Source organism: Cervus canadensis, chromosome 10 (genome assembly GCF_019320065.1).
Source record: "Cervus canadensis isolate Bull #8, Minnesota chromosome 10, ASM1932006v1, whole genome shotgun sequence".
Classification (NCBI taxonomy): domain Eukaryota; kingdom Metazoa; phylum Chordata; class Mammalia; order Artiodactyla; family Cervidae; genus Cervus; species Cervus canadensis.
In genome coordinates, this window is record NC_057395.1 from 747,708 (window position 1) to 810,391 (window position 62,684).

The window sequence follows — 62,684 nt, forward strand, 5'->3', positions numbered from 1 at the left end:
AAATTTAGACAGCAAAATTATAAAGTGACAGGGGGTAAGAAATTATATGTATACGTTTGCCTTTTGAAATACAAGGCAAAAAAGCAAGTGGCATTAGGTCTGTCTAATTATATTGCATATATTTGCATTAACAGAGTTCAGAATGGACCTGGGTCTTACCAGCCTCTAAAGGCACTGCGATAACATGGATGGAAAAACCAGGATAGGTGGTGTGTTCAAATTTAACAAGATTATGCAGCAATTCTGTGATGGAATAAAATATGAGAAATTGATGTTTGAACTTGGGTTTTATCTTACAGAAGTTGGAAGTAAGGCTTTATAGTAAAATAACACAGTTGGTTCATTCTTTTGAAAATTCAGTGTATATTCAATAGTTTGTGTTTTATGATATCAAATGCCTTCTTAAATTTGTACTGTGCTATATTGTCTCTAGTCAGGTGTACAAAGGCACAGTGTAGTTTTTTCAAACCTCTTTTTTATTTTAGAGACTTTGGGATTATATTTAAGGACAAACAGGATGTTTTAAACAGTACTCAGAATTTAACTCATACTCAAATTGACTCAAACCTACTCAGATTTAATGTTGTCTGCCAAAGCAGACTCCTGTCTCATTGATTTTTAAGGTTCTTTGGGCTTTGGTTTGAAAATGTCTGCCTTGGGTTTTCACACAGTTATCTATCCTAGACAGACCAACTCTGTTATCTATGAAGCTGATGTTAGTCTTGATCATGTCAAGTGAACATCTTTCATTATGTAGATATAAGATCACAACTTTTCCTGTTCCATGTAAGAGGAACTTTCTTGTCAATTACAGGATATATGAGTGTGTGGTACTCAGGGTTGTCCGTTGCACAGCCAGAAACAAACCTGGATTAATAAAACAAAAGAGCGATTTTTAGTTCATTTCTGGGAAGTGAAGGAGTGGACCTGGCTTCAGGAAGAGGCAGAGCCAGAGGTTCAGCTGGTGCCAATCAGTAGGATGTTTTCTGTGTTTCATCTGAGTTGGCTTCCCTCTCAGGTGAGAGCTTTCCAGGCAGAGTCATCAGGCGGTCATGGTTGTTCCAGACTTAAGCGAGCCTTCCTTCCAGGTTGTGATCACAGAGGAAAGATGTGGGGGCAGGTGCTTTCTCCCCCAGAAGATATAATTATCTTTAATAAAATTCTGGTTGGCTCCATCTGGATGATATGCCCAAGGGAAATGGATTACTCTTGTTAACTGGCTTGGATCACTTGCCCACACTACCTGTGGCCACAAGGCCATGTGATGGACAAAATGCAGAGAGGAATTCTCCTAGAGAAAAAGAGGATCTCTGGATTCTTTGAAAAAAGGAGAAGGAATGCTAGACTACAGAAGTCAACAGTTGTCTGCTCTTCAGAAGACTCTTCTCTTTGTTACTTAGTTGTTTTGAGTGAGAGTGTATGAAAACTTGTAGTTCTTCATTCTGATTAGGGTTGATGCTATTGTGCTGTGTTGTGTTTTGCTTTGTTTTCAGTTTTTCACCTAAATATATACTCAGAGCAGATAGCATGAGTCCATAGATTTTATGACATAATCCGAAGGTAGTACTTCATTCAGGGTTCTTCGTTCAGGACTGCAGCACACCAGGCTTCCCTGTCCATCACCAACTCCCGGAGTTTACTCAGACTCATGTCCATTGAGTCAGTGATGCCATCCAACCATCTCATCCTCTGTCGTCCCCTTCTCCTCCTGCCCCCAACCCCTCTCAGCATCAGGGTCATTTCAAATGAGTCAGTTCTTCACATCAGATGGCCAAAGTATTGGAGTTTCAGCTTCAACATCAGTCCTTCCAGTGAACACCCAGGACTGATCTCCTTTAGGATGGACTGGTTGGATCTCCTTGCTGTCCAAGGGACTCTCAAGAGTCTTCTCCAACACCACAGTTCAAAAGCATCAATTCTTCGGCGCTCAGCTTTCATTATAGTCCAACTCTCACATCCATACATGACTACTGGAAAAACCATAGCCTTGACCAGATGGAACTTTGTTGGCAAAGTAATGTCTCTGCTTTTTAATATGCAGAGGTTGGTTGGTCATAACTTTCCTTCCAAGGAGTAAGCGTCTTTTAATTTCATGGCTGCAGTCAACATCTGCAGTGATTTTGGAGCCCCAAAAAATAAAGTCTGACACTGTTTCCACTGTCTCCCCATCTATTTCCCATGAGGTGATGGGACCAGATGCCATGATCTTAGTTTTCTGAATGTTAAGCTTTAAGCCAACTTTTTCACTCTCTTCTTTCACTTTCATCAAGAGGCTCTTTAGTTCTTCTTCACTTTCTGCCATAAGGGTGGTGTCATCTGCATATCTGAGGTTATTGATATTTCTCCCGGCAATCTTAATTCCAGCCTGTTCTTCTTCCAGCCCAGCATTTCTCATGATGTACTCTGCATATAAGTTAAATAAGCAGGGTGACAATATATAGCCTTGACATACTCCTTTCCCTATTTGGAACCAGTCTGTTGTTCCATGTCCAGTTCTAACTGTTGCTTCCTGACCTGCATACAGGTTTCTCAAGAGGCAGGTCAGGTGGTCTGGTATGCCCATCTCTTTCAGAATTTTCCACAGTTTATTGTGATCCACAAAGTCAAAGGCTTTGGCATAGCGAATAAAGCAGAAATAGATGTTTTTCTGGAACTCTCTTGCTTTTTCGATGATCCAGTGACATTGGCAATTTGACCTCTGGTTCCTCTGCCTTTTCTAAAACCAGCTTGAACATCTGGAAGTTCACTGTTTACGTATTGCTGAAGCCTGGCTTGGAGAATTTTGAGCATTACTTTACTAGCGTGTGAGCTGAGTGCAGTTGTGTGGTAGTTTGAACATTCTTTCGGATTGCCTCTCTTAGGGATTGGAATGAAAACTGACCTTTTCCAGTCCTGTGGCCACTGCTGAGTTTTCCAAATTTGGCATATTGAGTGCAGCACTTTCACAGCATCGTCTTTCAGGATTTGAAATAGCTCAACTGGAATTCCATCACCTCCACTAGCTTTGTTTGTAGTGATGCTTCCTAAGGCCCACTTGACTTCACATTCCAGGCTGTCTGGCTCGAGGTGAGTGATCACACCATTGTGATTATCTGGGTCGTGCAGATCTTTTTTGTACAGTTCTTCTGTGTATTCTTGCCACCTCTTCTTAATATCTTCTGCTTCTGTTAGGTCTATACCATTTCTGTCCCTTATCGAACCCATCTTTGCCTGAAATGTTCCCTTGGTATCTCTAATTTTCTTGAGGAGATCTCTAGTCTTTCCCATTCTGTTGTTTTCCTCTATTTCTTTGCATTGATTGCTGAGGAAGTCTTTCTTATCTCTCCTGGCTATTCTTTGGAACTCTGCATTCAAATGGGTATATCTTTCCTTTTCTCCTTTGCTTTTCACTTCTTTTCACAGCTATTTGTAAGGCCTCCTCAGACAATCATTTTGCCTTTTTGCATTTCTTTTCCATGGGGATGGTCTTGATCCTTGTCTCCTGTACAGTGTCACGAACCTCCGTCCATAGTTCATAAGGCTCTCTGTCTATCAGATCTAGTCCCTTAAATCTATTTCTCATTTCCACTGTATAGTCATAAAGGAATTGATTTAGGTCATACCTGAATGGTCTAGTGGTTTTTCCTACTTTCTTTGGTTTAAGTCTGACTTTGGCAATAAGGAGTTCATGATCTGAGCCACAGTCAGCTCCCGGTCTTGTTTTTGCTGACTGTATAGAGCTTCTCCATCTTTGGCTGCGAAGAATATAATCAATCTGATTTCAGTGTCGACCATCTGGTGATGTCCATTTGTAGAGTCTTCTCTTGTGTTGTTGGAAGAGGGTGTTTGCTATGAACAGTGTGTTCTCCTGGCAAAACTCTATTAGTTTTTGCCCTGCTTCATTCCATACTCCAAGGCCAAATTTGCCTGTTACTCCAGGTGTTTCTTGACTTCCTACTTTTGCATTCCAGTCCCCTATAATGAAAAGGACATCTTTTTTGGGTGTTAGTTCTAAAAGGTCTTGTAGGTCTTCATAGAACCGTTCAACTTCAGCTTCTTCAGTTCCTACAAATTCGGGGTTTTGGCGAAACTAAAACCAAAACCAAACCAAACCAAGAAACCAGGTTACTATACTGAGATGTATTGGAAACAAGCCCCTGTAGTGCTGGTTTATTTTCTTTCATGAAATGTTACCCTTTAAAACTTCTTAAAAGATACAGGTTTAAATGGGATGAGAACAATGGCGGGGACAGCCTCACCTATGAGAGCACCCAACAGGAAACACAACTTAGTTTAAGAGACTAGAAGTAGAGTCCCAGCTCCACCATGACCTTGCAATTCTGAACACGCTGTTTCATCCTGCTGGGTTGCTAAGGTTTACATCTGTAAAAGACAGAAACTGAATTAACTCATCTTTTAGGACCTTGTTGTTTAGTTGCTAAGTCATGTCCGACTCTTTGCAACCCCACGGACTGTAGCCCTCTAGGCTCTTCTGTCCATGGGATTTCCCAGGCAAGAATACTGGAGTGGATTGACATTTGCTTCTCCAGGCAATCTTTCCCACCCAGGGATCGAACCCACGTCTTCTGCATTGTCTGCATTGTTAGGTGTAGTGAAACTGAATGATTCTACTGTCTTGTGGTCAGTTTTTTTAAAAGATGTTAGAGTGGACAGGTCATCATCCAAGGTCACATGAGACCTTGAATGTGGGGGAGGGCTGTACCAGGACATCACAGGAGTAACTCACATCTACAGGGCTCCTTTGCCCATATAATATTTGAAACCTTCTCAGTATAGTTTCTTTCTGAATTGTTTGTGTTCCTAACATGGACAGTAACATGGAGAGCCTGTTCTATGTCTCTCTGTCTATACTGTCGGCTCACATGAGAAATCTGATAATAAAATACTATCAGAGGCTTGGCAGGGGACGATCAAAACCATGAGGAAGTCAAGCAAAGAAACTAAAAAACACACAGATCCAGTCATCCCTCATCAAAATTTCTCTGCCTGATCTCCCATAAGTATAACGCAAGTCAGTAGTTCTATGCAGCAGGAATCAGGAGTGCTTATTTAAGGAAGGATATTTGTGTGTGAACTAAATATAAAAATTAAGAAAAAGATTTATTGAGAAAATACAGGTTAAAGTATGGCTTTTCTTCTTTAGCTTTCTCTGATCATGTGCTGTTTTGCTGCTGGAAAGTGTCTGCCCTTCTAGACACCCTTGTCAGTGGAAACAGGTATCTTCCCTCGCAGCACACGGACTCTCTAGTTGTGGTGCTCAGGCTTAGTTGCCCTGGGGCTTGTGGGATCTTAGTTCCCCGACCAGGATGGAACTCACATCCCCTGCATTGCAAGGCAGATTTTTAACCACTGGACCACCAGGGAAGTCCCTTAAATTGGGTTTCTGCTCTCTATTTCCAGTTCCAATCAGGAGTAGTGATGGAGCTTCCCTAGTGCCAGGTCAAGCTGAAGACAAATATAACACATTTTGGTTGTAGGTCTCCTTTTATATTGCCTTCAGCTGCTATACCAGGAATGTATTATTTTTAGAGTATTTTTCATACCAACCTTGAACTTAATTACGTATTTGCTTTTAAGGTTGAAAATTCTGCCAACCGCATACTCTGCTTTTGACTCAGAAGGTTTCTGGGCCAACTTGGGGGTCTTCATAGAGATCTTGGGTGGGCTCCTACTGGCTAGCTAGTTGCAGCAAATATTTTCAGTATCATGAAATCCAGGATGTCGGGTCTGTTGCTAACATGAAAATATTCCTCAGTAATGTGTTGGCCCAAAAAGCATGAGGGAATCAGAGAGGAACTACTCCATCCGTCTAATAAAGCCTGCCTTGGCTGTGGTTTTAATAACCATATCCCTTCATAAAAGCTGTCCTTGGAAAATAATATAAATACAATAAAGTTTTATAAAAGCCCCAGAAGATTCCACCTGTTCCCTTGAGGCTGTAATGACGATTCTGACTTTAAAATTCTGTCTTATTCCTTCTGAGTTTTCCCATTTCTTGCTCCCTGGGAGTTTCTCTGTAAAATCAGCCTGTGGGTAATGAGGAAATCATTACTTTAATTGAAGGTCACACCTACAAAGATCCAGGTGGGTGTACTCTGACTGATGGAAAAATCCCCCAGAGTGGTATCCTGCCGCCCTGAAAGAGAGGTCCAGTTGCAGTTTGTCAGAACCGTAGTGGCCCTGATTGGAATCTAGGACATTGTCTTCTTAATCTCACAATTGAGTAATTTCCATTCCTGATGACTCCCTTCATTTGAACGGGAAAAGGAAGAGCCCCCAAGGACTTCATAATTAAACACAAATGGCCTCACAATTTTAAATCACACCTGAAGGACTCCACATCCCGTTGGTGTTGTCCTTGTTCCAAAGGACAACTGTGACCTTTCAATTCTGCCTAGATTGGTGCCATGGCCTTGTTATTTTTCTGTTTCTTCTAGCGCCTTTCTTTTAAAAGAGGAACCAAGAGAATGATACTTTGGTGTTTGCTTGCTTGCTTTTCTCTTTGGTTATTGTTAACATCTAGGGTTGACACTCTTCTTAGCCTAAAGCAGGGAGGACATTCTAAACACAAAGCCACTGTACTTTCAACAACTTGATTTCAAACTATTGGAGGATTCTGGGATCTGTTAGACTGCAGCGTAAGCATTTTATAGGCTTTCCCATGACAGAATTATTAGCTAACAGTTTCACCTAAAACCTCTTCGTAATTTCCTTCTTCTCTTTTTTTTGTCCAATTTGCTTTCTCTTTCTATGACTACAGCTATTAAATATACATTCTCAGTGTCTCAGTTCCTCTTCTTTCCCTGGTGGAATATTTTCAATTCTGTAATTTCAGCTCCTGCAGCTTATCTTGGGTCATTATTATTATTATGTGTGGTCCCTAGCCTAGAAATGGGTTATGCTCTAGATATCTGTTTCAAAATTAGTTGGTTGGAGTCCTACATGGTTCCCCAAGGAAACAATGTCATAAAAGTAAACCACAGGCCAGTCCACCAAGACATTTTAAACTCACACATAGCTGAACTTCCATTCTTGGTGGCTCTGAGCTGTGGAGCCCTTGATAACATAAGGCCTGGTTATTTGAAAGAGGGTTCAGGGCACTACGTCAATAGGGTACTAATACGGACAGGCCAGCAACAGCTAACAGGGCTCCTGCCTTGGGACTGCAAGGGGAATTTCTTGGTAGTAGGCTCTTACTGGGCTTCCCAGGTGGCTCAGTGGGTAAAGAATCTGCCTGCAAGGCAAGAGACACAGGTTCGATCCCTGGGTTGGGAAGATCGTTTGGAGGAGGGCATGGCAATCCACTCCAGTATTCTTGCCTGGACAGAGTCCCATGGACAGAAGAGCCTCGCAGGCTCTAGTCCATGGGGTCACAAAGAGTTGGACACAACTGAAGTGACTGAGCATGCACAGGCTCCTAAGCCGTAGTTGTTTGGGGTCCTAACTGGATTCAAAGCTCCATGAAGGAGAGCCCTCACAACTGAGGACATCAGCTTGAAGAAGGTCAGAAGGAACGGGTGTTCTCAGTGAGGTCAGAGATGGCTTCATCACCTGGGCTGGAGTAGCAGGTGAGCAGATTATGTCTATTGGTAAATAGCTTATTTGGAAGTTAGGGACTGTCTTAGTCAATGTGTTTTTATCTTTAAAATCAACTATATTCATGACAGTAAGTCCCCTATATATGAACAAGTTCTGTTCCAGGAACACATTTGTAAGTCCAATTTATTTTTAAATCCAACAAAGTTAGCCTCGGTACCCAACTAGCATAATTAACTACATCATACTATGCTGGAATAGGTTTATAATACTTTTCACACAAATAATACATAAAATACCCAACAAACACAAACCATAAAGAGAACATTTTTAATCTTGCAGTACAGTACCTTGAAAAATATGGTACATTGAAAAGTGCGGTATAGCAGCCGGCGTTACAGGGGCTGGTATCAGTGAACAGGCAAGAAGAGTCACTGACTGGGGAAGGGAGAGGTGGCGGGAGATGCAGAGCTGAAGGACAGTCAGCACCAGGAGATGCAGGGCAAACTGCAGCTTCACTCACACCTGACGTTGATGGCCCAGGTTCTGGTTCCTTGCTGGATTCAATTCTGTCTACTCTCTTGAAAAAAGGATCCAGTGATGTCTGGATGTGTATGCGCTCATTTGCTTAGCCACGTCCAACTTTTTGTGACCCCCATGGACCATAGCCCTCCAGGCTCCTCTGTACATGGGATCTTTCAAGTAAGAATACTGGAGCGGTTTGCCATTTCCAGTGGGATCTTCCTGACCCAGGGATTGAACCCTCATCTCTTGTGGCTCCAGCATTGGCGGGCGGAGTCTTTCCCACTGAGCCACCTGGGAAAGCCCCCTGTCTGGGTCGTAGCTCTTTCTTTCTTGTCGTAGATGACTCCAGAGCACTGGATTGCATTCTGAGCAGCTGTTGCAACCTTCATGTACTGATCTACGTTCAGCTCCTGTGTCTCAAAACTAACACTGTCTCCTCGAATAAAGAAAATCCTTTGCCGTTTCCTGTGTTGTGAATCTCTTCCGTTCTTCAGTTACTTCTTCTTCCTTTTGTCTTTGTCCTTTCTTTGGGCCTCCGATTCCAGCAGGTCTTCAATGCACGTTCGCAGCTTTGAAAGTTTGCACCTTGAAGGTTCATATATAGGGAGCTTACTGTATAACGGGATCAGCTGATGCTTTCAAGGATTTGAGGGACTCTTATCTTAGAGCAAGGCCATCTAATTATCTTTGCTTGAATCATGCCTGTATGTTTTTGCTATTCAGTGAAAATGGTTATATACGATGTGCTATTTTTAAATTTTCAAGAGTAGATTTGGAACATTCTTATCATTATCCTTTATTCTTCCTTTCATGACTCAATAATATTTTTTGCACTTTCATTTAACCTTTAAAAAACAGAATGATGTATCTAAGGATAGAGTCAATTACAGAGTGACTCTTGTAGCTTTTGCTTCAAAATTGCTATATTGTGCTATTTTTAATATCAAATTGCCATTGTTTGGAGGCAAAAAGATGACTTCAAAATGGCTTCAACAATCTAGAGTGGCATTTAAGAAATATTATCCTCAATCCTGTTACAAGTTTTCAGATGTATTCTTATGACTGAAGATTGTTTTTTAAAAGCTTTAGACTGCTCTTCTTCTCGTTAATGTTGTAGTCTAGAAATATTTAGACAGCTTGCTCTTACATCTGACATATCCTTGAGGCCATCAGAAAGACTAGCTCCTTTTCCCAACACCAATATGCTATTTCTTATATATCCAGGGTGGAGTTTAGAAAACCTGGGTGACATGATCAATAAGCCATTTTGAGAATTGCTCAGAACTCCCATTTTATCTTTAAAAAAAACTTTAAAAAAAAAATAATCTTTAAAAATCAGAAACCCTGGCATAGCTCTCTCCAACTGTGCCACAGAAGGCCACAAGGATGTTGGTGCTTTTTCCTGTCTATTTTTGTCCCCTACCATAGCATAGCCCTGGAAGGGAGCTTTAGAAGTCATCTATCTGTGCCTTTGCTTTCCTGCTAAACATCACAGAGAAGAGATAACTGAGCCTGATCTGAAAGGCGAGGCGGTGGAAAGCATTTCAAAATTAACTGACAAATATTTGTGCTTACTATGTTAATAGAACAATAACGGAGAGAAGAACATGATGCTATCCATACCCCACAGGACCTTGCATTTCACTAGGGGAGAATAGACATGTTTATGTCCATAAGACTGCCATCAAGAGCCTCCTGACTTTGGTGTAGATCTTGAAGAGCTGACTTACTGATCACTGCAAATATCTCCTCTTGATTTCCCTGCCTTTGATCCTATCAGTGCATCACTGGGAAAGTCCAATTGCTAACAAATTTCACCCACATCCAAATTCTAAAGCCTTTAATTTATGATAGTTAGAGGTTTAATGACTAGTTTAGAAATGGTTGGCTGGGAGACAAAATTTGGCTTTGCCATTTATTAACCATGTGACCTTGGCAATATTACTTTATGCTTTTGCCTTTTGATTTTATGTCTGTAAAATGGGGGAAAGATAGGCTTGAGAGATTTTCATGTTGAATTTTCAGAATAGTATCTGATATGGGTAAGTGCCCATCATATGAAATGGTATTTGTTCAAAAGTCATTCAGATGTTTCATTGCACCTTTAATGCCTCATATCATCTTCCTTCTGCCTGCTTGTTTCCAGATGAAACTTTTCATTTGTGTGATTAATGGTGTAATGATTCAACTGTTGATCACAGAATACAGTTACATAGCTGACTCAATCTTTCTTGTTGATTATTAATGTCACCCTTACTCCAAATAAGTATGAATGGAAAAGAAATGATCAATTACTATTTTCTAAATACTATCTTTGTAACATTGCATCCCAAGTTTGCAAAATATCTGTAGCAAAAAAAGGTGAACAAAACTTAAGGCTTTCGCTCAAAGATTTTACTGTCCAGCAAGAAAGGCAGACATATAAATAACTTTATTACTCTCTCATTCTTAAGTCTAAAGGGCCAACCATGGGTCAACAAGCACTGGATTTACAGCACAAAAGTAAAACACCAGAAAAGAAAACCGACCCCAAAGGAAAGAGAAATAATTCAGGGAGGGAAAAAGAACTAAAAAAGTACTCAGAAATTATGACTAGTATACTCAGAGGGTTTTGAGAAGATGGAGCAGTATTCATGAGAGGAGAACATGAGGTGAATCATCCAAGTCAGGTAATAAGGGTCTTCACTCCACTTTGTTGATAGTGTTTCAAAAGCTGACATTTCTTCTGGACTTAGCTTCCAATTCTGTGACATGCTTGATGCAGTCCATGACTATGTTACCATCTATATATATAGGCTTTGTCCCAAAACCTAGTTCACTGGTGAAGTCCTAGTGTTAGTATATTCATTGCTTGGAAAGTGAAAGTTGCTCAGTTGCATCTGACTCTTTGCAACCCCCTATATAGTCCATGGAATTCTGCAGGCCAGAATACTGGAGTGGGTAGCCATTCCCTTCTCCAGGGGATCTTCCCAACCCAGGGATTGAACTCAAGTCTCCCACACTGCAGGAAGATTCTTTACCAGCTGAGCCACCAGGGAAGCCCCATTGCTTGGAAGATATTCATTCCTTACTGGATGAGTGTGTATGTGTGTGTGTGTGTGCGTGCACCTGCACACTTGTGTACATGTGGTGTGCACATGCCCAGTATCATGGTTTCGATTTGTTCTCTTCTGTTTTAGAAACTTCTATCCCTTTAGCTACACACACACTGCAGCTTATGGGATCATGTGATTTTTGGAGCTTAAGAACCTTAAAAATGATCTCATTTTATAAGTGAGAAAACAGAGAATCAGAGATGTTTCCAAACATCACACAGTCATTTAGGGGCCCCGTTCAGGTCTGTGGGTCTCGGGCCTGATAAATACCAAATAAAAACTATAGAAGGTTAGAAAAGCAGAGTGAACTTTAGTAGGAGAGGAACTTGAGCTGAGCCTTCAAGGGTGTGTAGGAATGACATGGCATCTCTGTTCCCTTCTAAGTGGAGGGTTGAATTATGTCAGGTGTTTAAACACCGTTTGAGGCATAAATGTGTAAGATTTGTCAGAGGACAGTGAGTAGACGAGGGGGAGAAGATAGACGTCAGACACTAACAGACCATGAGGGTGTTACCTGCATGGGAAGGGTATCTAATGCCAAAGAAAGGGATTCTATACTTGATCCCGTAAGCAGTTAGGAGTGAGGAAAGCTCGTTGGATAGGAAAGGAGCATGCTTGGTAGAACCTCGGGAAAATATGTCTTGTGTCGTTAAACAGGATTAATCATACTGTAAAGAGAGTGGACCCAGGACAATCAAACGGTGCCATCAAAGAATGAAAATCATCTAACAGAAATCATCTAAGAGTGAAGAGAACTAATAATCTCTTCAGGAAATTGCTTCTATTTGGAGCCATTCTCCACAAGGAGAAGGACAAACTCAGATAAGTATTTCACTTGGTTTTTAAATGACTATACAGGAATATATATATGTCCTTAAATATGTTTTATATTATATACATATATATCTCTAAATATGTTTTGACTTCTTTCTGCTTTAAACATGATTAGCCTCTTTTGGCTTTCTCCATTGACTTCCTAGATGTTCTTTTTCCTGGTTCTTTTTCCATCTGTATCATTGATATTGCTCCTCTCTCTCTCTCTCTCTCTCTTTTTTCTTCCCCCACACTATGACCCACACTGTCATCCCTATCATTCCACCCTTAGCCCTCTTTTCTTCATATTCAAAATGTTCCCAGTTGAAGCTGGTTCCATTCATGACTTTGTTGTTGTTTAGTCACTGAGTCATGTCCAATAGTTTGCAACCCCATGAACTGTAGCCTTCCAGGCTCCTCTGTCTATGGGATTCTCCAGGCAAGAATACTGGAGTGGGTTGCCATTTTCTTCTCCAGGGGATCTTCCTGACCCAGGGATGGAACCCACATCTCCTGCCTGTCAGGTGGATTTTATTTTTTTTTAACCATTGAGTCCCCTGGGAAGCCCATTCTTGGCTTTAACTCTCACATATAATCTGTGATCCCTCAAATCCTTTATGATCTCTCTACTGTACTTCAAACCCAGATTTCCATGTGGATGTGCCAGAGTCAATTCAAATCCAAAGGGTCTCAAATAATATCGTCTCCCTCCTCAATCCACTTCCCCCAACTTTTCTTCTTAGACTCTTCATCTTGGTTATATCATCCATCAAGATACCAAAGCTTGGAGCTTGGAAATCTCTGTGGCTCTTGGGGGTCTCCCTGCTCTGGCCTTCCATTCTACCCTGTTATACCACTCTCAAAAATACCAAATCTGCTTGAACACTTTTTATGGTCTCTTGTATGTACAGGATAAAATTCACACTCATAGTAGGATAAATATATTCCTTTATAAGTTGGTCTCATATTCTTTCTGGAATCATGTTCTGCTGGTTGACCCTATTCACCCTCTTGCTTTAAGAAATCCTACTTTGATGTGATTTGCTCATCCATCTGCCTCCTTATTCTTCAAAGCTGACATAAAGTATCAGCTCTCTTATGAAGTCTTCCCAGAACCACTGGCTCCAAAATACCTTACCTTCTGTGTTCTTGGTATTTTGTTAATTCTCCTTATGTGGTGTGTTCTGGTTACTGATGTGGTCTTCACCTCCTTTCTTAGACTATAGGATCCTCAAGAAGAGGGATTCTATTTTATTCATCTTTTTCCCAGGGCCTCACAATGTGCCATATAAAAGTCTGCTAAATTGAATAGAGAAATAATACAAAGGTCGATATGGGGGATATTTTCTTTCTGATGTTAGCATCCTAATTATTAGAAGCCATGGGAGGCCTGGGAGGAGAACCAACTCGTGATGAGCATCTATTTTGTGCTGTGCGCTAGGCAATGTGGTTTCCGTCTTTGCTCATTTGATCCTCGCAGGGATGTGATAAAATTAGTATTACAATCCCCACTTACATACAAGTAAAATGAAGTTCAGAGAGTTTGAGTCACCGGCAGACTCTAATTTATAGATTTCAGGTCTTGGAAGTCAGTAAAAACTAGGACAAGGACTCAAATTAACTTGAGTTCCCCTAAAGCCATAGACACATTAAATGACTCAGAAGAAGGCAAAGTGGTTTGAGTTCTAGGGGAAAGCTATATAAATATGATAATGACATTTTCTTATTCCAAACCCTTTCAATGGCATTGTTTTTGCAGACAAACAAACTAAATTCCAATGCTGCAGCCTAGTATTATTAAGAGCCAAAAAACTGGGTGGCGACAATCATTTCCACTCTTCACTGCCATGACCTCTGCCTACCCACTCTGCCCTGCTGAAATGAAGTCCATGGATTTATGCATTCTTCAGCCTTCCAACTTTTGTTCATTCTTCCTCTCACTCTTCTTTCCACCTGGAATGTACTTTGTCAGAAAGACACTCACAAAGCTAATGAGCTTACTTAGCCTTATCCTAATTAAATATATGGCTTTCCTAAGCTTTTGGAATAAAGAAGTTCTTAATGGGCACACTCTGTGGCAATTTAGGGATGTCCTGTTAGAAAAAAAATCACTCGAAAGGAAAACAGACCCGCTTCAGTAATGACAAAAGAGACTAAGAAGGTTGGTACTCCATCAGCATGGTGGAACATTGCCAGAAACATTGCTTGAAGGAGGGAAAGATGACTGAAACTTAAGGACATAGAAAGTTTTTTTTTTTTTTTTAATTGGAAGATAATTGCTTCATAATGTTATATTAGTTTCTATTGTACAGCAACATGGATCAGCTACAGGTATACATATATCCCTCCCTCTTGAGCTTCCCTCCCACCCCCTGCATTCTACCCACCTAGGTCATCACAGAGCTGAGCTCCCTGCGCTATACTGTTTCTTTTTGGTTTTTGTTTTTTTTTTAACAACCCATTCTGAACCAACTTACCACATCTGTCAGTCTCCTAATCTAAACTTTCCCTCGACTTATTTTTTTCACATAGCCCATGCCCAGCACAGTTATCTATAGCCCCGGCCTTGGCGGAAGATCAGGATGGCCCCATTTATCTGCCTGCTGGATTTGGTCCAGAATTAGCTAAACTTTGTTTCATTCTCCAGTTTTCAGTCAATCTCTGGTCCAGCATGTATAGTACAATAATTACACAGTTACACAGAGCATAATGCATATTTCCTAGCACTTTCAACTCTGTTTCCTGATTATGATTCATCAACTCAGGGAAGGGGGTGGGAGACTGTGTCTCTAAAGATGATTGAAGCACAGCTGTGGGGTGGATCCCCCCATAAATCTGACCTCAGAACTGGTATACTTGGGATAAATTCCCCACAACCTTCCCCAACCCCACCAAAGTGAGTCTACTTTTGTTCACATATTTTTATAGGAGGTTAAGTTTTTCATGTGTAAAATTTTACCCCTCTAGATGATCAATGGTGTAAACTTGTGTAACATTCAGAGAAACAGAACATCAGTATTACCCTATTGCTTGAGCATTATGGCTGTCTTCTTCAAAAAGTGTGTTTTAAAAAAGAGAAAAATTCAAAGGACTTGAGGCACAGAGGATTGTTATATTTACAATCTCTTATTTGAAATCCCAGACCAAACAGCTCTGATGCCTTTGTTTACTTATTTATTTACTTGTTGCTACTCATCTGGAGGCCAAAACTGACCAACTTGGACAACTCACCTGATTTGACTTGTTGCCAGGCTCTTAATGACCTTTATTTGTCCTACTTCATGTGACTATTCACCATTTTGCTACATAAATATTACTGTGTTTGATTCTAGGGCACCACTGTATGGACCCCAGCAGGGTGTGACATGTGTATCATATTAGCTTTGTAAAATTTGAAAAGCCAAATAGTGTATGCATCTGGCCAAAGGGGCTTTGAATGAATGATTAAGACCTGAAATGCAAGAGAAACTATCTTGATTTCAACACCTCTTTTTTGAGACGCTATAACATATCCCTCTGGCAAATCACACCAGTGATCCTTCAGTGTTATCAGCGTATCAAATCCACTGACCTCCCTTCCATCCTTGTTTCAACCAACCATCTGCACCTTACCTCTGCTTGCAATTTCTCCTCCTACATCTTTACATATCAGGTTCTTCTTTATCACTTAGGCTTCAATTTAAAAGTTACCCTCCAGTGCCTCTCAGTCATTCTGTGTGACAGAAATCCTAGTCCTTGTTGGCTGTTTCCTCTTAGCCTTCATATCAAGTTAATCAGTTAGTTTTATTTTCTCTCTGTCATCTGGTAAAGCCCATTCATTTCTGTCCTTTTTCACTGCCATCACCCTCATATAAGTCACCTTCTGCTCTTGCCTGGACCATAGCAGTAGCCCACCAGCCATTATCCACATTTGTACTTGTTCCCTTACAATCTGTGCTTATCCAATCACACAGCTGCCTTACGTAGACACTTCAGTGGTTTCCCATTGCTCTTAGGATGCCTTTCAGAATTCTTAACAAGATCTCTTAAGTCCCTGAATGATCTGGCTTCAGCGTTTCTCTTCAGCTGCATCTTTCCATACCTAAACATTCTTTAGTTCCTTGACCATTTCATACCCTTTCCAATTAAGCACATGCCTTTTCCTGACATGTGACACCACTTGACTTTTTCCCCTTTGCCTTCTTAACTCCTGTTCATCCTTCAAGTCTTAGCTTAGAAGCCATTTTCTCAGGGTCAGTTTTCCTGATCACCCCTCAAGACTGGATTTACTCCACCCGCCATATATCACCTAGCATCCTGTACTTCCCGTTTGCAGTGCATATTAAGACTACATTTAATCATTCATCTTTATTGCTACCTCCCTTGCTAGAATATGTTTCATCAGCCAAAGTGTCATGAGCTCTGAGGCCAGATGGCCTGGGTTCTAAATCCTGGTTCCTTTTCTTCTTGGCTGCGTGATCTTGAGCACATTACTTGAGACTTCCTCAAAGTTAAATTAAAGTAATTACAGCACCATCCAGATAGACTTGTTTTGAGGCTTAAATGAGTTAATAAACAGAAAACACTGAGTGTCATGTCTGGCAGATAATAAGCGCTCAATAAATCATTATGATTGTCATCACTATTGTGAGGGCTGCCTCATTCATCATGTCACATCCAATAAGTATTTGTTGAATAAGCAAATAATATTTTCATGAGTCAACTGAAGTTAGAAATAACCTTATGAAACATCTAAATGTGCACTAGTCTCATAAGGGGATGTAGAGATTCACGAGACATAGTTTTCATGATCAAGGAGTCTGCAGCTTAGCACTTGAGAGTGAGATACGTGAATGGGGTGTCCTCGGGGAGAAGAGCCACGGCTCTGACATCTCGGTGTCCTGGGCATCTTCCCCAAGCCTGGTGCCGACTCTGTGCTCCATGCTGAGTGGGCAACCAGCTTGTCTCACGGAGGCAAACACGGGCGCTCAGGGAGAACCGGAAAAAGCTGACCTGGGGAAACGGCAGAGAATTCTGCCTTGACAGGGAGGGTGTTAACAGGGAGAGCTCAGAGGATGGGCTGGGGAGTGCAAGGAGGTGGGGGAGACATCCCAGGAAAGAAAATTAAAGGCACAGGGCTGGGGAAGCCAGTGGACACAAACAGTCCAGACCCATGCAGTGATGGTTCTCCCGTGTGGTTCCTTGTTCTAGGACGAGTAGCATCAGTGTCACCAGAGAACTTGTTAGAGGTGCAAGTTCTTGGACCTCCTAGATTGACTGAATCAGAAAAATCTGGGGGCAGGGGAGATACCCAAGTCTGCATTTTCATAATTCAATCTCTGGCGGATTCTGATGCTTACTAAAGTTTGAGAGCTTTAAAGTTTGAAACCAATGGGTCTAGAACGCTGTGTTCTAATTGGTGATATGTGAATACCAGAGATTCACAAAGGTGTTCAGAAGATTCATGTGGTAGCAACGATAGCGCAGTTCAGGGGTCCCCTATACAAGCAACAGGTAAGCACAGCAGTTAGTAGGAATTAACATGGTTGTGCTTTGACTGAACACCACTGTTACCACTGAACACCATTATATAGTTCTTAATTGATTTTTTTTTTCCATCCATGTATTGGGGCTGAGAAAAGGGGACTTTAGCTTAAGGCATAAAGTAAAAAATATTGATGTTAGAATATGTTATTGAGAAGCACATGATAAAAATATTTCTGCAAATTTGCCCCAAGGTGACCTTCACCAGATCCATAAGGCAAATATCAACATTCTCATAAGGCTCATAATGCTTAAAAAATAAAGAGGAACACAGGAAAAATATAGCAGTTATCATATCTAATTTGGTTTTTTATCTAATAAAAATATGTTATTTGGCAAGTACTTGCAAATAATAACCTGCAAACTCCTTTCATACCACCATTAGAATTTAATAATGATAAAAATAAGCCAGTTTGATTTTTAAGCTGTAAGATTCAGGAATTCTAAACAGCAACTTCTAAAGTAGTCAAATCTTGATGATGCAACATATAATTAAATTTTAATCTACATTTTAATATACATCAATCCAGAAATCACATACAAGATCATTTTGAAACTTGTTACTAAACCGTCCTTTTTTCATATATAATTAAAGTAAATCAAATACTATGTGTCATGTAATAAATCAGAAAAAGCTAAATTATTTTATGCATGAAATTAATATTATAGAAGACTATATTAAATGAATTTTGTAATGTGATTTCTAATAATACACTGATCTAAAAATAAGAGAAAACTTTTAAACTTAAAATTAATTCATTTTATACCATGAAAAACTTTTAAGGAAGGTGATTTGCAAGATTATCATATAAAGGGTTCAGAGATACAAGAAGTTGGAAAATTCAGACTAGGCACAGGGCGTGTAGGTCCAGATGCTGGTGGAGAGAGAGATGCACAGCCAAGAAGGTAATGAAGAGAAAGTTGAGTAGATCTTTGGTGTGGGAAGTTTGAAAATCCTAAAAATAAATGGAAGCTGTGGTTTTGGAAGAGAAAGGATTTCTTTTCCTGAGATAAAAGGGGGGAGAGGTATGACTTTAAACATTAAAAAAATTTCTGTACATATCAGAAGTCAGAACACTCATTAAGTGTTCCTAGTACCATCTCAAGATTCTGGAACAATTGGTCAATGGGATGAAAGTCTCCTGTGATCTGTGATCTGTGTTCTGGATTTCGTCACTTCTGATCTCCTCTGGGACCTGTCGCATGGGACCTCTCCCATGTTCACCATCTTTTCCTTTCCACTCACCCACCATTAGGCTTTCCTAGTAGCTCAGATGGTAAAGAATCTGCCTACAATACAGGAGACCTGGATTCAATCCCTGGGTCGGGAAGATATCCCGGAGAAAGGAGTAGCAACCCACTTCCATATTCTTGCCTGGGGAATACAATGGAAAGAGGAGCCTGGCAGGCTATAGTCCACGGGGTAGCAGAGGGTCGGAGATGACTGAGCAACTAACACACACATGTACACACTCACCATTAGCTTAGGAATATAAACATGTTTTAAACCTGTATTCTGGGTTGCCATGACAATACCACAGGCTGGGTGGCTTAACAATAAGAGATTTATTTTCTCATGGTTCTGGAGGCTGGAAGTTCAAGATCAGGGGGCTTTCAGGGGTGGTTTCCAGTGAGACTTCTCTTGTGGGCTCGCACGTGGCCACCTTCTTGCTGTGTCCTCACATGACCTTTCCTCTGTGCACTAGCAGAGACAGAGAGGGAGAAAGATCGCTGGTGTCTCTTCCTTTCCATAGAAAGACATCATCATATTGGAATCACTTTAACTACCTCCTTAAAGTTCTTTTCTCCAAATAGAGTCACATTGGGAGTTAGGGCTTTGACACATGAATTTAGGAGGGGAGAGATGGGAAACACAATTTCTTCTATTACAAAATCTCTTAATCTGTATACAATTTCTTTCTTTCTTTTTTGATCTTTGGCTGTGCTGATTCTTTGTTGCAGTGTGAGGCTTTCGCTAGTTACAGCAGATGGGCTTCTCTAGTTGTGGCTCTCAGGCTTAGTTGCTCTGCTGCATATGGGATCTTAGTTCCCCAACAGGGATCAAAACCATGGAAGGATTTGACTGGAAGGTGGATTCTAACCACTAGACCACCAGAAAAGTCCCTGCATACATCTCACTTCTGTTTTTCCTCCACATTCCTGGCCACGTAGTTTTAAAGAGTAGTTAATATATAATACACCTGCTGATATCTTTATTTCTATTTCTTTGGTAGAAGATTCCTTTTGTACATATGTGACACAGGCCACTACCCTCTTCTTCTTCTATCACGTGAAGACCAGAGATCAAGATAAGACTTGATTTAAAAGACAATCCTGAAAAATCTGTTTTTCTTGCTTAATATTATATAGGAGAAATTCTTAAACTATTATTGAAAGTAAATTTTATTTTAAATACACCCAGCTTTTAGCCACTAATGAATGTGGGGTTTGAGCACTTGTAGATGAATGCCATTGTTTCCTGCCTTTATTATTTGTCTCAGCTTCTTCATGAGATTAGAAGGTCGGAGGGTCCACATCATGCTCTGGACTCCATGCATCCTTTTCCTGAAGTGTGGATAGATAAAGAGGGGGCTACAAGCCCGACTGTCAGTCTCCAATCCTCATCTCTGTCTTAGAGACTCAGACGCCAAGTAATACAACTGTTCACACTAGGCACATGCAAATATAACTGAGCAGAATTTCTTTTTCTGTGTATATTTTGATGATTTAAAACCTGGGTACCACCAGTCAGCTCACAGAGAAGAAATGTTACTATATTGTACTCTGTGGAAAGGAGCATCTTTCAGGCCTTTCAAAGATTCCCCATAAGGGAGACTATAAATCAGAATGCCATGCCTCATCGGAAGTTAAGATTTGTGCAAAAGAAACATATATATATATATGTATATATATATATTCTTATTATAGTTATGTATTGCATATTATTTAGATTATATATTAAATTATATAACAGATTTTTAAAATCTTTTCATGTTATTTTTCATATTAAGTATTCAGCATGCTATTTTAAAATGTTGTTTTTGTTTTTCTAAACTAGCCTGATGGAATTAAAAGGGAGCTTTTGTTTGTAACTTCATAGGTTTCTATGTTATTTGAAGTATTTTAATAACGAGATGAATGATTTTCATAAAGAAAGGAAGAGATAGTGAGAAGAAAAGATAGCTAGGAGTGCCAATGTATCTGTATGTTCTTTATCTTGGTTTGATTATAGAACTTCTTAAAAGGTCATTTGGTAAAGTGAAATAAATGACTTGGAAAAAATACTCCTAAGGGAAAATTGTTTTTGAACAATTAAATCATAATAATAAGAATTTAAACCACGTTGCAATTAGTCTTTTCATGAACGCCTACAACTCCAAAATGGTTTTTACAAAAATGAGTCTTGGCAACCAATTAATGGTTGGTCTAGTCTAATTTATTTGATTTTCTTGAGGACAGAGAAAGCTGAAGAAGATTCCTAGAAATGATAGCCATTTAAGGTATTCACACATGATAATATTTTTTTTTCAAAGCCTATTATATGGATTATAGATTAAACTACTGTACCTTCTTTCTTCTTATCAAATGTACCTTCTTTCTTCTTATCAAACACACTGCAATGACTTTGAAGCAGTCTGCATTCCTATGCTTTAAGTAAACCTGTATGATGCAGACGTATCCTACACACTGAACCTTAGTATTTTCTTTTGTTAAAAAAGAACCTAATAAACCATCTTCAGTAATTATTGCCAACTTTATTTAGAAGCCAAGTCTCACCATCTGCATGCTAATGTTTATCTGTATAACAAACTATTGTTCATTAAATGTAAAAAAGCACCCTCTTACTTACTTACATATATATTTAAATTTATTTTTTACAAGTAAAGCAATAAGGACAAAGTTGCAACATTACTGGTTATTTGCTAAGCCAAATCTCTCCCTCTCTCTCTGTAGTAACTATAAAGCTAAGAAACAGCTTTCAGGGGTAGCTCATGGAATGTCTTATTACATGCAAATAACAGGCTTCTGTGAGCTTAAATATATGTGATACTTTATGTTTTAGGTTCACTCTGTATGAAATATCTTAATACATAAAATGCCTTTTATATTCTTGAATATGAACCCTTTTATGAGTCATCAAAAACAAGACCAAATATTTGTAATAAACACATATCCTTGTTATTCATTTCACTCAGCACATTTGCAAAAGATGATTGGATTGATATAAAAGGACAGAAAACCATAAATTAATTGGTGGTGCTAATATATAATTAAAAAATTCAACAATTGCCACTTATTTCTCAAATATCCTGGGATCAAGAGCTTCATAGTAGAGTTAGATGGGCATGTTTGTGTCCCAATGGGAGATGGGGACAAATACTCAGAATTGCATCACTTGCGTCTCTCAAGGGCTTATGACTAGAAGCAAAAGCAAACCAAACCAAAACAAAACAAAAATCCTACAGCAACATTTGTAAATTAACAAAATGGAGGAAAATTTTGCTGATTTTTACGTCAAGGCTGTATATTGTCACCCTGCTTACTTAACTTATATGCAGAGTACATCATGTGAAATGCCGGGCTGGATGAAGCACAAGCTGGAATCAAGATTGCCAGGAGAAACATCAATAACCTCAGATATGCAGAGGATACCACCCTTATGGCATAAAGGGAAGAAGAACTAAAGAGCCTCTTGATGAAAGTGGAAGAGGAGAGTGAAAAAGTTGGCTAAAAATTCAACATTCAGAAAACTAAGATCATGTCATCCGGTCCCATCACTTCATGGCAAATAGATGGGAATATAATGGAAACAGTGAGAGACTTTATTTGCGGGGGGCGGGGGGGGGGGGCTCCAAAATCACTGCAGATGGTCACTGCAGCCATGAAATTAAAAGACGATCCTTGGAAGAAAAGCTATGACCAAACTAGACAGCATATTAAAAAGCAGAGTTGTTACTTTACTAACAAAGGTCCTTCTAGTCAAAGCTATGGTTTTTCCAGTAGTCATGTATGGATGTGAAAGTTGGACTACAAAGAAAGCTGAGCGCCAAAGAATTGATGTTTTTGAACTGTGGTGTTGGAAAAGACTCTTGAGAGTCCCTTGGACTGCCAGAAGATCCAACCAGTCCATCCTAAAGGAAATCAGTCCTGAATATTCATTGGAAGGACTGATGCTGAAGCTGAAACTCCAATTTTGGCCACCTGATGCGAAGAACCGATTCATTGGAAAAGACCCTGATGCTGGGAAAGATTGAAGGCGGGAGGAGAAGGGGACGACAGAGGATGAGATGGTTGGATGGCATCACCGACGTGATGGACATGAGTTTGAGAAGGCTCCTGGAGTTGGTGATGGACAGGGAAGCCTGGTGTGCTGCAGTCCGTGGGGTCACAAAGAGTCGGACACGACTATTTGTTGTTTTGTTTTTTCCGGAGAGACTGAACTGACTGACTGATGTCTCTTCTCTGTCATCTGATGATAAGTCTTATTTCTTCTGTTGGCAGGCAGAGGAAGGAAAAAAAAGAGAATCGAAAAGAGAAGGAAGGAGCAAGAAGGGCTGGAAGGGAGATAAGAGGAACTGGGCAAAGTGAAAACACACAAAGGAGTTGTTTTAGCTGACACTCCACATGGTCTGGGCTTCCCTTGTGGTTCAGCTGGTAAAGAGTCTGCCTGCAGTGCGGGAGACCTGAATTTGATCCCTGGGTTGGGAATATTCTGGGCTAGAGAATTCCATGGACTGCATAATCCACGGGGTTGCAAAGAGTCGGACACGACTGAGTGACTTTCACTTCATTGGGGAAAGACATGGCCCTCGTTATTTTGCTCTTGGCCATTCTCGCCACGCTGAGTCTGCCCCCTCCTGTCCCACCATGACCCCAGCATCTATCTGGACACGTGTGCCCAGAGGAAGGTTGGCAGAAGGCCTCCCTGTGGTTTCAGTGAAACCCAAGTAAAGATCCTTCAGATGTTTGTGACCTTGGGGAAGCACATGTGCTTCCCTGATCCTGCCTTCTATTTCTAAAATGGGAAAACTGCTGATGTTACGAAGTGTTGTGGAGGAACAACAAAAATAACACACATGTCCACACATGCACACACTCACATCCTGCCCTTCCCCTAATCCTAAACAGGCATGGTTTATAGAGTCTAAGAAGTAAACACATAAATAAGTAATAAAATGTCTCCAAATCATATATTTTTTTGATTACCCAAGTGAAGACAAGACACTGTGTAGATAGGAATTTAAATAATATATAACTCTCAAAATAGTCACTCACTGCCTTAAACTGCTATATTCTTTTGGAGTTTTTCTTCAATGAATATGCATACATATATTTTTATTCCAAAACACAGATTTAGATATCATTCTGCAACTTGCTTCTTGAAGGTGACAATACAATTCAGACATCTTTTCATGTAAATCCACATACTAGGTCAATCTTGCAAGTTTTAACAGTTGTCATGTACAGAGCTGTGTTTAATGTATTATAGAGCATCTCTGGATGGACATTTAGGTAGTTTTGCTGACAAAGGTCTGTATAGTTAAAGCTATGGTTTTTCAAGTAGTCATATATGTGAGAGCTGGACCATAAAGAAGGCTGAGAGCCGAAGAACTGACGCTTTCAAACTGTGGTGCTGGAGAAGATTCTTGCGAGTCCCTTGGACAGCAAGGAGATCAAACCTGTCAATCCGAAAGGAAATCAACACTGAGTGTTCTTTGGAAGGGCTTATGCTGAAGCTGGAGCTCCAATACTTTGGCCACCTGTTGTGAAGAGCTGACTCATTGGAAAAGACCCTGATGCTGTGGAAAGTTAGAGGGCAAGAGCAGATGGGGATAACAGAGGATGAGGTGGTTGGATGGCATCACTGACTCAATGGACATGAGTTTAAGCAAACTCAGAGAGAAACTTGGCTGCAGTGCTGCCGTTCAAAGAGTCAGATGCAATTAGCAACTGAACAGCAACAACAAAACATACCCATTATCTTCAGATTTCCCTTGTGTTCTTTTCTGTATATGTTTGTGTGTGTTTGGTAAGAACACTTGTGATCTGTCCTCTTAACATTTAAAAATATTGTAATTCCTGGGAATTCCCTGGTGGCCCAGCGGTTAGGATTCTGTGCTTCCACTGTTGTGTCCCACATTCAGTCCTTGATTGGGAAACTGTGATCCTGCAACCCTCAAGGCACAGCCAAATAAAAAAGTATACTAAAAAATACAATTCCACATCACTAACTATAGTTGCTGTGTTACCTATACACAGTTGTACATCAGATACTATCCTGCAGCTCTCAAGAACTTCATCTGGCATAGCAGAAACCTTATCCTCATTGAAAAATCATAACTTCCTCTTCCATCCAGACCCTGGCAACTACCATTCTATTCTCTAAGATTGCCGTCTTTTTAATTGCCAATATTTTTATTGTCAGTACTTTAAATTTCAGTGTTCCAAGCTAGAACATCAGGATCACCATTCAACTTCTTTCTTTCATTTCTTTAGCTTCCTTCCAAACTGACCTCACACTTGTGATGATTCCTCCCGAATGTCTTCTAATCCCGTCCCCCTGTATTTATCTTCTTTGTTACCTTCACAGCTCTGTTATGGAAACTTCCCACAGTTCTCCAAAATCCATTATTTTCTTCTTCTTGGGCACTTCAAGAAGCACATGGGTTTCTTATGCTCCAGGCATGTCCACAAAAAAGGACAGAGAACAGAAATGGCACAGAGACCTTGGTCACTAAGACCCTTTGAGATCTTCATCGTCTGCTGGCTGAATGCTGCTGATGGTGAGGTCAGGGATGGAGGAGCCACAGATGCTGAACCTGGGTCTCTGAATAACTGTATGGAGCTGACCCATGGCCTGGAGCAATGTTTCTAGCATTGAGCTGTGACCTGGTCACTTTGTTACCGCCGTCAGCTTGCAAAACAGATGGTGGTCTTCTCATCCTTCATTTGCACTATTGTAGTCACCCTCTTCTGACGTATCTCCACCTGCTTCTTCCCCTTCTAGTAGCCGTGACCCCGGAATGATCCTCTGAATCACACTTAAGGGCAACTTCCTACTTTGAAGCCATCAGGAATTCAACATCCGTGGCCACTGTTTCACGGAGGAGCTCTTCTTCCCTCCCAACCAGCCCAGGTGCCTGCATACACCAACACCCGTAGTGTTTCGTGCATATGCGCAGGATGAATCAATGCAGGATGACTGCTTTAGAATCAACATAATACAACCTCTAGGAAGCAGTTTCATAAAGACAATTTTGCCACAAAGGACTATTAATTTGTGCATAACAATTGGTGAAAATAGTGATTTCATGGTTCACCTCTTTGGGTGGGGTAGAAGGGCATACTTCTGTATTACGGATTTATGTCCCCAGCAGTCAAAGCTTAAAAAGGCCCAAGAGCTCATCTAGAACAATTTCCTCAGGTTGCAGGTAAGGAAACTGCCACCCAGACAGCTGGATGAACTTACCCCAGGGTATGCAACCCGTGGGCCAGGCTCCTTGGAGCTCCCAAGCTAGCCCAGCCCCATGCTCAGATCTGCCTTCCCCGACACCCGGCTGTCCTTGTGGGTAGCAGCCCAGAAAACAAGCAACATCCTCCGTCCCCTGTCTGCTCTGATTCTGCTCATTTGCGGCTCAATTTAACCCTCTATTTAAAACCTTGAACTAGCCTAACCTGTTGGTTTCCCCATTCATGGTCTCCCAGCAAGGGACAGGGTGTTAGTCCTGGCCTCTTAATCTGTGTCCCCATTCTCAATAGGCTGCGAGGGTGCAGAGAAGTCGTCTTTCAAAGGCAGTGGGAGGAATGGTGGGTTTATAGCTGTAATTATAGCCCACAGATGATAGCTGCTTCTGAAAAGGTGTATTGTTCTCTGTCCTTGGGTCTAGAAGCTGGTCAATGGCTCTGCTTCGAAATCAGTGGTATAGTGAGCCAAGCTTTTGGCTCGCGGGGATTCTGATCCAGTGGGAAGACAGGCCGTGAAGACACTGGTGCTTTGGGTCGTGGTCATGGGCTTGTGAGCGAACTGAACCGTCACAAGACATTTCTGACCTGCCCATTCTGGCGCGGCCTCCTGCTCAGAGGCCACCCCTATCCTCCTGGCCCTTCTCCACCATGGCTCCCTCTCTTTCCTCTGCAGGGAGGGTACATCCCAGGGGGAAGATCACAGTAGGAGAAAGAATATGCCATCGGAGCTGTACTGGTTATATTTTGATGTATAAAAAACTGGATTCTAAAAAAAACCTGACACAAATGAACTTATTTGCAAAACAGAAACAGACTCCAAACTTAGAGAACCAACTTCTGGTTACCAGAGGGAAAGGGTGGGGTGGGGAGGGATAGTTAGGGATAGTTAGCCATGTACACTCTGCTATATTTAAAATAGATAACCAACAAGGACCTACTGTATAGCACAGGAAACTCTGCTCAATATTCTGTCATAACCTAAATGGGGAAAATGTCTGAAAAAGAATAGATCCATCTATATGCATAACTGAATCACTTTGCTGTATGCCTGAAACTAATATAACATTGTTAAACGACTATGCTTCAATATAAAATAAAAAATTTTTAAAAACACCCCGAACTGAGTGACTTAAAACCACAATGGTTTGTTTATCCCCACAATTCTGTGGGTGAGCTTCGGGTTTGTAAGGTATAGTTCGGGCCGAGGCAGAAAAGGAAAGACGACCTCAACAGAAGTAGGTTACCTTTATTCAGGCAAGAAGGGGTGACAGTCAGCCTAAACACCAGGCTGAGCACCCATAGGGATCAGGGAGGCTCCATGTTTATGGGGAGGTTTGTGGAAGCGATAAGGGAAATGTTAACCAGGCAGGATGTTTTGGGTATTTTTTAGTTGAGATGGCATTTGTAGTCAGGTAGGGGGTGATAAGTCTTCTGGGTAGGTGTAAGGGGTCGAAGGTTTCTGGACTGGGTAATAAGTCCCGGATAGATGCAACCGGCCTGGAGCATCTGGTCCCGGCCTAGGGCGGGACCTAAAGTTCTGTTTTGCTTTCTCCAAAGTTAGATGATTCAGCAAGGGCCTTTGAGACTGTTGTTTTCTTTTCTAGGACCAAAAGACTCCTTCAGGGTTCTCCTGCTGGCCTCCCCTGGGTGCGCTCGTGGGACTGCTTTGAACTGAAGGATCTGTTGGGGCTCGGTTGGCAGAGCTGGGCTGACCTGACCCCTCATCTGTGTGGTCCTAGGCTTCCATGGGAACAAGCCCTGCAGGAGCAAGCATTTATCCTGTGCATCATAAACGCTCATGTTCCATGGGCTCAGAGCCAAGGTCAGAGAGACAGATCCATATGGGATGGGTACCGGGAACTGTGACTCGCTGTGGACCGTTATGGAAACAATCCAATGCATTGGTGATAAAAGGTACTAAGAAAAATAAGGCAGGTGGTAGGGGATCCATAGAGAGTGATAGGGTGGTTCTTTTGGATGTGGAAGTCAGCATGAGTTTCTCGGATGAGCTGATAGTAGAGTCTGTACAGGAGGCTACAGCCTGGGTGGGTGCGAGGGGAGAGGGGTCCAACCAGAGAGGCAGCATGTGCAAAAGCCCAGGGTGGGAGCCACAAAGGGGTCAGTATGGCTGGAGGGAGTGCCAAAGGGAGACCCTGGGAGTAGTTAGTGACACAGCTAGGACCAAATCACAAAGGCCTTTTGCAGGCTGTACTAACGAAAACATTTACTCTGCAGTTTAAAAAAGGAAATCAAGGTCTTTTTAAAAAGATGGTAGATGCCCAGGAAACATTTTCGTTTTATCCTACAGGTGAATTAGTTTAACAGATGTCAACTACTGTAGACATTTTCAGTAAGTTATCTGAATATCCAGCTGTAATTCTCTTTTCGTATTAGTTTTGGAGAATCACCTGTGATGGACTCTTGAGAGAATATGAGTAGCCCAGTGCTTACTAGTTTTGTCTAAGCATAAAGCCTGCACACATTCTTTTTTATATTTGACAAAAAATCAAGCTAAATTCTACAGTCTGCTGAAGGAACTTTTTTGTACCCACGGCATTCACAGATACTTTTCTGAGTGCACAGCTGCTATTTTTGATGTTGATGGATGTTCAAAGTTTGGTGATCAGAGAAGCATAGGAGGTCAAAGATATAAGACCACAAATGGTCTTAAGGCAGAGAGCCAGGACTTCCCTAGCAATCCAGTGGTTAAGACTCTGAGCTTCCACTGCAGGGGGCATGGGTTCAATCCCTGGTTAGGAAACTAAGATCCCACATGCTGCGTGGGGTGGCCAGGAGGAAAAAAAGCAAAGATGAAAGGGGACTGTGTCTAGGGGCAGGAGGCAGATATACTGTGACTTAATGAGGATCGCCCCCTCTATGAAAAGAGGCACCCTCCTTGACTCAGCAGTCTCCTTCCTCATCTTATTTTATTTTCTCCATAGCACTTACCACCCTGAGATCTCTGAGGATGGAAATGTGATGATGATTTTTATTATGTATTTACTAGAGACGCCTCATCTCGTTATTATTCTGCCCCCAGGATTAAGGTCTACATGACTATAATCTTCCTAGAAAGTCCCTAGGTTTTCTGATTTGTTTGCTATATGACTTCAAGCAAGTACTAAATTTCTTATACCTCAGATGTATAATTTTAAAAATGTAGGTTTTTTTTTTTTGCATGTACCCTCGATATTTTATTTCTCTTAAAAAATATGATTTTGGAGCCTCATTCTACATTTGGCTTTAAATGAGGAGAGTAGGACATTAAGGGGAAAAGGAAAAGCTGGGAACAGAGAATGTGGGGGCTGAGAATTGAAAGAATACCTATGATCATGCCAGAAGTTCAAGTTTTTGAGAAAAGTGAGGGAGAAGAGAAGCTTCCTTTACTATCATTTGTTTTTCTGTTTTGAATAGCTAGATTCTCTCATGTGTTTCCTTGTTCAAATTAAATTATTTTTTCTTGGTTAATTTTACCCTATCCTGTCTCTTGGAGGCAAGCACAGAATCCCATTTGGAAATTAAACCTCTTACACAAGCAGATACTGTCAACAATGATGTTGGGGGAATATTGAAGAATGAATAGCCCTTGGCCCCAGGGCAGAATCACCAATACTGTGGGTGTTCCCAAACAGAGAATTCCCAGGAGAATCCATAATCAATTATGGCTATTACAGCCTAAGGGATTAGCCATACCTTGAGTTTGTATGGTTCTATGAGATTCTTTTCTATGTGATTCATGGGTTTTTAGAAAAGCCCTTTGTCGTAGATTCTATTTCAAATCTGCCAATTCACGAAACAGTTTCTGATCCAGATTTTTAAAAGGTTTACTGGTGTCCTATTTTTACATTATGAATAGATAGACAATCTCTAATGCCAAAGCTTAAATGTTATACAAAGTACAGTCTTAAAGTCCAAGTTTACAACGTCAATTTCTCACTTACCTCATCTCCTATGTGCTTGTTATTCCATCGCTATTCTGCAGAGGGAAAAAGTGCAGGAGGACAGTCATTAGGGGGCTAAATTGGTTGTTGCGGTTACTGCCGATGATGACAGTCCTCCCAGTGACCCAGCTTTGCCTCTGGCTGCTGAGAAGGGGACCAGGCTGCTGGGCTCTGCTTGAGGTGGGTACAGCAGGCTTGGGGAGGCAGGATCCTTCTGAGGTTCAGTCTTCCATCTCTGAACCTCTTTTGAGGGAGGCTGGACTCAGCAGTTTTTCTAACCAGATAGGAGTACCAGTTTCTTGTTGATAAGAACATGTAGCCATAGAGTATAGATGAGTATCTAGCTTTGTCCAGATTAGGAGGCCATTCTTACACATCCTCCTGGTTCAGATCATCTGCCCAAGGCAGAGTCAGTTCTTGACCAGGTACTGGAATTGGTTCCTTGAAGTCTATTTTTCTTCTACGTGAGCTTGTCTCTCAAAAGTCAGTGGCCATTAAAAAAAAAAAAAATCAAAACAAAACATCATCCTCTTTCTACAAGAGAATGTAGAAAGAGGATACCTGGTTCTTTGGTCCCCTAATTTCACTTTTCAGAGCTTTCTATTCTTGCTTTGCAAAGAAGACAGAGAGATCTCCCCTCTTTCTTTAAAACCAACTGGCTATCAAAATAATGACAAGACTGCCAACTTCTTAAGTGCAGGGATTAAGTGCAGATTATTCATCACTGTATCTTTACTAGTCCTTAAATACCAGATACTTGTTTTGTAAGCAAAATATATGCAACCAATGTAGGGCAGAGGAAATTCAACGTTTACAACGGGGTTTACAGACATTTCCAGTATAATAGATATACTTTCTGTCCTTCTCCTCTTTTTCAAACAACTCCAACAACTCTAGATTGTGTACCAATTAATGTTAGAGATTATTGTATACACATGCACCACACACCATATATGTGCATGTATATATGTATACATATACATATATACACACACACACACATATAACTCTGTGTCTCCTCTGGTGCTAAGCACAATGGTTGGCGCATACTAGGCACCCAGTATAAATTCCTTAAATGAATGAATGTGGTTTTTTAAGCCAAGTTAGTTTATTTTTCAGAAGAATTGAGTTTTAGTGAATTAAATTTTTATGATCCTAGCAAAGCCTTCATACAAACCAGTTGGGAAAACACCTATAATTTATGCTTCACAGACCTTCTGTCTACATTCTAAAATTTTATTTGCAGTGCCTACCCTAATTTGAATGAGATGAAAACCAAGTTTAAAAAAAACTAGTGTTGAAAATTTTTGGAGATTTAGGACTGTAATAATTTTATTTCTTCATTCCCTGTTTCTCCTACTTCATTGAAACACAAGATTCAAGACCTGGTGAATTGTAAGTATACTTTGTACTAATTTTAGACTAAATCAGAACATTTAACGGAAATTCTAGGGCTTCCCTGTTAGTTCAGTTGGTAAAGAATCCGCCTGCAATGAAGGAGACCCTAGTTAGGTTCCTGGGTCAGGAAGATCTGCTGGAGAAGGAATAGGCTACCCACTCCAGTATTCTTGGGCTTCCCCTGTGGCTCAGTTGGTAAAGAATCTGCCTGCAATGTGGGAGACCTGGGTTGGGAGGATCCCTTGGAGAAGGGATCCCTGGGTTGGGAAGATCCCTTGGAGAAGAGAAAGACTACCTACTCCAGTATCCTGGCCTGGAGAATTACATGGACTGCAGTCTATGGGGTCCTAAAGAGCTGGACACGACTGAGCAACTTTCACTTTCACTTTCAATGGAAATCACCTGATATTAGATTCAACTGTTTTGGCTTAGCTACTTGGTTTTTTACTAATAGTTTACCAAGTGTAACTGGCTTCTGTGAATTATATTTGAATACATGTCTGTTTTTGAAGTATTAAGGCCAAGAATGAACCCTCGTGGGGAAGACACAGATACTGCCACAGTAGAGCGGATGTTGATAAAAGAGGCTTCAAACTCTCCATCCTGGGTTTGAATTCTTGTGCCAGTGCTTCCTGGAAGTAAAGTTACTGAATTATGTGGAACCCTAAGAGGTGGCCCAGGGCTCCCCTGTGGCTCAGCGGTAAAGAATTCACCTATAGTACAGGAGACTTGAGTTCAATCCCTGGGTTAGGAAGATCCCCTGGAATAGGAAATGGCTACCCACACCAGTATTTCTTGCCTGGAGAATCCCATGGACAGAGGAGCTTGATGGACTACAGTCCATGAGCTTGCAAAGAGTCAGACACAACTAAGTGAGCACCAAGAGGTGACCAATATTGAAGGAACCAGAAAAAGAGCCCAGGAGTCGTGGTACTCATGATAGGAGCTGTAGTTCTCCTAGCTCCTGGTAGATTCCACCTGTTGGTCTTGGCTCTCCTCTGACATCTTTTATTGCGTCCCAAGCTCATGGAAGACTTGTAGCCCCTCACCCCCAATACTGACTGTGTCCTAGGGTATATCAAGGGACCAACGAGATGGACCCCAAGCTTTTCAGAGATGTTAGTCAAGGTTGTTACTTGGGAGGACACTATAGGTTGTGTTATTTTTAAACACTTTTTTCTAAAGTCATCTGTTCTTTCAGGAAGCCTTTCTTAATTCAGCTCAAGGCAACATGGCACTGTGAAAATATCATGGATTGTGGTGTAAGAAAAGCCTGCAAATAGAATCACTGTTCTATTATGTATGATTAGCCTGATGTGTGGTACTTATTGAACATCTTTAAGCTTCCATTTCCTCTTCTTTAAGTAAAACTAACTATCTCTAAATAATGTTGCAAAATAGTTGATAGTAAAAACAATTGCCACCTAAATATTAATAATGTCACTACACCTTTATGCTAAGACAAACACTGTGTTATTTCTTTCAATCTACATAGGACTTTGGGAAAGCAGTGAGGCTGCTACCACCTTGAACAGTCTAAGTAATTTACATCACCTGAAAACCAGCATCATGGAAAGTGGCAAGAAAGAAGCAAGAAGGTGTTCAGTTTCCCCATTCATGAAGTCAGCAACTGGTAGGTGTCTGAGCCTCTTTGGGATGGTTTCATCCTGAGGTTTCCAAACTCATCTTCATAGAAACTGTGGAGTGGAAAAAGGACAAGAAAATGGGCATTCAAGCCCCTCCCCAACTTCAGTCATGACAGTTACGTCTTTTCAGTGTGTTATTTTTTTTTTTTTCAGTGTGTTATTGATTGTGTTTCCATGTAAGAATTCAGTGAAGAAAGTTCTAATCAGATATTTTCACTTTACAAACAGCCAAACCAAGCCCCATTGTAGTGGTGACTTATCTGGAGATAGTATCACCATAAACCTCTATGGATTAGGAAAACAAGAGGGAAAGTCAAAATTAAAAAAAACAAACAAACAAATTTTCCCATTGACTCATAAATTTGATGGTTATTTTTTCTGCTAACCCTCTCCTGAATGATTGAATAAGTTGCAGTTTTAATCCCTAGTTAACTCACCTGAACATGACATCATTTTAAAGTATTGAAGTGGCTTCTTCATTAAACAGTAGTTTTTGATAGTTTGGCATATACTAGGCACAATGAAAGATACCATAAAAATAAATGTCTTTATGCTCAATGTAGCTATAATTCAGATTGAGTAATTTACACACTTGTGAAAAGGCAGAAGATAGTGCCAAATAAGTGTGACAATCATGAAAGAAGAATTTCTTCAAACTTTGAGGTCATCTAAGGAAGTTTTTTTTTTTTTAACAGAAGTTGGGGTTTTATCTTGTCCTTAAAGAATGGATAATATTGAAATAAGGGACAGAAGATAAGACAGTTCAAATGTAGAGTATCTTCAGTAAAGTCAGAGATCTAGGAAATCTCATAGTTCCTGCAGTGAAGATGGTGAAAAAAATCAGTTTGTCAAGAGCTGAAGGTATGAAAGGAAATTGATAGAACAGGCTTGAGCTGCTAAGTATTGAGTTGTGGGTCGGTGGGTGACAGCACAGGCCACCCGTTAACTTACAGAAGAGAGATGGGTGTCCAGTGGCAACTCCACGGGTGGGGGTCTGTCCTCTACTGTCCACTCACACCATCTCTGCCAGCCACCTCATCGCTTGCTGTATCAAACTCACAGGTTGTTTTTGTTGTTTTTCAGTTGCTAAATCGTGTCTTCCTCTTTGCAACCTCGTGAACTGTAGCACATCAGGCTTCCCTGCCCTTCACTCTCTCTCAGGGCTTGCTCAAACTCATGTCCATTGAATCAGTGATGCCATTCAACCATCTCATCCTCTGTCACCCACTTCTCCTCTTGCCCTCAATCTCTCCCAGTATCAAGATTTTTTTCCCAGTCAGCTCTTTCCATCAGGTGGCCAAAGTGTTGGAGCTTCAGCTTCAGCATCAGTCCTTCCAATGAACATTTAGGGTTGATTTCCTTTAGGATTGATTGGTTTGATCTTTTTGCTGTCCAAGGGATTCTCAAGAGTCTTCTCCAGCACCACAATTCAAAAGCATCAATTCTTAGGCACTCAGTCTTCTTTATGGTCCAACTCTCACATCCTTACATAACTACTGGAAAAACCGTGGCTTTGGTTATACAGACTTTTACTATCAAAGTGATGTCTCTGCTTTTTAATACTCTGTCTAGGTTTGTCATAGCTTTTCTTCCAAGGAGCAAGCATCTTTTAATTTTGTGGCTGTAGGCACCAGATGACAAGAGTTAAGTCATTTCTAACAACTCGACTTTATCACCACCATCTATCCCCAGTAAATTGGCACATAGGTAATATAGGAAGTAGGGAATAAGAGAAAGGTTTTGAGCAAGGGCATGATGTCTTTGCAAGACAGATTTGATAGTAGGTAGATTGGAACTGGAAAAACTCATAGACAAATGCAGGCAGGGAGACTGTGTAGGAATCCATTTATATGAATATTTCTGGCATTGCTCTGTGACGGATGTTCTATATACATTTTTAAGGCAACCTTTCAAAGTCGATAATAATATTCCAATTTTATAAATAGGGAGACTAAGGTTCAGGGAGATTTAAGTAACTTCCCCATATCAATTCACTAAGAAATAAGAGCTAGAATAGGAACCTAAGCCTTTTTAAAGCTGATCCCATTTGTTATTCGTTATTTTGAAGTCAAAGCAGACGGTTAAGTTAACCCTTCTCCTAAATTCAAAGTACATCATCCTCTTCAATCTGGGCAAGGCCTCATTCTTATTTTATTTTCGTCCCTTTTAAAAATTCCTATACCCTGTTTCTGTTACTCTATTTCTATAATCAAAATTTTCAGTGTGTTTGATGTATATTTTTTGTATTCTTGAAAAATGAGCAGTGCTATTTTGTGTGCCTATATTTTTAAGTTATGGAAATGATATTAATTATATAGCTCCCCTTCCTTTCTTCCTTTCACTAAAGACTTTAATTTTTAAGATTCATCCATATTTCTATGGACACTTCTAATTCTTTGCTGCTAACTGCAACTTCTGCCCTTTCAATTTCATACAATTAATTCCCTAAAGCAAGGGCAGACTTGAGAGACAAAATTCACTCATAAATATTAATTAATTAATTAGCATATTAAAAGCAATTCAGTCAACAAAACATTTGTTGAGCACTTACTAACAGACACCGTGCTCCAAATTGGGAATACTGAGACAAAAACAATTCTAAAATTATCCTTGAGAGATGTCCTGTCCAGGAGGGGACCCAATCATGCAAATAGATAATTATAGTTTAGTGAATTATGTGCAGAAATAGACATAAGCTCAAGAAAGAGCAGGGTGTGATTGTTACTGCTTGGAGCTCTGCACAAAATGAGTGAAAGGTGGAACAAAAGAGTGACCCTTCCTAGGTTTCAAAGAATGAGGAGGAGTGTTCTGAATGGGTGGATGGGGAAAGGGTCTTATAGGAACCAGCGCTTTTAATAAGAGTTGTTTCATTGCCTGTTCTCCCCATGGCCCCTCCAAAGACCGTCCCCCACTCTCGGGCTCTCAAAATAGTGGAGATGTTTACTCCTCCCACTCCTTGAGCCAGGACTGCTTGTTTAAGGGGTGGGTACCTGGTACTGGATACACAGGAAACCTCCTCTTGGCCCAGCAACCAAAGATGTGTGGTCCTGGTTAAACAGCTCATTTGCTCCAATGTATTATTTCCCTTGACATTTGACCTAAGAAACCCACGCATGTTGCCATGTGGTGACAGAAAGGGAAGCTGGTAGGTCTTGTTGCCGGGTCGTCATTTTGCATGTGGATGAATAAACAGAGAGTGGGTTTCAGCCATGAGGGAATGGAGCCCCTCTTGGGTGGAGAGAAATGCTCTCTTGGTTCCCAGGACCTTTCTGTCCTTAGCCCCAGCTCTGCAAGTTCCAATTTGCTTCCTACCTCAAGTAGAGTAAGGTTTCTTCTGAATCTTCACAGTCAAGACCCCTGCATGGTGAACAACTCTGTTTCTATTTTAACTGCCTAACGACCTTTGCTTAAAGCATGTGCTCCAAGGCATGCAGACTTGAGACACCCTGGTTTGCTTGTGTGTGCACACGTGTGTGTATGTGTGTATGTGTGTGTGTATGCGCTCAATTGCTCAGTTTTGTCTGACTCTTTGAGACCCTATGGTCTATAGTCTGCCAGGCTCCTCTATGTATGTGGTTTCCCAAGCAGGAATACTGGAGGGGGTTGCCATTTCCTTCTCCAGGGCATCTTCCCAACCCAGGGATCGAACACGCATCTCCTACATTGGCAGGAGGATTCTTTACCACTGCATCACCTGGTCTGCTTACAGAGCTCTAATTCACTTGCTATTCCAAGTCTAAGATATGTGGGTTGAAGGAAAATCTGGAGGAAGCATCTGCAGGACTTGGTGAATGATTATACATGGGACTTGCAGATTATCAGTTCTGCAGTTCTGGAAGAGTGATGACAATATTGATATAAAATGAGAGAAACAAAGGAAAAAGAGAGAGGAATTCAATTTTATTTTACTTTTAATGAGATGTTGCAAAAGTATTGTTTTTCATTCTTTCAATTTAATTTTTACTGAAGTATGGTTGATTTATAAGAATAGTTGATTTACAATGTGCCAATCTCTGTTGTACAGCAAAGTGACTAATTTAAACACAGAAAGACATTTTAAAGGTATTTTTTTCCATTCTGTTTTACCACAGGATGTTGAATAGAGTTCTCTATGCTACCCAGTAGGCCCTTGTTGTTTATCCATCACATATATGAGTTTACATCTGCTAATCCCAAACTCCTGGTTGATTTGCATCCCTGAAGACCAAGCAAGGAGATCAAACCAGTCAATCCTAAAGGAAATCAACCCTGAATACTCACAGAAGGACTGAAGCTGAAGCTCCAGTACTTTGGCCACCTGATGCAAAGAGGCAACTCATTGGAAAAGACCCTGATGCTGGGAAAGATTGAGGGCAGGAGGAGAAGGGGGTGACAGAGGTTAAGATGGTTGGATGGCATCACCAACTCCATGGACATGAATTTACGTAAACTCTGGGAGATAGTGAAGGACAGGGAAGCCTGGCATGCTGCAGTCCATGGGGTCACAAAGAGCCAGACACAACTGAGTGACTGAACAACAATGAGAAGAAGACTTCAGCTTTAGATACATAAGGAGACTTCGGGAAACATATAAACATCAAATGCTACATCTGAGAAAGGGGAGATCAGGTCTTTCATTAACATGAGAGACTTGAGAAGAAGGCTCTGGATGGGACCAAGAATGGACAGAGATGAGGGTCATGGAAACCAAAGGAGAACGTTTAAAAAGCAAATATAATAGTAATAGTAATTACTACTAATAGAAGTAACAGTAATTAATAGTTTAATGGCAACATTCTATGATATACCGCCACGACAGCAAGGAAATGCAGATTATAGAAAGGTATAACAGTCCCATAAATCATTGCATTTTAGAAAAGTTTTCAGTGTCCTTTAATATTCCTCCACAGATCTGTCTTTGGTAACATGGATGTTATTTTGCTAAGTAAAATCTGAGTTCTTGGGAATCTCCTCTGTTGAAAATTGCTCTATCTGATGCTCAGTACAATGTCATATATACTTACTAAATATATTTTGATTAATAAAATGAAGATGTCTGTACTAAAGTTATCTTAATAGACTTAAAATTAGAAGGTGGTAATCTTGGCATCTGTGGCTGTAGGAAGTGCCATTGAAGACTCTATGTTTAGAAATGACATATAATGAAGCCTGTTCTCTCAGTATCCTTCGAGTGGTCATGGCTAATTTGGATCTGGAGGCTTGAGGGAATTTAAATTTGGGGATTTCCCATGTGAAGCATCATTCTGCCATCGTGTGCTTAGCTAAAAATTCTCCTTTGCTAGGAACGTACATACTAGTGACGCATTGTTAGTTTGGAAAGAAAATAAAGGACAAGTGTTGCCATTCTTCCTGTGCTACAGATTTAACCAACTAATTAAATCCATTTTGCTTTCTGGGCTTATGGTGACTTTGTGTAACTCAGACTGGAATCTTCTCACATCCAGAAGATCTGTCATTGTCCAGGTTACCATGGCAGCTAAATTTTTTTCCTTTTTGTAAAATTATCCCCAGCCCTTGGCTTCGGTTAACCACATAAGCCGGAGTATTATTAGCTTAATGAAGGGACCCTTTCTGCAGGCTCTTTCCAATGCTGTCAGGTAGCTGTCCAACTAGCATGGTGCCACTGTGTTTGGTATCTTACGCTCAGCATCCATCTGGAGCTCTGTTACAAAGCCGGTAGGTTGCATGCCAGAGGACACCCTGCTGCTTCTGAGGAAGATTCATCTCCTGCTTCCCTATGTGTGACTCAGTGACATCACGTAGACATCAGCTTCCACCCCGTCCTGAGCTCCACACTCCGAGGGGCAGCTCGGTCGCCATCTAAGCCTGCATGGCTATTGTCGGTGCAAAGATTCATTCTTTTTCACGTCTGTAGCTATAATGCAACATACCCTGGGATCAGTTTCAGACTCTAATGATTAACACATGTTAATTCATTCCAAATGGAGCTAGGGCTATAGTCCCTGTTGCACACGTTACTGGGTTTGTTTTGTTGTTGTTTTTATTATTTTTCCTCCCTGGGTCGGTTCCTCCCGTGCATCAAAAGACACCACCAGCAACTGACTCTGGAAATCTTTGTCCTCTATCATTGAGGCACCTTCTACTTTTGCTACTTAACTATAAGTTGCACCCCAAGATCACCTTCTGGGTGCCCTGCAGGAGTCACTGAGGTTCAGATTCTTGCTTTAAGTTCACTCTGGACGTGTGCTCCCACAACGAGATGGTAGCCAACTCATGGCAAATTTACCCTCACAGTCTCTAGGTAATAATGAGCAGCAGAGTCACACAGATGGGGAAAAAGCAATGTTTGATAGAGACTGAAATACAGTAGGTGAACATTTAATGACACAAGCAACCATTCACAAAGAGGCTAGGAAATTAAGGACATTGTTTTTGTCAGCTAAAAGATGTCAAACATAGGATGGTCATTATCAACTACTGCTACTGGTACTTACTTTTGCAAGAGACATGCCAGGCCCAAGGTCAAATTTAGGGGGAGAGAGAGGAAGCTCAGTGGTCATGTATGGATGTGAGAGTTGGACTATAAAGAAAGTTGAGCACTGAAGAATCGATGCTTTTGAACTGTGGTATTGGAAACGACTCATGAGAGTCTCTTGGACAGCAAAGGGATCCAACCAGTCCATCCTAAAGGAGATCAGTTCTAAATATTCATTGGAAGGACTGATGCTGAAGCTGAAACTCCAATACTTTGGCCATCTGATGTGAAGAACTGACTCATTTGAAATGACCCTGATGCTGGGAAAGATTGAAGGTGGGAGGAGAAGGGGACGATAGAGGATGAGATGATTGGATGGCATCTCCGACTCAATGGACATGAGTTTGAGTAAACTCCAGGAGTTGGTGATGGACAGGGAGGCCTGGCGTGCTGCAGTCCATGGGGTCACAAAGAGTCGTACACGACTGAGTGACTGAACTGAACTGAACTGATAGAAAGCTCCTTACCCATCACCCTCAACTCTCCTCAGTGCCCCAGGTGGAGAACTGTGTCACTCAATATGCAAAAACAGATATTTGGAGCAAATTGTGATTTACTGAGGGACTAATTTTGGTTAAAGGATTTTCCCTCCTCAAACCCCATCCCAAGCCGAATCTCTGAGCTAGATGGAGGCTTCTGTAGCAGCGGAGGTTAAAGAGCCACTGTGAAATTTATTTCGTCCCTGAATTTACAGCTTTGTTAAGCAAAACTATATAAAAACCATAAAACGAAAGAGAATAAAAATAAAAAGGGAAAAACCAATAACAAACAAGCAATTCCAGCCAACTCTTTTCCCCTGCTCAAGATGAAATGAAGAAAGTAAGCATGGCACATAATAACTATTTGTTTTTTTTTCCAGCTTTAATAGTCTATAAATGAGAACAGATAATGAACGTGATATCCAGTTTTTTTTGGCATGGTAGTTGTTTTTGTTTTCTGTTTTTGCATTGAGTTCTTTTCATTCACCTCTTCTGAACCTGAGGTCTCTCTGATAAAGCAATGTTTTATATCCTGAAAGAGTGATTGTAATTTTTAAAATAGTACCTAAGGTACTAGGAATGCAGAGTAAGTGCCAAGCCATAGTCATTTAAATGTGCTATTTTATTTATGCCATTGCTCATGTTCTGCATTTGAATAGAACCTCTTGTTTTCATAGGACACCTCCAGTCCCCTGGGCAGGTGGTCCCAGCCTGAGGCTCAAGCACAGCCATTACCAGCTCTCCAGCTAGAATGGTTGCAACCTCTATATACTTTTCTGATTGTCTATAAATAGCATCACTTGTGAGGATTGTTGAAATAATTTATTGCTATAATTATAGTGACATTTCTAGCATGCTATAATCATATAAAACTGCAAATATAGAAGGATGCTATTTTGGAGTTCTTTTTTCCCTCCTCAGTTTGTGTTTTATGGAATGGAAGAAAAGATGAGGGATGTCTTGTCGCTTGTTTAGAGAACGGAACCAGCTGCATTACAATAGGACAGAATAATGATACAGGAAAATCAAGAGTACTTCCTTAAGAAGAAAGGCAGCTAGCGACTTTGAAATTGACTTGGTTTTAGTTAACAAGGAAAAGAAAAGAAAAGAAACCTGCCTCCCAAGTGCAATTTCATACATACAAGAGAAGTGAAGACATGTGATGGTATTTTTCCAGCTGAGGGCCTTAGCCAAGCCAAAGTCATTTTAATTTTTCATAAGCTTTTACATTTTTGATGACAACATCCTAGTGAAGGAGTTACAAATGTCTGAGAAATATTTAGGATGGTTGTACTGTAGAATCTTTGAAAAAGACAATATATTTTGAGTTGACAAAATATCTCCATTGTGTTCAAACATTCAGCAAGTATCAATTAAGCAAAATAAAGATCTTTCGAGAAAATGTGATTACACAGTTTGATTGTGCCACAGTTACAGGGACTTTTAAACTTCTCAAAATTCAAAAATGGCATATGGTATCTATATAAGCAATAGTGATTGACAAAATTGCAAAGTGTCAGAATTTATTGTATTTATTTCTTTAGTTTTATTGAAGTATAATTGACAAGTAAAGTTGCAAGATATTTAAAGTGTAAAATTAATGATTAGATATGCATATACATTGTAAAAGAATTCTAACAATTGAATTAATTAACTCATCCATCACTTCATGTATTTACCTCTTTATTTTTGGTGAGGACCCCTAAGTTCTACTCTCTTGGAAAATTTCAGTTATAAAATACCATATTATCAACCACAGTCAGCATGTTATACGTGAGATGCCCAGATCTTATTTATCTTATAACCAAAGGTTTGTACAATTTAACCAACCTCTCCCCATTTTCCTGCTCCCAGTAGAGACACAGTGTTTTAAAGTTTTCCGTGTGCATATCTTTCATCTCCTTGATTAAATTTATTCTTAATTTTTATTCTTTTGATGCTATTGTAAATGAGATTGTTTTCTTTATTTCTGTTTGGGACCTGCACTGAACCCAGGGCGGGCATAGCTTTGATAAGTGTTTTCATAGCTGTTTGAAAACTGCTTTTTTTGTTGTTTAATACAGTTCTGTAAAGGCCATCCCCTATTGATTATCATTACTAAGTGATTTGAGGACCCATTCCTTAGGTGGAGGCCGCAAAAGAAGGAGTGCTAGATATGAGGACAAGCTCCTTCCAGAGAGAAGCTGAAGAGTTGCTTTTATTATTGGAGTGAGCTGCAGAGGGAAGCTGCGTGCGTGCTAAGTCACTTCAGTTATGTCCAACTCTTTGCATCCCTCTGAACTGTAGCCCACCAGGCCCCTTGGTCCACGGGATTTTCCAGGCACGAATACTGGAGTGGGTTGCCAGGCCCTCCTCCAGGGGATCTTCCTGACCCAGGGATCAAACCTGTGTCTCTTACATCTCCTGCATTGGCAGGCGGGTTCTTTACCACTAGCGTCACCTGGGAGTCCACAAGGAGAAGCTAGGGCAGGTCTTTTTGGGCTGATGCGAGGATCCCAGTGAGCACCTCCACGCAGGCTGAGTAGCAGCTGGACTCTCAGGCAGCAGCTGGAAGAGTTTGGAGCAAAATCTCTTCCAGGGAGAAAATGAGATGGGCATTTTTGCCTGCTCCCTCGGTGCTATGAATAGTCCTGTGGGACTTGTTGAATTCAAGCCCTGTAGGCTCTCAAAGTAGCTGATTTGGGGGATCCCCCCCCTTGGTTGGACGCTTGACAGCTGGAGTGCTGTACGTGTGGTCCAAGCCCTCTTGCTCCTCAGGGAGAAGCTGGAATTTGGGGGTTTCCTTGGATTGTATGTCACTGAGACTGGGGTGCAGTTCATGGCAAGGGCATGTCTCAGCCTTTCCTACTCATTTTGATGCGGATGATTTCTGTATCATCCAGGGTGTAGGAGTCACTCAACTTCTGGATCTCTTCCAGAAGGAGCAGTCCATGTGCAGCTGTATATTCAGTGACTCCGTGCTGGGAGCAAAAGGTCAGGAGCCCCCTGTGTCACCATCTTGGTGATGTCACTCCTGTCAAAGTGTATTTTAGATGCAACTCCTCTTCTGAGTTCCAATGCTGAGACCTGCTCTTTTGACCTGGCTGATGACCCACACAGCAAAATAAATGGGGGCTGGCACTGTCTAGCTTTCTTAGCACTGATCAGGGTTTTAATGTTATTTATCTGTGTGATCTTTTCTCCCCAGGTCTGTCCTCTCCAGGAAGCTAGAGATCCTGTCTGGTTTGTACACAGTCTTATCAACAGTCCCAGGTCAAGAAGAGCCAGACATGTAGTAAGTTGATTTGAGTTGAATAAATGAATGATGGAATCAGATTAATGCTGACTTGCAATTGATAAGTTGTAAATTTGGGCAAGTGTTCATATCTTGGAGGGTTTCCCTTGTGGCTCAGCTGGTAAAGAATCCGCCTGCAATGTGGGAGACCTGGGTTCGATCCCCGGGTTGGGACAATCCCCTCGAGAAGGGAAAGGCTACCCACTCCAGTATTCTGGCCTAGAAAATTCCATGGACTATACAGTCCATGGGGTCACAATGAGTCGAACAAAACTGAGTGACTTTCAGTTTCTTTCACTTTCATATCTTGGAGCCTCTGATTGTTTATTTATAAAGTGACTGGTTTGGCCAGGAAGTTCTCCAAGGCCCCTAGCCTTAAATTCCATAAATGAATCCATGGTGGATGCCACAGGGCCATGCCACCACTTCTTTCTCTGGGAAACTTGTGCTCAGCCGCTTGGTATTTCTCATTCTGCTATTCCCCTTCCCCGGATGTAGCCATCAGTCCCGGGATGGATCCGGGGTCTAGTTCTGATGACTCGATTCTCTTCTCTAGGTATTCGGCTTTAGACTGGGCACCCGCCAGCCAGAGTCTGCTTTTGGCTGTGCTGTGACCTGTGGATTTGGGAACTTTTGGGTGGCCGCTCCTACCCAGCCTGGATGGTTAGGCACAGGAGTCAGAATGTGGAGAGAAGAGAGAAGCAGTCTGTAGAGCCGGGCAAGCTTGCCAAGTGGAGAGTTCTGGAAATTTCCAGTTTCTCACTGAAGCCTGCAGCTTTCCTGACCACAGGTGCCCCAGGGTGGCTGGTGTACTGATAGTAAATTTTCCCTTTTTAGGGTGAAAAGCAGCTCTAATTAGCTTTGTTACCCAGCTAAATATACACATACATTCTTCTCCATAATGAAAGTTCATTTAATTGGATATTCAGGTGAAGTAGGCTAGATTTGTCAAATCATTCAGAGAAGCCCATGCTGAGTATCTGCTGTTAACAGCATTTATCAGGACCTGTGAAACCCTGACTATCTCTGGGATAATCTTTTATGTGACCCCATACACCTTGGAGAGGAAGAGCTTTTGACCTGGTGGGAGTAAATAATCTATCCTCAGCACCACTTCCTTTTTTTTTTTTAAGGGTTTGTTTTTTTTTTTTTTTCATGTGGACCATATTAAAAGTTTTTTTTTTTTTTTTCTAATTTGTTACAATACTGTTTCTGTTTTATGTTTTGGTTTCTTTTTGGCCATGAGGCATATGGGATCTTAGCTCCCTGACCAGGGGTTGAACCCGAACCCCCCTAATTGGAGCCTTAACCATCAGACCGCCAGGGAAGTCCCTCAAGACCACTTCTGAACAGGTTGGTCTCCCTGGCTGCTGTTGACCTCGGTGCTTATCCCTGCACACCTGGGAGAAACAGGGAGATGGGCATTCTGTCTGTCTGCATTACAGAAGGACCGTGATCCTCAGCATTTCCTGCCGACTGTTGCGCATGTCCCAGACCCTGGACTGGAGTCTCCTCCCTGATCATATCAGTGCAAGCCCCCTGCCTGCCCGTGGACTCCTCTGAGCTGCCCTATCTTGCTTTCACATCCTGACCCCATATTTCCCTTCCTGGTCTCACTGAGAAAGGAGAAATTGGGTTATGAGCTATCTAATTCCATTAGCCTCATTATTCCTCGGAAATCTGAGTCCTGGCGAGTTAGTGCTATGTAATGGAGGAAGTCAGTAGACGTGGGTCCCACTGGTGACCTTCATCCTGGACAAATCTCAGTCCCTCCTTATTTATAAGATTAGAGCCAACTGGGTGATTTCTGGAAAGCTCTTCTGTCTCCCCCAGTACTGGGATCTCTTATCAGGTTCCTCCCATTCCTTCCTGAAGCATCCTCCCAGACCTGAAGGACTGGGGTCTTGTTCACGGTGGCCTTTGTCACTATGAGTTGGTTGGTCAGTTCTTTGTAGATGTTTTAACATTTCAATGAAATAAGCTTTTTAAAGAAAGAGGTTTCCAACAGACAGAGGGATGATGGGGTGTGGGGAGCACATCTCTTTGACCTGGAAAGTCTGGAGCGTGCAGGTCACTCTCTATATGCTGTTAGTGTTTGCCCATATTTTTCCCCTTTCTCCTTCCTTGACTGGAAACTTTACCAGCCCTGCTTGTTTTTCACCCTAACTTGTTCTTAAGTGTTCCATGGTTCTTCTAGATTGGGATGTCTTTAACAGACAAACAGAGAAAGCTTGAAGCTTTCTCCTTTTGCTTGCTTCCCATTCCAGTCTTACAAGGGATTAGAGCTCTTGACATGTTTTTATTTATTTATTTTGCTTTTTGGTTGCACTGGGGCTTTGTTGCTGTGAGAGGGCTCTCTCGAGCTGTGGAGACCGGGAGCTGCCCTCTGCTGCGGTGCCCGGGCGTCTCACTCTGTGGCTTTCCTTCTTGTGGAGTGCGCTGCACATGGGTTTCAGTAACTGCTTTCCCGGCTCTAGTGCGTGGGCTCAGTAGTTTGGGTGCGTGGGCACGGGGGCGTAGTTGCTCCTCCATGGGTGGACTCTTCCCGGACCAGGGATTGAACCTGTGTCCCTTGCATTGGCAGGGGACTGGGATTGTCATCCACTGGACCCCCAGGGAAGTCCTTGAAGTGTTTTTAATAATTATGTTTTTCTTTTAGCTGCCATCATGGTCCGCCATCTTGTTCTGTGAATGACATCCCTTGAGCAGTAAATCAAGTCTCTGGAGAGGCTGGCGTGGGGACTCCAAGGTCAACATTTGACACTGGAAGTTTGCCTCATAATCTAGGGTTCCATCTTCATGACAATAAATTTAGGCACTTACCCAAAGCTTTCTCCCCATAGGACAGACCTGTGCTCACCCATCAGTCAGATAAATAACAGCCTACAAAGCCTGGCTGCCCTGCAGTGCTGGGCAACCAGAGGAAGGGAAATATCCACTAAACTGTCTGACATTTTGAAATTCTTTCATGACTAGCATGATATTGGGACCAATTGTGCATGACAGTGGTGCTTAAAATACTTAACCAAAATGTGTATAGATTCACCAGGGCTTTATCAGGCCTCTATCTGCCGACCTAGATCTTCTATGAGTTTCTCCACTTCTTTTCCCTCCGAGCTAAGATCAGAACAAAGGAGAGACTGAAAATAAAGAAACTCACCAAGAAGGAAAGAGGAGATTTTCTTGTGACTGTTAAGTTTGCAAAAACAAAATTAAAGATAACATAGGTTCATGTGATGTCGTGGATAATGACAACAATCTAGTAACAGCCAAGAAAAGGCCACTTTATTGCTTTCTTGCAAACAAGCCAAAAACAATAGTTCATCAAGTTTCCAGTGCATTCATAATGTAGCATTTTATGATCTCCTGAGGAGAAGTTTGATGAAATACAAGTCTTGTGCTTTGGATAAAAATGCCAATTTCTTGTAAAATCCTTAAATTTATTTGTCACACTTTCTTTCTGAATTCCAAACTAATTTCTTTGAGGCTAAGATCTTGACTAATTTGTTTGTTTCTTCTGGGACATAAAGGCCATGAAATTTACACTTAAAATGACCATTGTTTTGCACTGGGTGTTCTTGGCCTGATTTTTCCTACATAATCTTCTCTTGGCTTTGGGGGGCTGATTCATTTAGTCTTGGCACTTACTGAATTTTCTTGTCCTTTGCCTCAAGTTGGCAGGAAGGGAAGAGAAGTCTTTGTGCTGTTGAATACCAAAGCAGACCTCTATTACAGCGATGGCAGGATGCTTTCTGGAATGACATTGGAGACAGCTGCAAGAACATCCTGAAGATGTTCTGATAGGATGGAGAGAACGTCCCATGGTGTCGTTGGTGATCAGGCAGGTGGGCAGGGCAGCTACTTTCATTTATTTATTTGTTTAATCTTGGCTGCCCTTGGTCTTCATTGCTTTTCTCTAGTTGTGGCAAGTGGGGACTACTCTTCATTGTGCTGCACAAGCTTCTCTTTGCAGTGGCTTCTCTTACTGTGGATGGAGCACCGGCTCTAGGTGCTTGGGCTTCAGTCATTGCAGCACTCAGATTCAGTAGTTGTGGCACATGGGCTTAGTTGCTGTAGAATCTTCCCAGATTGGAGGTGGAATCCGTATCCCCTGCATTGGCAGGCAGATTCTTATCCCCTGCCCCACCAGGGAAGTCCAGGGCAGCTACTTTTGAAGGAGTAGAAATTGCATTTGTCATGTTTGGCTTAGTTTTGGAAGACAACCTAAGTGAAAAGGAAAGCCTGATCTGATTAAGACCCAGGCAGCCTCTGATGGAAGAATCGGTATCAAGAAGATTGTTTTTTTGAGTTACGTCCAGTGTTGGGCTACAGTAAGACAGCGGAGGACATCCATGAGGCCAGATAATTGAGATAAAATCATCATGGTGAGATGATCCTTACAAATGTCCATCCAAGGACCATCAAACCTTCCACTGCTATTGTTTACAACTGAGAGTTGATGGTCCACTTGACGAGATTCCTTCCAGAGTCACAGGCATAGTTACTACCCTGCAGACCAACAGTTCAGGAGAGGATGCTGAACTGGGATGAATCTGCAGGGTAGACTTCAATAGAATATTCCAGGCTTTCTTCTGGGAAGGAAGTGACAGGGATTCCTGGAGCAGTAGGTGTGGATAGATGGCAGGGAGAGGAAGGCTTGAGTAAGAGAGGTTAAAGAAAATCAGGAGTTTGGCCCCTGCAGGCTCTGTGTGGCTGGAAACAGGAAAGGAGGGAGCAGCGTCAAGGCGTGGAGTCCTTCTGGGATGGAGACCTGAGCTCTCTGCCGCTGCCGCTCTCCTACTGGTCTGAGCCCATCCCCCAGGGTCTATGGTTTTTCTACTCCATCCTGACGGCTTGATTTGATGGTGACCTGGATGAAGCAGGGAAAGTGGGAGAGACAGTAGGCGAGGGTACAGAGCTGGGTAACAGCCCTGGCATTTGCCTTCAGCAGGGGAGGAGTATAAAGCCACACATGAAGCCCTAACTTGCAGGCTGTCATTGTCTGAACGAGTTGACTGGATGCAGAGTAAATTCACAGTTATGCCCAGTTTTCCAGTGCAGACAGCTGCAGCGTTTTCCCAAGGGTTTGAGATTAGGGAGCAGTAATAGTGCCTGTGTGTGTGAGCCTGTGTATGTGTGTGTGTGTGTGTGAGAGAGAGAGAGAGAGAACATGGAGGTCACCTATGGTGTCACAAGCTTTCCTCTCAAAAAATGACCATCATGTTTATTGCGGGTGAATGACATGTGAAAAAAATGGAAAAGGTATAGCTCATTGGTTCCCCTGTTTCTGTTCCCTCTCGACATATTGAAGGAGAAAGTCTAACAGAGAACAAAACTGACTTCATATTAGATCTATTGCTTTAGCTCTAACCGTCTGCTCTGTTGCCTGAGCTTGGTCATGCTGGCTCTGTCCCTTTTGTAAAAAGAATGTTGCTTATTGAAGAATAGAGAGCATCCTTTGTCTTGCTGGAGGTTAACAGGAACACTGTGACCAGACCTGTGTGGACAGCTGAAAGAACAAAGGATCCAGGCAAACAAGATGTTTGCGACAAACAGTCACATCCTCTCCCCTTTTAGTATAAATGAAGCCTGAATTCTAACTTGGGTAGGATGGTTTTTTGGGACCCTAGTCCACCATCTTTTGAATATGCTGGCTTTCTGAATAAAGTCACTATTCCTTGTCCCAACACCTCATCTCTCAACTAACTCATCAACCTGCTGTGTGGCTAGCAGTATGAGCTTGGACTTGGTCACCAAAGGCCGTAAAAACATGTGGACAGGGATGAGAGCTGCCCTGTGATACCCGCGGGTCAACCAAAAAGGGTTTCGTATGATTTTAATCCTAGATGTTTTTGAGATTTAGCAAGGGAAAGAAACACTAAATTCCTTTTCTGGCATGTTAAATCATGGTAATATATGCTTGAAAAACTCATTATAACCATTAACATGAATAACTAGTGATTTAGAATTTGAGTTAAGGAGCTAGGCTGCCACACTTGTGCTCTTTGGGTGTTTGAATATAATTATTTGAGGATTAACCTGAGAGACATTGATCACTCCCAGAAATAAATAGCAGGCTTGCTTGTAAAGTCAAAATTGGAATGAAGAAATGAGAATTCTTAGGGAAAATGTCTGTTGTAAGAATGAATGAATAAAAAGTAAGATATTCCACACCTTAACTATAGGCAGATTCTCGGAAAGAGATTGACTGAAGTTTTTAAAAAGATAAGAGAGCAATTTATGACTTTAAGAAACAGTTTTGCTTTTGTTTTGGTCCATAGGATTGAAGGAGGGATTAAAGAGGCAAAAATTCTATTTTTATTATTTAGTAATATTCTTCATTTAGACAAAAACTGATGATAAGCTACCTTTCTTGGGATAAAAGTAATATCAAGGACCCATTTAAACAATATCTCAAATAGCAATTACATATTAAATTGAGAAAAACCCGCTGCAACATCCTTAGTTCCTAATAGACAAATCCTTGATAGTTTATATTGTACCTAGAAAAAATGGCATTCATCATCAAAGCTAAACAAACAAATCAGCAGCTATTTGCTACATTATAAGGATAAGCTTTGGAATTCTCAGTTGGCTTGGTGGTAAAGAATCCAACTGCTAATGTAGGAAATGCAGGAGATACAGGTTCGATCCCTGAGTCAGGAAGACCCCCTGGAGGAGGTAAGGACAACCGACTACAGTATTCTTCCCTGGGAAATCCCATAGACAGAGGTGCCTGGCAGGCTACAGTCCATGGGGTCAAAAACAGTGGGAAACAACTGAGTGACTGAAAACACACACATACAAGGATAACCTTGGATTTGACGGTGTTGAATATACTCAGGATCAGATGACTACACATATTTTTGGAAAAAGGAAAATCCTTTCAATTAAATTTTTTTTTACAGTGTAAATGTGTCCCTACTGATTTAAGTCAGACCCTGAAGCTGATTTTAATGTACTTTCATTAAGGATTTCATTGACGTACGAGCTAAAGTTATTTTGGCTGAAGTTCTGTCTGTTGAGATGTTAGTGAAATATCAAGCAAGATGAACAAAACAGCCAGCCCACAAACAGTATTCTGAAGGTCTCACAAAAATAAAATCATCTCAAAGAGACTTTGAAATGCAACACCGAAGAGAGTGCGGGAGGCATTTTCAAAAGCTTTTCTGCCTTTGGACTCACAGACCACCATCAGATCAGCAAGATTCTGATGTACCGGGAGAGCGTTAGGAAGTTCTGGGCTCACTCATCCCTGGGAGACTCAAAAGCCAACAAAAATTCAAACAGTCAAACCATTTTATAACATAAAAAAGGAATCCAATCCATGCATGTTTGTAATTTCCATAAATTAGCCTTGCAGGCCAGCATGGTGTTTCGTAACATTGTCGAGCGATGCATCATACAAATTAGACCAGGGCTCTGGCCAAGAACCATTTTAAGGAAAATTACAGATCTTCTGCCCTTTCTTGCACACTGAGCTCAGATCTTCTCTGTCTGACTGGAATCACAAAGAGGAAACTGAACATTTTACCCAAAATATGATTGTAAAAGAGTGGCACAAAGGCTCTTTCGGAGAGACAGGTCCTGCAGCAGACTTGGGCAAGGAAGGGGCAGAGCGTCTGGATGGGTGGCAGGCTTGGGCTCTGAAGCAGTGGGCTGGATTTGCAAATCACATCTCTCTCTCTTTTTTTTTTTTTTTTGCAAATCACATTTCAAATGAGCAGTGAGATACAATTAGGGAGATCAGTGTAGGAAAACAGCACCTGGGGCGACTGCGGCGGGAATGCAAAATTGTGCTGAGGATTCAAGACCCCTTCTGACGCGGTTGTTAGATACGATAAAATGTGACTTTTCTGTAAGGCTGAAATTTCTCTCCCAGAAGACCCAGCTCATGTCAGGAAGCCACCTCCTTAAGCTTCCACACCATTCCCAGCACCCTCCTTCGGTTTCTTATTCTCCTTCCCACCTCCCTGCCTTTGCAGAGGCGTTAGCTCAGCCCAGACTGCCTGTTCCATACGCTTGTGTGTGCGTCCTCACAACAGACTTACTGTGTAGCTTGGCTGTGTGAGAGCCTCCACTCAGCTTGAAATGTATGGAATTCAGAATTTTAAGACCCAGGCACTTCCCTCAAGGGGTTGAAAATCTCCTTAGAATGAAAAGCAACAAATGTATAAGAGATAACTGGAAACAGAAGGCAATAAAATAGCCCAATGCATGAGAGTGAAGTGGGAATTCAGAGAGTGCTCATCCCCTGGGAAGTCATGACGGGCCCTGGGGGAACAAGCAGGATTTGGGTAGGGAGGCTGGTGTTGGGGAAGGATCTGGAATTTCTCATCAGGTTTCAGCATGAGCAAAGTCACACGAGAAGGATGCAGGAGAGAGATAGGGAGGGATGGTGATGGGGGCGGTCGGTGTCCTTCCCTGTGAGGCCAAAGCTTTTACAGATTTGCATTTTGCTAGGTTACCCTAAGGGAGATGGAGATATTAGAGTGAAGGGGATGTTTTAGGAATAAAATGCAGGACCCAGTACACAACGATAAATGCAAGCTCTTAACACAGGGAACTCTGCTCAATGTTATGTGGCAGCCTGGATGGGAAGGGAATTTGGGGGAGAATGGATACATGTCTGTGTAAGGCTGAGTCCCCTTGCGGTCCATCTGAAACTAGCACAACGTTGTTAACTGGTTCTACTCCAATATAAAATAAGAACTTGAATGAAATAAAAAATAAAAATGTTAAAATAAATTCTATGTAAAAATTTTCCACAGAAAAAGAAAAGTGCCTAGCTGATGGCACTTTTGATAACAGATGAACTTCAGGGAAGAGCAGAGGGTAGTCAAGAGTTATTGGAATAGTCCATTTAAGAAAGGTTGATGGCCAAGATGATGGTAGTGGAAGCAAAGGAGGAGATAAGATTTTAGGCATGCGTAAGAAGCAGGACTTGATGACTTACTGTGGAAGAAGATGAAGAAAAGGAAAAAGTGGGAATGATGTCCAGGTCTGTTATCCATTGCCTTGGTACCTGAGTTAATACTCCAACTTTGTACTCATCTGCCACATTGCCCTAAGGTGATCACTTTTCAGAGGAACAATTCGTCAACCTAAAACCTCAATCCTATCAATCAATAGCCTACAAATATTCTTCTAATGTTAACAATTTTAAAGCTTTTTATTGTGAGATAATTTTAGATTCATCAGCAATTGGAAGAAATAGCACAGAGCTCCTGTGTACTTTTCTTTCAGTGTCCTCCTCAGGGTAACCCACTGATGCTCTCCACTAACCATGTTCAGATTTCACCAGTTTTATGCACACTTATCTGTGTATGTATTTAGTTTTATACTGTTTTATCTCATGTTAGGGCTTCCTTGGTGGCTCAGTGGTAAAGAACTTGGCTGCCAATCAAAGCAGGAGATGCGTGTTTGATCCCCAGGTTGGGAAGATCCCCTGGAGAAGGAAACAGTAACCCACTCCAGTATTCTTGCCTGGGAAATCCCATGGATGGAGGAGCCTGGGGAGCTACGGTCCATGGGGTCACAAAGAATTGGACACGACTGAGTGACTAAACAATAACAACAACATCCCATGTATAGATTTGTGTGATCTTGACCACAGTCAAGATATAGAACAGTTCCATCACAAGTTTACCCCAGTTGCTTAACTAATTAATTCAGCTGCATCAGGTCTCAGTTGTGCCATGAGGGATCTTTCAATGCGATGCAGGGATTCTGTAGTTGTAACATAGGGGCTTAGTTGCCCCCAGGCATTTGGGATCTTAGTTCCCTGACCAGGGATTGAACTGGAGTCCCTTTCATTGCAAGGCAGATTCTTTACCATTGCACCACCAGGGAAATCCCTCAGTTACCATTTATTATTCTGGCTACTTCCCTCTCTTTCATGCTCTTTGGTCTCCGGCAACTACTAATATGTTCCTCATTTCTATAATTTTTTATTCAAGAATGTTACATAAGTGGAATCATGTAGTATATAGCCTTTTGATATGGACTTTAATATTTGCATAATTTCCTTGAGATCTATGTATAACTTGTTCCAAGTTACTTTTTATTGCCAAGTGGTATTCCATGGTACAGATGTACCATGGTTTATTTACCCATTCACCCACAGAAAGACATTTGGTTTGTTTTCAGGTTTTGGCTATTTGGAATAAAGCTGCCACAGAAATCCATGTATAGATTTTTATGTGAACATAAGTTTTGATTTCTCTGTAATGAACTTCTAGTAGTACAATTTCTGGGTCTTATGGTAAGCATGTGTTTAGTTTTATAAGAAACAGTCATACTCTTTTCTAGAGTGGCTATACCATTTTATCTTCCTACCAGTAATGCATGAAGAATCCAGTTTCTCAGCGTCCTTGCAAGCATTTGGTATTTTTAATTTTAGCCATTTTAATAGTTGTGTAGTGATGTCTTACTGTGGTTGTAATTTGCATTTCCCTAATGGCTACTAATGTGAAATATGTTTTTTTCATGTGCTTATTTGCCATCTGTATATCCTCTTCAGTGAAGTGTCTGTTTATGTCTTTTGCCCATTTTCTAATTTAATCTTTATATTCTAGCTTTTTTGTGTGTGTGTTCCTAGCCTCTTGTGCATTTGCTTAACCAGAAAATAGTCTAAAATTTACCTTGTGTTTTCACTGAGATTTTCCATGGAAAAGAGTCAAAAGTCCTATTAAGCCACCAAACATTCTGTTTAGATCACTTAAAATAAGTTATTTTATTGTTGAAACAAACGGCACTGACCCTGCCACCCGATGTTTCCTAGTATCTTGTGTTGCATACAGCTGTTGAAGGGCAATTCACTATTTGGGACTTGTGTTGAAGCAAAAAATCTGATTTGAGGCCCAAATAAAGTTTGTTATTTGTGCATCTGTGAAGGAAACTTTGGCTAAGCACTCAGGTGACATGGCAGGTAAGGAGCAGAAGACTGTCGTATAGTTGTCTGTGTTTGGCTGGAAACTGGCAAAAGTTTCTCACTTAGAAAGGACTACCTTTCAGCATCTGATGCTCTTCATCTCCTCTGGCGTTTCCTGAGAACTGTGTCTTATATTTCCTATTTGTGTCTTTTATCCAATGAATTCAAGACAGTGGACATATATTTTATGTCTCTGGATCAATATTTATATTTATACAGATTTTCTAAACAAAAATAAGATCAAGCCTAGGTTAGTAGTTAATTTAGAGGAATGAGGAGAATTATTGAAGATCCTTACTGGAAAGCATAGGGGAAAAATTCCTTCACTTTCTCCAACAAACTTACAATGAAATGCATTTATACAGATTTTATCCCTAGCATACATTATAACCAAAAGAATTCTATAAGACATTGCAATTTAATTAAACAAAAATAATAAATGTGCATCAAAGAATAAAAAGAGTTTTTAATGCTATCAGGAAGGAAAAAAATCCACAGAACAATATATCCAGTAGGCTGCAATAAGTATCAAATTTAGAAATCAACTTGTGTCAAGAGGAAATGATTGAAGAGAGGTGACATGCACTGAAATATGGACTAGTCTAGAAAGTGCTTGAAGAAGGGATTCAAAGCAATAAATAAATAATCATTTGTATTATTCTGCCTCTTTTGGGTAAATGATTCATTGATTAAAGGGGAAACAGGGTTAACTAATTCAAGCATCTGACATCAATCAGAGACCAGATTCTAGCTTGCAAGTTGCCAAGTGGTTCAGTGAGCCCAAGGGATTATTCTGTGTTGTTTTTCCAGGTAAATCACTTCCATTTTGGAAGTTCTGGGATTGTTGGCTCTATCAAGCATTTGTTCCTGGGAGAAGCCATGCTGGAACGGATCCAGGGATCTGGAGCAGGATGGTGCTCTAAGAGGTGTCTGTCCACGTTGGGCAGATGTGTGGCAAGCCCTGTTGGTGGCATAATGACAATATCAGGGTGAGAAAGGTTCGGAGAAGCTGTATACCTAGGGCCGGATAACTCAGGATCACCTGTCTTTGCATCCGGCAGGATTTCGTCAAGCTCCTTCCATAGCCTTATTGCTGTTTTTGTTCAGTTGCTAAGTCATGTCCGATTGTTTGCAACCCCATGAACTGCAGCACACCGGGATCTTCTGTCCTCCACTATCTCCCAGAGCTTACTCAAATTCAAGTCTGTTGAGTTGGTGTTGCTATCTAACCATTTCATCCTCTGCCACCCCCTTCTCCTTTTGTCTTCAATCTTTCCCAGCATCAGGGTCTTTTCCAATGAGTTGGCCTTTCCCATCAGGTGGTCAAATTATTGGAACTATAGCTTCAGTGTCAGTCCTTCCAGTGAATATTCAGGGTGGATTTCCTTTAGGATTGACTGGTTTGATCTGCTTGCTGTCCAAGGGACTCTCAGGAGTCTTCTCCAACACCACAGTTCAAAAGCATCAATTCTTCAGCACTCAGCCTTCTTTATGGTCCAACTCTCACATGACTACTGAAAAAACCATAGCTTTGACTATGTGGACCTTTGTCAGCAAAGTGATGCCTCTGTTTAGTCATAACTTTCCTTCCAAGGCACAAAAGAATCATTTAATTTCCATAGCCTAGCTCTGTTCTAAGTATCTGCAATCCACAAATGAAAAACCCTGCTCTCAAAAAGATACAAACCTACCACAGTATGCACAGGCTAACATATGGACACAGCGAGGATGGTGAAATCGTCCTGAAGGAATGAATTCCAATTCGAATATGTCCTTCAGACACTCAGGACAGATTCCATTAAGGTTGTTCTCCAGCACATGCATTACTGATAAAACAAAGAACAGCTCCACAGGGGGACCAGAGAAAGAACTCTTACTTATCTTTTCTCACAAAGGATGGTAGCATTTTAAAGTTTAGATAAATAAAATATGTGCCCAGCATCAAAGTCTCTGGAGGCAGATGAAATGCTAAAGTACAAAAATAGCCAGGAAAAACTAATCACAAATCAGGCAAAGATGGAGAACAACTATTGTTTTATGTTATCTGAAACTGTCAAGCCATCAGACCTAGGGGACCAGGGAAGTGGAGGGGGGCACACAGAGATAGAGAATTTAATATGAACACTGGAAAAGGGGTTGCCACACAGCTGATCCAACTGGCAAAAGCAGCACATTTCGGAGTCCAACACCTGATAATAAAGTATCACCTTACGTGAATGCCAGAGTTTCCCCAGTCTCATTTTATGCTGACTTCTACTGAAAGAGAGTGATTATTAGATTGGATAATATAACAAAAATCTATGCGTATATTGCTTGAAAGAGACAACCAAAAGGTTAAAGATCAAGAGAAGCAAAAAGAAACACCATACAAATATTTACCAAAAGAAATTCAGTTTGGTAATATTAATCAGACAGAATTTAAGGGAGAAAAATTAATAGAAGCAAGAACAGGATTATATAAAACTTAAAAGAACAAAGAAGTCAAAGCAATGATGCACCTGCATTCACCTAACAAAAGAGCCTTGAAAGATAAAAAGCAAAGAGTGATGGAAATTAGGTGGGATGGAGGTGAGCAGGGACAAAATAGTGGTACAACTGGGAATTCAGAAAGAGCGTTTGATTTTGGTGTAATAGATACAATAAAGCCATATTGCATCCTTCAGCAAGAGAGCAGGATTGGGAGTGGTTAATGTGATGACCCAAGAAATACTAGACAGGAGCCAGGAAACAGGAGGGGCGGAGGTCCTCATCCACTGGGTAGGTGTGGTGATGTGGGAGTGAGTTGATGAGACTCTGATCTAAGAAGTGAAGAGCAAGAGGAGAAATGATTAAAAAAAAAGAGGAAGAGAAGGGTCTAAGAGGCAGTGACAGACGGGATATCAGGCTAAGGAAAGGAGATAAAGTTATTAGCAAAGTGGAGTGGTGGTACCAGGGGGGTGGGGGATGGGAAAGTGAGCGAATGAGCCAGCTTTCAGGGAAAGGAGATGCGGTTTTTGATTTACTGAGTTTTGGGTAATGTCCATGAGATTGATGTTCCTCTGTCATGGAAAACTGGCCCACTCTGTTGGTGTGGGGACTCAGAAAGCCAGGCTGGTTGTTTCTTTGCTGCCTTCTCCTCATGTCCATAGTGTGTTTCCTAATGCTCTGCAGACGCAGAAATTCCCACCCAACTTCCCTTAAAGAATTAGTGAGGCAAAAATGGATCAGGAAAGAAAGGAGGTTAGGCCGGGGATTCCATTAGCCCATGGCTTTTTACTGCAGAGATTCTAAGTGTCTGGAAGGGTGAAGGGAGGAACTGACCACAGTGCCTGTTGGCCTGTCAGCCCGAAGGAAGAGAGTTGGTCATTTCACTTCACGGCTACTCTGCCTCTCATGGTCATTTAAAACACGATTATAAGATTTAGGGGTTTGGTTCTGAATATTTTTGTCACCCAAATTTAGTTTAGGATTTTTTTTTTTTAGTTTCTCTGTCCATTCTGGAAGTGATCATTTTGGAGGGATGAGAAATATTTCCCCCCAAAGGCCAGTCATGCGGTTGAGGTTTTATACTTCTGTGCAAATTACTGAAAATCTGAGAGATGCATGAGCTCAACCTGGATGATGCAAGGTGGGAGGGACGGCTTCTATAGAAAACACAGAGGGTGATGGGGTGGGGAGGGAGGTGATGATGGGAGAGCTTCAGAGAAGACCAAGGCTTAAAGGAATGTCCTGGAAGGTGGCTGACACCCCCAGAATGGGCAGCTAGGAAAAGCAGGAGAAGAGATGTACATACGACCTCTTGAGAGAAATTGCAGCTTGAAGGAAAAAGAAGGAGAAGTAATAAGGATGGGGAATGCTCAGTTTAAGAAGTGGATGTTTCCAGTGTGGGTAGAGTTACTCAGCTAATTCCTCTAAAGCTTCAGAGGGAGAAAACTGGCTGACAGAGAGGAGAGCAGATCTGTGAAGGGGCAACCAGGAGGAAGAGGGCAAATCACGAGACAGCCAAAAGCTGACTCATCATCTGGATGAGGTTGGAAGGAGAAGTCAGTGACTATCCACCCTGGGGCATCCATCCTGGGAACTTTCATTGTTCAAACTCTGGCCGTGACTCACTCACGTTCCAGTTGTGATTCAAATTCCAGAGTTGAGAGAGTTTAGAATATAAAGTAAGTTTTAGACATGGAGCGGCTTCTTATTTATTCTGAAGGATAAGATAGCATTGACTTGGCAGCCATACTGATACGTAGACCAAGGAGAAAGTTGTTAATGTGTTATTGGATGGCATTTACTAGGATGGACAGAAACAAGGGTCTGTCATAGATGCCTTATCTGATGTGAGGTGGAACTGGAGGAGTGCAGCCAAAGGGAAGAGGGAGTGGTGCTTTGCACTGAAATCCTTCTCTGGAAAGGATAAATATCTACAGGGGCTGTGTAGCTCCAGAGACCGTTTTATTATTAATATTATAATTTGCTCAGACTCACATATGAGCCCAGGCCCTTTGGAAGTGGTGCTTTGTGACCTCACATGGCAGGGAAGGCTGGAGTTTCAGCTTCAGCATCAGTCCTTCCAGGAGTATTCAGGGTTGATTTCCCTTAAGATGGACTGGTTTGATCTCTTTGTTGTCCAAGGGACTCTCAGGAGTCCTCTCCAGCACCAGTTTGAAGGCATCAATTCTTTGGCACTCTACCTCACAACCTTATGTGACCACTGGGAAGACCATAGCCTGGACTATAAGGACCTTTGTCGGCAGAGTAATGTCTGCTTTTCAACACACTGTCTAGGTTTGTCTTAGCTTTCCTGTCAGGAAGCAAACATCTTCTGATTTCATGGCTGCAGTCACCATCCACAGTGATTTTAGAGCCCCAGAAGAAGAAATCTGTCACTACTTCCACCTTCGCCTCCTCTATTTGGCATGAAGTAATGGGGCCAGATGTCATGATCTTAGTTTTTTTTAATATTTAGTTTTAAGCCAGCTCTTTCTCTCCTCCTTCACCCTCATCAAGAGGCTCTTTAGTTCCTCTTCACTTTCTGCCATTAGAGTGGTATCATCTGCATATCTGAGGTTGTTGATGTTTCTCCTGCCTATACATGTACACATATTCATTCTTTTTCAGGTCCTATTTCCATATGGATTATCATATATTTATTTTTATTGGAGTATAATTGCTTTACAATGTTGTGTTAGTTTCTGCTGTATTTTTTAACTCCTCTCTTTGTCAAATGCATGATTCAATATCATAAGAATGTAATGTTTTCCCAAGTCAATTTATAAATCCACTCAATCTCAAAAAAAGGTATGACTGAGTAAGCATGATCTCTAGATATCAAAACTATAACTGAAGATCAGCTATCATTTAATCGTGTCCTGATAAACAATAAAAATGTACTTTTAGTTCCTCAGAAAATGAGAGGATACCATCAGCCCTACTTCTGAGGAGATCAGATAATCCACCCTTACTTTGACAATCTGCCCCTGCTTTCAGAAAAACTGTGAATCTAAGGGTTATATTTACCTCAAGATCTAACTCTGATTCCCATAGCAGAAGTGGCTTGGATCTGAGTGGTCCAGGAGGATAAGGGAAAGCCGTGTGACAAACCAGGAATCCCCTTTCCATCACCCAGCAGAGGAAAGTGAGGAAAGGAAAGGCACTATACTTACAGATCATTCTTCAAGCTTGAAGTTTCAATCTGAGAGAAGCTGGGCTAGGGTTGGAGATATGTGTAGAAAATATAGCATCAGTGAACTATACAACAACAAGGAACTTGGCTGGGAAAAAATCAGAAAGAATGAATAATATGTAATACAGAAAAATGATATGAAGTTTTCTTGTACAGTTGGGGACCTCCTTGAGATTCCAGTGATCCAGTTGTCTAAGAGTCTTTGAAGACAGAAAGAATTACACTTCTAATTTGTGGCAGGTGAACCCTGAAAACGGAAAACTTCTTCACATTCGAGAGGGTTTTTGAGGATCAAGGAATGCTGGAAACATCCCTGGGTCAGGAATGACTGAAAATCTAGTCCCAGCCTTTTTGTTCAGAAGTCAGTTGTGCTCATGAATTAACATGAGATGGGTGCACAACTTTGATTGTCTTAAAATGAGGATAGAGGAGAGGGGATAAAAAAGCATATTGGAATGCCCTGGAATGAAAGGGAAAGATTGATTTTAGGAACAGATGATATTGGCACCTGATATTAGAAGAAACAGGGCTTCCTTGGTGACTCAAATGGTAAAGAATCCACCTGCCATGTGGGAGACCTGGGTTCGATCCCTGGGTTGGGAAGAAGGGAACAGCTACCCACTCCAGTACTCTGGCCTGGAGAATTCCGTGAACTGTATAAGCCATGGGATCTCAAAGAGTTGGACATGACTGAGCGATTTTCACTTCATAAGAAGAAACATGTGCCTGATTTCTCACTGTAACAAATTGATACAAAGGGGAATGCCCATAAGAGGGGAGGAAGCAAATCTCATGGAAAAGCCAGAAGAAAATACCAATGTAAATGTCAGCCAAGCAGCCAGTGCCCTGAAGGCAATATTGGGGGTATAAGGAAGTGCCCTTTCTGTGGATTTCTGTTTATTTTGTACTTCATGGGTAACGGGACTTCTTGAACATTTTTGTTTAGAATAACAAACCTTGAAAATCTGTCCCTACCATCCCAGCCTCCCTAAGAGCATTTATATTACTGGATAAAATAAATTTTGTTCAGTCGCTAAGTTGTGTCTGATTCTTTGCAACCCCATGGACTGCAGCATGCCCGTCTTTCCTGCCCCTCTAAAGCTTTCATTTCATTCTGAATAACCATAAAGTGTGACCTATACAACTGGACCAGTTTTGTTTAAGCTCAAAGGCTGGTGCAGAGTGAAAATAATGTAAGATTCTAAAATAAGACAAAGGCAATAAAGAATATGAGCTTTGGAAAGCAATTTAGGGAGCAGCAGTGGCAGCTTTCAGAATGACACACAGGAGGCCCCAGACTGCACAGGCAGAGAAAGCAGGTTGGCAGCTGGCTTGGTCAGCTCCGCAGTGGCAGCGGGACAGAACCGAGATCCTAAGCAAGTACTTCTGAGGACCAGCAAATACCCTTTGTCTGCACGGAGGTTCCTGAGCTTATGACATCCGTTTCTAAATGGACATGGTGCTGGCCAGTGAGAAATATTTAGTCTAATGTGGTGACACTTAATCTAAATGCATACAGATCCAGGTCCAAGCGGAGGGTCAGAAATGGCTTGCTTACTGAATCTGAATAAAAAGAAGCCTGTGATAGGAAAAGTCATCCCCCTTCCAACCTCCCAAGTCATATGAGTGAAGTTGCTCAGTCATGTCTGACTCTTTGTGATCCCATGGACTGTAGCCTACCAGGCTCCTCCATCCATGGAATTTTCCAGGCAAGAGTACTGGAGTGGGTTGCTATTCCCTTCTCTAGGGGATCTTCCTGACCCAGGGATCGAACCCAGGTCTCCCACATTGCAGGCAGATGCTTTACTGTCTGAGCCAGCAGGGAAGCCCAAGTCATATAAGTTGCTATTAAAATTTGTATATTTGAGAAAAAAATAGTCATTAACATTTTAATATCAACTGACTGAATGGGAAATTTGTGGAAGAATATAACTCTAAATCCTTTGGATTCATCAGCTAGCTAATTGGTAAAGATCTCTTAGAGAAATGTCGGGGGCACACATAGGTCAGTTCAGGATATATTGGTTAAAGGGAGCAGGGGAGATACACCAACCCTGACTGTGCAGCTTTGGGTACAATGAATGATTAAGAGGATCATCAGAGAAGAAGATGGAAGGTTCTCAAAAACAGATGACTTGTATGTTTAACTGTTGGTGTTTAAAGTCAGTTAAACAAAATCCAGAATGTACAAGGTTGAGCATGAAGAAAATGAGAATGAAAAGGAAATGCTATAGAAGAGGGGCCCAGAAATAAAAACAAAAATAAACAAATGGGACCTAATTAAACTTAAAAGCTTTTGCACAACAAAGGAAACTATAAGCAAGGTGAAAAGACAGCCTTCAGAATGGGAGAAAATAATGGCAAATGAAGCAACAGACAAAGGATTAATCTCAAAAATATACAAGCAACTCCTGCAGCTCAATTCCAGAAAAATAAATGACCCAATCAAAAAATGGGCCAAAGATCTAAACAGACATTTCTCCAAAGAAGACATACAGATGGCTAACAAACACATGAAAAGATGCTCAACATCACTCATTATCAGAGAAATGCAAATCAAAACCTCAATGAGGTACCGTTACACACCAGTCAGAATGGCTGCGATCCTAAAGTCTACAAGCAATAAATGCTGGACAGGGTGTGGAGAAAAGGGAACCCTCTTAACACTGTTGGTGGGAATGCAAACTAGTTCAGCCACTATGGAGAACAGTGTGGAGATTCCTTAAAAAACTGGAAATAGAACTGCCATATGACCCAGCAATCCCACTCCTGGGCATACACACTGAGGAAACCAGATCTGAAAAAGACACGTGCACCCCAATGTTCATCACAGCACTGTTTATAATAGCCAGGACATGGAAGCAACCTAGATGCTCATCAGCAGACGAATGGATAAGGAA

General features: G+C 41.4%; 1 long non-coding RNA gene across 1 annotated transcript; it reads left to right on the plus strand.

Moving 5' to 3' along the window:
- The first annotated feature begins 25,207 nt into the window (after positions 1 to 25,207).
- LOC122448313 lies at positions 25,208 to 37,255 on the plus strand. Its single transcript, XR_006271565.1, has 5 exons — positions 25,208 to 25,629; positions 27,698 to 27,872; positions 29,941 to 30,079; positions 32,793 to 32,930; positions 37,035 to 37,255. It is a non-coding gene; the product is annotated as an uncharacterized LOC122448313 (long non-coding RNA).
- Positions 37,256 to 62,684: the final 25,429 nt, after the last annotated feature.